Source organism: Pelecanus crispus, chromosome Z, assembly GCF_030463565.1.
Source record: "Pelecanus crispus isolate bPelCri1 chromosome Z, bPelCri1.pri, whole genome shotgun sequence".
NCBI lineage: Eukaryota > Metazoa > Chordata > Aves > Pelecaniformes > Pelecanidae > Pelecanus > Pelecanus crispus.
The window spans coordinates 70,755,910-70,827,998 of record NC_134676.1 but is presented as its reverse complement, the minus strand read 5'-3'; the positions used below and the strand labels follow the sequence as shown (position 1 = coordinate 70,827,998).

At 45.2% G+C, this 72,089-nt stretch overlaps 1 protein-coding gene across 1 annotated transcript; it reads right to left on the bottom strand.

Moving 5' to 3' along the window:
- Positions 1 to 42,666: 42,666 nt before the first annotated feature.
- CORO2A (coronin 2A) lies at positions 42,667 to 62,056 on the bottom strand. The gene is made up of 11 exons (XM_009490117.2): positions 61,856 to 62,056; positions 55,849 to 55,965; positions 52,176 to 52,325; positions 51,444 to 51,623; positions 50,636 to 50,752; positions 48,268 to 48,372; positions 47,887 to 47,983; positions 46,002 to 46,114; positions 44,777 to 44,867; positions 44,207 to 44,478; positions 42,667 to 42,798 (listed from the first exon to the last, which is right to left on the bottom strand). The coding sequence occupies exons 1-11, from the start codon at positions 62,054 to 62,056 to the stop codon at positions 42,667 to 42,669; spliced, it is 1,575 nt and encodes a 524-aa protein (XP_009488392.1).
- Positions 62,057 to 72,089: the final 10,033 nt, after the last annotated feature.

The following is a 72,089-nucleotide window of genomic DNA, read 5'->3' as shown; positions in this document are numbered from 1 at the left end:
TAGTTAGCAATAGGACAAGAAGGATTGGGCTCAAGCTGCACCAGGGGAGGTTTAGGTTGGATATTAGGAAAAACTTCTTCACGGAAAGGTTAGTCAAGTACTGGAACAGGCTGCCCAGAGAGGTGGTGGAGTCCCCATCCCTGGAAGTGTTCAAAAAACAGGTAGACGTGGCACTCTGGGACATGGTTTAGTCTAGTCTACCCTTAATTGGTTTAGTGTGGACTTGGTAATGTTAGGTTAATGGTTGGACTGGATGATCTTAAAGGTCTTTTCCAACCTAAATGATTCTATGATTCTATGACTCTATGAGAGTTGCTCCTCTCACATATTCTCACTCCTCTCTCCAGCTGCAGTTTGTGTCCCCATGGTTTGGGGTTTTTTTCCCCTTCTTAAATATGTTATCCCAGAGGTGCTACCACTGTCACTCAGTGGCTCAGCCTTGGCCAGCAGCAAGTCCATCTTGGAGCCGGCTGGCATTGGCTCTATCGGACATAGGGGAAGCTTCTAGCAGCTTCTTACAGAAGCCACCCCTGTAGCCCCCGCCGCTACCAAAACCTTGCCACGCAAACCCAATACACCGTTGCATTTATTCCATATTTGTTTTAATTTACTGCTGACATAAGTAAAAGCACTTCTGTGTCACTGGCCCGCTGAAGCAATACTGCCTTCATGTTAAAGGTCAAAATACATTTGTGACAGCCCAAAGCAAACAAACCTCAAGTCAAAAGCCTGCACTTGCTTCTGCTTTCTATCTGACTGTGGAGGTGAGTGGAAGTGTCTCCTCCTGCCAGGAGGCAGGGCTTAAGCAGTGCTACCCAACTGTCTGCCCTCTTCCGCATTTACCAAGGGTAGTTTCATCTCATTCATCCTGGTTTAAACCAGCTGCTTCAGGAACTGACAGTCTTCACTGCATGTGCCTTCACAGCACCCTGGGCAGGCAGGAATAGGTGAAAGTCCAAGGTCTGCAGCAAATCCACCACCTGACTGTTGGCCTCCTCCATGAGAGGAGATGCTTTCATGGCCTGTGGCAGGGACCATGGGGGAAAGTTGGTTCCTACATTCAGTCTCCCACTGCCCTGACATTTTGGGTGGTGTCTCTCGGTGCTTCACTCCCTGGAAATGTAGTGGGAATTAATTTACGAGCATAACAATCACGCACTTGGTAACCATGCTGCCCTGTCCCACCACTTATCAATCAGCTTACAAATTAACGCCTCTGATGGCTGCATGCACAGACAGGTTAGCACAGACCCTGTCAAGGTAAGACTCTGCACCTACACATCCCTCCCAGATTTCTGACACATAACGGTGCTCCACCTGAGAACTTCATGAGAAGTGGCAGCTGCGAGTGAGTTAATCTACCCATCTTGCGCACATGAGGAACAGAACTTGTGCAGGACTTGACTCTCAAGTGCAGGGACACCTACCTTCCTCCAGTTCACCATCCATTATATATTAGTAGCTTTTAAAATTCTCTGTCTGGCAGATGTGCAGCTGTTTTTCAGAGCACCACAGCAGAGCAACATGTACATTTTGCCAGCTCACTAGCAGTAAAATCAAATTAACAACCGAGAAGGAACATTAATTTAGTTTTTCCAAAATAAGGTTTTTGCTGGAAGCCACAACAATAACCAGTTCAAATCCCTAGCTTTTAGCAGGTAAAATTCCTGCCTGAAGAGATTGATCTGTGCAAACCAGCTTGCTTTCTTTTTTCTTTTAAAATGGTATTAAACTCATTTCTCACTTTTCCCTTAAAAATAATTAAATGTTATTGCTTGTCAATCTTATTTAAGGTTTTTTCACTGTCTCTTTGCCTACCACATCTCTCTCTGTCATTCTTTCCCTTTAGGTCTCAATTATTCTCAAGTATTATATCATTAACATTATTACTTATGCACCAATAGCATTACAGATAATTTAAGTCTTGCTTTCTCCTATTTGAGGTCTGAATTATCACATTAAAAAATAAATAAATAAAGGCTTACCAAGGGCTCCTCTCTTCCTGACCCTTCCTGTTGTTTTCATTAGTTTATGAGTGTAGACATTTATAAACAACAGATTTCAGGAGCTTATGAGACCTGATGTTATGTTAGATATATTTCCACACTGGAAAAGAAAACAGTCCAGGACAGGAAGAAGCTGGCCTATAAACTGTGTTAAAGAACATGGTGACCCTGTCCCTATAGAAGCAAGCAGTCTGGATCTTGCACATGGCACACACGAGCTTTTGGGAACTGCTGCCCTATACTGGAAACAGATAGCCAATTAATGGTGGCCTGTTTATGTAATACACATATAAGCTGTTAGTGAACCAATGGCTGTGCTCTTGCATGCACCCACTGTGTGATGTGTTTTGTCATGTCACTTCTCTTTGGGTTCTTCTTAGGAAGACTTCTCGATATTTGCTTTGGACATATAGGACATACAACATACCTCTCCTTCCTGACTGGGAGTAAGAAAAGCACAGGTCCCCAAGGCAAAAATGTGCCTTCACAGACGATCTTTCCACAGGCCTCCCCCAGCACTACCACAGTGCAGATAGCTGTGCCACATGTGTAGTAACACAGCTCTCCTCTACTTCCCTTCCTCCATTTTTTTATTAGCTGCTGTTCTTTGCATTAAAGGAGTCTGCAAAAGTCCAGCCTGGATCAGGACTGTGTTTTGCAGAACGGTAACAGTCTAACTGTTTGCTAATGGTAACAGGTCCTACTCTCAAAATCTCAAACTTACACTGAAAACTTACAGGAAAAGGGGAAAGAATCACCATCCCTATATCACAGAAGCTATTGGTCACAGGTAACACAACTTGTGGCAGCACTGAAGAATGAACCTCAGCCAGAATTTCACCGTCATTTTAAGTGGGTATTGCCATTTATCACTGGCATAAACAGCCTTGCATCTGCCCTTTCCCTGATGGCTTGGCTTGGTAGCATTTCAGCCCTCCGCATCCTCATGATAGAACAAACATTTTTGCACCACAGAGTGAAGGAAGTCTGATATAAAACTAAGAGCAAGTTTAAGTTTATAAAAGCAAGAAGGTGTTTAGTCCACTTCATGGGCGAGGCCCACCAAGCAACCATGCAATTGCTTTCACTGGCATTGGGGAAGAGAGAAAGAACAAGTAGCCAACAGCAAAACCGTGTTTTCTAGAGGCAGCATCAATTTATGCAGGTTTGTGGCCATGGCCAAGCTACCCTGCTTTCTTAGGCAGGAGACAAGTTTTCTAATGCAAAGGAACGTGAATTCTGCCTTGCCTTCCTGGTGTCTGCAGCATGGCAAGGCAAACCTGTCCCACCTTCAGTCTGTGCATATGAAGTACCAGTAGGAGCAAAACTCTGCAGTTCAGGGGAGAACTGCCCAGGCTCTGCATGAGCTTGTAAACAGAGTGCCTACCACCACAATGAACACATTGCATTCCCACTGTACAGCAGCCATGATATCTGTACACATACATAAATGTTCTGTTAAAGCCTCACAGGGCTCTCAGGTGTTAATGCAGTACTCACCAATGGGAAGAAATATCAGTAGGCATGCCTGTGAAGACTTTGTCCTTAAAAATCATCAGAAGGAAATTTACAATCCAAGCAAGAAAAAAAGCAAAGAGGAGTTATTTGCAGAAATCATGTTGCCTGCTAGGATAGCTGATCAACAGTCACTCCATCCAGGATCCTCTCTATGGGTCTTGGACACAGAATGCTATAACCCAGCCCTGACCTTTGTCTGCAGTCATTCGTGCTCACAGGTGTCAAAGCAGCCCTATTCCTGCTTCCAAAATGTAGTTGTCTGGATTGAGAAAATGAGTGCACAAAAAATTATTTTGCATGGCTGCTGCAAAATTATACTTCTGTCCTGGGTCTCACCATACTATATGTCACTGTAGTGCAAGACATCTGTTGCTGGGCTTGCTGCCAAGTCTGCAGGACTCAGTGCAAAACCAAAGTTGTGAAACATGCAGTTATGGAGCTATAACAATTTTATTTTCTGGATCCTGCATCATTCTGTTTCTTCAGTGTGGGCAGCAGTCTTTTCAGGTAACCTACTGCTCTGGAAATGCAGGCATCCTGTATTGCCTGGCAGGAAGTCTGACTGTGGTCGTTTTCATTTCCTTCCTCTTTATCCCTTCCACTTCCCTATGTAAAACACAGAACAATTCAAAAGAAATAAACAGTGTGTACGCTGCACACAGAAAATGTACAGAGTGTCTTTGAACAGCCCTAGGATTAAATCGGGCATTTATGAAGTGAAAGCTTGGTCAACCATCCCTTACAAAGTGGACAGGTGTCTTTCCGTTGTCTTGAGTGGGCTTTGCAATAAGGCAGAAATGATTAGCGAACATGTACTATTGGGATGTGTGAAAGGAGAACAGTAAATGCCACAAGCATTTCCCAAAACATCCTGTTGAGGATTCCTGTTGAGGAGCTGGTTCAGGGACGAGTTTCACAGATGGAAGAGAATCAGCTGAAATACACAAGGATTCAGCACTTTGCTGAACGCATTGACAAGAATTGCCTGTAGAATATGATTTCTTTTTTCATGCCTCCCTCCTTTTTAGTAGCCTTTCCTCAAGATTTACAGTCGTATAAACAAGTTCATCTCTTCCACTGACCTCATCCTTCCAATCCCTCTCCAACAGCTCACTTTAGCGCCAGTGTAATTATCTCCCCAAAATATAAATAGACAAATGGTACAGAAAGGCATGCAGAGAAGCCATTTCTAAGTATTGTCTGAACCTGTTAGTGTTCTGCAAAACACTTCTGTAATGAAAGACATTCAATAATGTTGCAATTCAGAGAAGAGATCAATCAAGCTGCATAAAGTCTCTCCTTTCCTTCCTACTGTGCTCATACATTTTTCAGACAGAACAGCCTGGCCTCTGTATTATGGGGCTTTGTGGCTTGGGTTGGTTTCTTTGTTTTTCTATAAATGAGTCCATTAACAAAGCTGTGAGAAGGATTTACTGGGTCATGGGTTGGGGTTCATATATGGGGCTGGCTAGGAGACAGACAGGAGTGACCATGGAGGAGATAAACCACTAAGCTTAGGGGGAACAAGGCCATCCCAAAGATGGACAAAGTGATTGTAAAAGGGACCCAACCATAATCATCTCCTCTAGTTTGTAAAACCTTCTCCCTCCTGTCAGTTCAGAGAGCTCAAGAGAGCATATTTACCAAAGACAGGCCCCAAAACGAAAGGGTAGGTAGAAAGTGGAGTAAAAAAAGAGCTTACAACTCTAAAACACATTTTTGTTCAGAGGTGCAGGATGGTCTTCAGATGCTGCTTGAATAGTGGCTAATTTATAGCCAATGCTAAAACCAACATCTGCCATCTGGGATGTTTAATTCTGCTGGGAATCTAAGGAACAAGAAAAGCCTTGTTAGTCTCAACATGCCTCTGTTATGTTTTCCCTTTGAATCTTTGTGCTATAACATCTGTAACCTGTGTGTCTGCCTTTTTTTTCCTAATAAAAGTAGATAAGAGCACTGTAGAAACAGCACTGACATTAGCCTTACAAAATATCAAACATGAAGGCATTGTTGACACCATGTTATTGTGATGCATTTTTATGATGACTTGACAAATGCAATGCTTCTCTCTGAGAACTGAATTTTCAGTGGTATTGTTCCACTGCAGAATCACTCAGCCCTCTTCCTTCCTAAGAGCAATGGAAAAAACAGCTGCAAGAAAAATTCATTTCATTTTGCTGTGCAAGTGAGTTTCTAAACTAATTCTTTTATCCAGAAATTAAAAACAAACAGTTAAAAAGAGAAAATGCTCATCTTGCAGTCTCAGGACAAGCAAACTTATCAAAAGAACAATTTTATAGAAGTTGTTATCCTGGCTCTGACCTGAGGCATGTTTAGACCAATATCCTGCTCGATACTGTAGACTTCAGACGAACACTAATAAACAAACTTCTAACATACACTGTGATAAAATCATTTGCCACTAAGGGAAGGTTTTTTAACCCTATCCAGTTAAATTTCACTCACTTCTTACACTTCAGGAATTTCTAGAGAGCAGCTGCCAAAGATCTGTCCATGTAACAACCAAAAAAAGTCTAACCTTTCTGAGAACTTCACAAGCTTTAATTTATTAGTTATCATTCAAAAAGAAACTGTACCTTTCTGCTCACTTTAAATATATTGTGTCCAATTCCATGGAACATCCTGTATGTCCAGATTCCCTATGGGGGAAAAAAGGGAAATGTGAACAGTGAGAATGTTTCCACCTTTTTCCTGTGTTATTTCTATTAAGTCTTATTTGTCTCTTCCTTCAGCTATACACAGCTGTAGTCTTTTACAGTACCTCTTTCTTAGGCTTCCCATGAACTAGTACACAACTTATTCCCTGCTTCCCATAAACCAGCTGGGAGACTGGAGAGCAAGGAGAGCACCACCACCCCAATTTTTAACACAATGCAGCATGCCTAGGTTAGCTGGTGTCCAAAAACATGGGATAAAGAGGATTTCCACAGCACTTTAAGCTGTGCTGCCCCAGGAGGTGCAGGTAAGGAGTGGTCTCATTGGGGTCTTTCATACCTTTTTCAAAGCTCCTGAAGTTGCTACTAAGACAAAGTGCTATGGCTTCACTCCCCAGTGAATTTCAGAATAATTCATATAAAACCATGACAGTAACATGTATTTACACTGAGCCACCTATTTGAACATGAATCTTGTGCATGTTATTAAAAAACACCCTGATTTCAAGCCGAGATCTGCCACTGGTCAGAGTTAGACTGGCATCATATTGTTCCAAGGAACGTGAAATATAAAAATAATAATAATTCACCAGACTAATTGGACAACATGTGAGTCAGCAATTTTTCAGCTTTTGAAATCTGGGTTCTAACAAAAGTCATGAAGCTATCATATAGATATGCTCTGTGATGCTCCAGTTAACGCTGCCAGTTACAAATACTGTGTAAAAATAAAAGACTGTCTAAAATACACACACATCTTAGGGGGATGTACTGACTTAACCCATTCAAGGCTCTGGTTTCCTGGTTGCAGACACTGGTTTCCACTGTTCTGCAATAAACCATAAATTACTCCCTGGTCCTAGGTTTGATCTTGAAGAATGGATATATGAATCTGCTCTTTTCTTATTCATAGAATCATAGAATCATAGAATTGTTTAGGTTGGAAAAGACCTTTAAGATCATCCAGTCCAACCATTAACCTAACATTACCAAGTCCACACTAAGCCAATTAAGGGTAGACTAGACTAAACCATGTCCCAAAGTGCCACGTCTACATGGTTTTTGAACGCTTCCAGGGATGGGGACTCCACCACCTCTCTAGGCAGCCTGTTCCAATACTTCACTAACCTTTCCGTGAAGAAATTTTTTCTTAATATCCAACCTAAACCTCCCCTGGTGCAGCTTGAGCCCAATCCTTCTTGTCCTATTGCTAACTACTTGGGAGAAGAGACCAACACCCACCTCACCACAACCTCCTTTTAGGTAGTTGTTGAGAGTGAAAAGGTCATCCCTCAGCCTCCTCTTCTCCAGGCTAAAAAACCCCAGTTCCCTCAGCCGCTCCTCATAAGACCTGTGCTCCAGACCCTTCACCAGCTTTGTTGCCCTTCTCTGAACATGTTCCAGCACCTCAATGTCTTTCTTGTATTGAGGGACCCAAAACTGGACACAGTATTCCAGTTGTGGCCTCACCAGGTATGTCAACTAAAAAAGGAAGGTTAAAGAAAGCATAACCCCCCCCCAATGAACAAGAACGCCAACCTAGTATCAACAGATGAGGAGAAGGCTGAGGTACTCAACAATTTCTTTGCCTCAGTCTTCATCGTCAGCCTCTCTCCTCACACCTCGTGAGTTGATGGACTACAAGATGGGGATCAGGGAGGTAAAGCCCCTCCCACTGTAAGGGAAGATCAGGTTCAAGACCACCTGAGGAACCTGAATGTACGTACATACGTCTATAGGACCTGATGAGATGCATCTCAGAGTCATGAGAGAATTGGATGATGTAGTTGCCAAGCGACTCTCCATGATATTTAAAAAGTCATGACAGTCAGGTGACATCCCTGGTGACCGGAAGAAGGGAAACTTTGTGCCCATTTCTGAAAAGGGAAGAAAGGAGGACCCTGGGAACTACTGACCTGTCAGCCTCACCTCCGTGCCTGGGAAGATCATGGAACAGATCCTCCAAGAAGCTATGCTAAAACTCATGGAGGACAGGGAGGTGATTCCAGACAGCCAGCACAGATTCACCAAGGGCAAGTCCTGCCTGACCAGCCGTAGTGGCTTTCTATGAAGGAGTGACTGCATCAGTGGACAAGGGAAAAGTAACGGATGTCATCTATTCAGACTTCTGTAAAGCCTTCGACACAGTGCCACACAACATTCTTCTCTCTAAATTGGGGAGATATGGATTTGATGGGTGGACTGTTCAGTGGATAAGGAATTGGTTGGGTGGTCGCATCCAGAGCGTAGTGGTCAACGACTTGATGTCCAAATGAAGACCGGTGACAAGTGGAGTCCCTCAGGGGTCTGTACTGGGACCAGTGCTGTTTAATATCTTCATCAATGACATAGTGGGATTGAGTGCACCCTCAGCAAGTTTGCAGATGACACCAAGCTGAGTGGTGCAGCTGACATGCCAGAAGGATTAGATGTCATCCTGAGGGACCTGGACAAGCTGGAGAGGTGGGCCTGTGTGAACCTCACAAGGCCAAGTGCGAGGTCCTGCACCTGGATTGGGGCAACCCCTGATATCAATACAGGCTGGGAGATGAAGGGATTGAGAGCAGCCCTGCAGAAAAGGACTTGGGGGTACTGGTGGATGAAAAGCTGGACATGAGCTGGCAATGTGCGCTTGCAGCCCAGAAAGCCAACTGTATCCTGGGCTGCATCAAAAGAAGCGTGGCCAGCAGGTCGAGGGAGGTGATTCTGCCCCTCTGCTCTGCTCTGGTGAGACCTCACCTGGAGCACTGCATCCAGCTCTGGGACCCTCAGCACAAGAAGGATATGGAGCTGTTGGAGCGGGTCCAGAAGAGGGCCACAAAAATGATCCGAGGGCCGGAGCACCTCTCCTATGAGGACAGGCTGAGACAGTTGGGGTTGTTCAGCCTGGCGAACAGAAGGCTGCGAAGAGACCTTATTGCAACCTTCCAGTACTTAAAGGGGGCCTACAGGAAAGATGGGGACAATCTTTTTAGCAAGGCTTGTTGTGACAGGGCAAGGAATAATGGATTTAAACTAACAAAGAATAGATTTAGACTGGATATAAGGGAGAAATTTTTTACAGTGAGGGTGGTGAAGCACTGGAACAGGTTGCCCAGAGATGTAGTGGAGGCCCCATCCCTGGCAACATTCAAGGTCAGGTTGGACGGGGCTCTGAGCAACCTGATCTGTTAAAGATGTCCCTGCTCACTGCAGGGAGGCTGGGCTAGATAATCTCTAAACGTCCCTTCCAACCCAAAGCGTTCTATGATTCTATGATTCTATTTCATAATAGCAGGCAACACAAAGTGGTCCTCAAATGGTGTTACACCATTTCGCCCCAGTGGAGGATTTACCTCACCCTTTTTATACTGATATTTTTAAAAGGGTTATTCAGTATCTTCCATCTGTGCAGCTGTTATTCATTCCACCCTCCCTACGGTTATTTTAGCACATCTGTAATCTTCACTTCAGGCAAGGCAAGAGCTCAGTTTTTCTTTTGCGAAGCCTGGGCTGCCTGATGGTGACAGGCCCAGCACCATGCTTCCACACAGATGGGACAGTGCAAGGAGAAAATGAGTTCTTTCAGGAACGATGACTATCTGACCATCTTTCTGCCGTGCTTTGCTGAGGTTTATTCTTCCCTATATATCTGGTCTTGACTTGCAAGATGCCACAGAAAGATAAAGAGCTGCATACAGGTACAGAGCCGACAGCCTTCTCACCTGCGCTGGGGTCAGCTGCACCACACTGTGAAGCAGGGATGAACATTTCTTGTCAATGTGTAGAGCAAACCTGGGAGGAAGAACTTTTGTCTTTTGGCCACAGGCAAGTCACAAATTGTATTAGAAAGCTTTGCCTTACAAAGCCACTGAAGCCCAACTAACCCATCTAAAATGTCAGGTGCCAGATAATAGGCTGTGACTGGTATTTGCAGGAAGCAAACTGGCATGGCATTAGGAGGATGAAGCATTTCTAAAAGTGGCATTAGCTTCCCTATGAATTCAACTTCTGTTCGAGTTGGCCTAATAATTTTTTGTTGTCTTTATATTACTTGTCTTGGCTGCAGGAGAGGGTTGTTCTGCAGACACAACTGTGCACATGGTTTGACTTTTTTATTATACACATGGGGCTGAAAGGTTGTGTGTACCTTTGTACGTTAATGCAAATAGAGGTCTTCCTGCAGATACTCTGCAAGTTGAGAACATGCATACTCCATATATTTGACCGAGGCAGTGTCAGTCCAGGCACCGGGGCTGACTCTAATCCAGTAGAAATGTGTGAGGAGAATCCATCTGGTGAGTTAGGAATAAACAATGGGATGTTGACACCAGGCCTGGGAAGAATTAGGACTCATCCCAACTAAGCACAGAAAAAACCTCCTGCACTTAAGCCAAACTGGAGTTCCTGTTGTTGAGGAACATTTCTTTGATCCTTGCAATACCAAAACTAAAACAGCCATTTCATAACCAGTGACTGTTTGAAAGAACTATGCTGACCTTCAGCTACCTGTCAACTCTGCTGTCCAAATAAAGCTCAAATTCTTCCTTTTTCCTACCCCTTATCAAATTTTCTACCCTTTTTTCCCACTTTATATCAAAATTGCTTCTCCATGAGCCAGCCAGTTTGTAACCACAGAATATACAAATATCCATAGCCTCCATAACATAGAGAAAATTAATATTTGCAAAGCATAGGACTGAGCTCACAAAACATTTTTTCTCAGTAATATACTTTAATATATAGCCTCTAAACCAACTTGGGAGTATGAAAGCTGGGAAATGGTATACCTAGGAATTGTTCAGGGCCAAACTCTGCAGTCAGTCACTACAATGTAAAAAGTACTTGCAGATGACCTCTCCTAGACTGACACAGCCTACATCTCATCAAGATCTTTATTGTAGCAATATATCATTCTCTCAGAAGAACTGCTCTGCCACACAGTGCACAATGCTTCCAGCTGGCTTGAATGAGCTGTGTGCACAATGCCTGCTGCTGATTTCTTTCCATAGTATTTTTCCTTTTGGTCATGGGCAACGAAGTCAATGAACCAGCAGTCTTTCCTGAGTGTTTTATAAAGACATAACACAGTGTCATAGTTACAGTAACCAAGAAAAAAAGAAATGGTGTGCATGCATGTATTATATTGCTACAACAGCTTGCAGAATGATCAGTTCTCTCCATTTTCTTTCACTACCTCCTCCTCCATCTCTTCATTAAGTCAGTGAGCTTCTTCTGACCCTTCCCACCCCTCTGCTATGAATGAATGGAAAACCTCTTCAAAAGCTTGGTACTGACAGATTCTGCTTTCTCAAACACTAACGTGCATGTAACCTGCTGGGCGATGTTTTGTAGAAATAATGATGAAATATTCATGGAAGCATGATGGCAACAAATAAATGGAGCAAAGAGAGACTACAAAGCAAGACAAGAGGTCATTCATCACATTATTCTAAGCCAAAAAAAAATGAAATAACAATGAGGTCTTCCAAAGCCTGCTGGGTGAAGCATGAGCCTTCAGTTAGGCCTGTTGGTATCCAATTCCTTTCTATTGCCACAGCAAATCAATCTGCTGGCCTCTGTTTGCTCCTTAGTATGATAGCTACCACTGTAAAATCTCCTGGGTATACCAAAACGGATAGGCCTTGCACTACGGACAAGTCTCTGGCTCAATAATGCTGAATAATAACATATGTAGCAAGACTGATAGTTCAAAACCAAAACTAACATGAACAAGAAAATATTGCCATGGAAATGGCTCAGGAGTCAGGGTAACGGTCGTGGCACCTTTGGCAAAGTCTGAAAGGAGTGGAGGGGCTAGTTTCAGAAAGACATTTAAAAGTTTATTCACCTATACCTCTTTCAGTCTTAGGCAAGCAAAAAAATTGTCAAGGCAGTATTTTTTTCTGGCAATTGCTAAAACTTCACAGTTGCCAGAGAACAAAGTGGGACTCCAATTTTTAAGTAGTGATTTTCACTCACACAAAGTAGATTCAAAGCACTAAGCAATCAGGACAGTAACACTTTTACAATGGCTTTCCAGAGGTGTAAATGAGTCTAAGCAAAGACCATGGCACCTGACGTGCAGACCGCAGTTAGCTGTGAGGATATGAGAGCAGGTTGCCCTTGTCTTCACTACTGCAAAGTCACAGCGTTTTGATCACAGATTTGATTCATCCCATTTATTGCCTAAAATGATAAAATGTTTTAGTAAAGCAAAGACTGTGAAAATTCCATCTACTGCTTAATCAGAGCTGTGCTTATGTGAAACCTTCAATTGCACTTTAAAAAACAATGGTCTATTGTACTCTGCTTCACAAAATCATAGAGCCACTTCCCAAAGCAGCAGTGGGAGGCAGGAGCCCCAGGACGCCCCTCATTCACCACTTACACAGAGAGGGAGCTCAGCTCTGGGTTTGCGCCTCCAAGGATGCAGACCCCAGGACCCTCAGGACAGGTCCTTCAGGGCTTGGGTCTTATCCTTGGAAAGCAAAAGGAGTTTCTTACATGCAGCCAGACACTGCTGTAAAGAGCTTGTCGCTGTCCACTTCTCATTGATCCCCTACCCACAGGCACCAAGGTGCTGCTAGGTGCCCTGAAGCTCTCCCCGCTTGCAGCTGAATCAACCCCTGCCCCACAGCCTTGGTGTTACCTGCAAACCTGACAGAGTGCCTTTCATGACCTCCCCAGCTCACCACTAGAGCTGGTAACTAGGACAGGCCCCAGAGCAGATCCTGCGGGACCCCACAGGGCACCAGACTCCAGGCAGATATGGCTCAGTGACCACCACCTCTGAGCTCAACCATCCAACCAGGTATTTACCCACCTGGTGGAACACCTACATAGACTCTAATGTCTAGCGTGGATTCAAGGACATTGTGGGAGACTGTTGGAAGCATTGCCAAAGCCAATATAAATTACATCCCCTGTTCTCCACTTGTCCGCAAATCTGATAATTTTATCACACAAAGTAACCAGCTGTATCAGGCATGATTCACACCTGGTCTGTGATGCTGACTGTCCCTGTCACGGTCTTCTCCCTCATGTACCCAGGGATGTGCTCCAAGAGGGCACATGCCATGATTGTCTCAGGGAGCAAAGTGAGTCTGAGTAGCCTGAAGTTCCCCAGATCACCTTTCCTCTCCTTTTTGAAGACAGGTGTGATATTTGCCTTCCTCCAGTTGTTGGGAATCTCCCCCATGTCTCCAGAGCCTTTCAAAAATGCTTGAAGGTGACCTTACATGGACATCAGCCAGCTCTCTCAGCAGCCTTAGGTGCAGCCTGTGGAGTCCCATGGCCTTGCATGGGTTGAATTTGTGCAAGTAATCCCTGACTCAACCTTCATCCATTTGCTGGTTGTTCTCCTCCTCCTTGAATCCTGTCTCTGGGGAGCCCAACAGTGAAGACTGAGGCAAAGACAGCATTGAGCAACTTAGTCTTATCTGTGCCTCTTTTCATGTAAACTGTCTGCATTATTCACCCCACATTTTCCTTGTTTAGCCTTTCACTGTTGATGCAGCATCATGACTTATGAGATTGAATTTTGATATTCATTTTGCCCAAGACAGAACAGAAATGACTGCTATAAAAATAAAGAACGACAAATTCATCAGTATTATCTGACAATGACAAGTCTTAGATTACACTGAGAGTCCATCATGTGCTTATTTCATGCAACAATTACTATAGAACTGTCCCTTCAAACCATTATTTAATGAACAAAGAATCCTTTTTCCTGTACAGAAATTATTTCTGCAGATTTAAGGTTTATTTAATCCAGATCAGCTTTCCCATTTCCATTCTTTTTCCTTATTTTCATTCCATCCAGCAGTTTTATCATATCATAGCTTTCTTTCAGTTGAGATCCCTGGAGATACTTTACCAAGAGATTGCCATATTTAGACTTGATGTTCCTAGGAAAGAACATCAACGTAACATTTCTGAAAGGCCAAGTTTTTTCCTGTTGTCCCTTAGGAGACAATATCACTTCATCCTATCGTTGTTTAAATGTACTGAGAGCTTTTTGGCGCTGTGCCTGAAAAGAGCTGTCAAGATTATAAATTCAAGTTATAACCCAAGGAGCGTTCACAATTTTATCTTACCCTGAGTTGCCTAACATCAAAAGAGATACTGAGAACACAACCAGCCTTCTGCATCCCTGAAATGTGCAGCTGCAGAAGCTGCTAATTTAAAGCAGTAGAAAGTACAGCAGCTGTTTTAAGGAAGGTTATAAATGAAACTGTACTCCTTGCAGTTGCTGTTGTGAGCTAAGGTTAGTCCCCAGGGTAAGACTTTGTGTCAAGGAGAGCCACTCTAAGAGGCAGAAATGGAGGTGTATGCATAAAGAACGTACTCTGACATAGGACAGTGCAGCATTCAGTTCCTTATTGCTGCCATTACAGAGGTGTCTTCCTCCTCTTCAAGCATCAGTGCGCTGAAACCATATGACTGTATCAATGATGTCTGCAGTCCAAACTCGTGGAGACAGAACTGGCATAGACATGTGGCAAACTGAGCCCAAACCTCTTGAAATCTTAGCCAGCCCTCCAGAGTCACAGTTCATGGTTTGACCTATTTCATGGAAAGAAAATTTTATTCACTTTTTCAGTAGTCATGCTTGGATGCTGTCATCTTGGACAGACCTTTAGGGATGTATAACTTATTGTCCATCATTCCTCATAAAAATCTACTCTTTTAATTACAATTTTCACATCCCAAGGGCTTAAGCCTACAGTAATTGAAAATCAACCCAAAGGTAAATAAATGCATGAAGTAGGACTGACCCCGGGGTAACAATTCCATCCTGTGGCATACACAGTTTTGAAAGGGGATTTTGGTCCCCTCCTGGAAAAAGACCACTCAGAATCTTCTTATAAACACAGAAATGTGTTAAAATGCAATATTTTAAAATCAGATTCTAAGGTTTTCCAATTCAACTATGTATATCTTTGACTGGGACATGGGCCAAGCTTGGAAAGATCCCAGATGGTGGACTGTCCCTGAATTTTTCATGTCAAATAACTATGAATGAGATAGATGAGGGACATAAATACATTTCCTGTATTTTGTATTTGTACTCTTACTGTAATGCTGTTGAGAGGCAGTATCTCCTGGTCTTTTTTATTTCCTTGCCTTAACATGAAACAGTGTTCATCAGTGAAATATCATTTGGTCATAAACATACTACCTGACTCTACTACTGCCTGTGGATTATAATATGTAAAATATATATATACGTAGGAAACAAAGTAACTTTTTCTGTATGTGGGTTTTGCAAATGCTGTAATGGCAAATGCGCAGGCATATAAGCTAAAACATTTCTCTCGGATTCCGTCTTTTCAAAAGCTATACACATATGTGCACCAGTTACTACAGTGCAGAGGTTATTTCAGGTTTCCTCAAAGGTGTGGTGTGAACAAGAGTGTTGACACCTCTCTCTCACCCCTCCAGTGAGCACAATGGGATTCTCTATAGGACATCTTAGAAGAAGTGTCCCAGCACTGGCATTCCCTGGAGAAAGTATGGATTCACCAAAAGGTCTTCAGGGGCTTCAGCTCCTGCGTTAAACCCCAGCGCTCACTGTTTTGCAAGGAACTGGGATTTTCTGGCTACCTGTTACAGCATTGTCAGTCCTACTGACACCCCAGCCCTACACAGGGCTAATATGGAGCATGGGAGAGGACCTGCAAGCTGCTTTCCCCATCTGCAGTCCTGTGGTGCTGGTTGCCCATCTCCCACAGTATATCTCCACCATCCTCCAGCCACAGAGCTGGGCCCACCCCTGCCCCACGCAGGGGCTTTCCAACGTCAAAGTCCATCTCTATAAGGGATTTTTTTTTAAGGCTTCTGGAAAAAGAGCCTGCCTTCATGTACTGAAGTGTTAAAACCAGTGCCTAGAGGTTTTGTTATGAGGAAGAGTTCATGAACTACAACAGACAGTTTCCAAAGGTGCTGATTATTCCCATATTCCAGTGACTCCAAGAAAATTGGGAGTATTTAGTGGGTCTCTGATTAAAGATCAAAGCATGCTTACAAATAATGGATTTAGGCTCTACAAGCAGCCATGCTTCTGGTTTCTTTCAGCTTTCCGAATTTTTTATTCCTGAAATTTTAACATTTTCAAGATAAAACTTTAGGCCTTATTATATATTGCTGTCACATTTACAGCTTATACAACTTAATGGATGATGACTGTAAGGTCAGATGTAAGTAGCTATGACAATGATAAGCATGCTCTTGATGTATGCTGTGCTGCTTTTTGTGTCATAAGGACATACTAGAAAAGAGTAGCGAACGGTTGTTATCAGCACAGTTACAAGTAGCTGCTATAAATTGTATTGCCCAAATCTCTATTAATTGTGTTGTAAACCTTCATACACCATTGAGAATATACCCTTAGTTTAAAGAAAAAAAAAAAGTTATTTTTAAAAATAATTATTAGACTTTTTGGTTTTTTGGATCCAAATGTAAAAATGCACTAATTTTTAGGAACTGACCAGACCAGTACTTCTAAGAGATAGTATGCTTTGGCTTCTCATTTGTTTCAGTGATTTCATTTAGAGATGGAAAAGACAAATTTCAGCTCGAGGGTGCTTGGTTCTCAGTGGAAGGTGTGCAGATGCACAGCCCTGGGTCAGATCCCTCTCTTCAGTCAGTTTCTTATCATATTTCTGTTGTTTCCCACTGTATTGACAAGGGGACTATGGTCCCAGCAAGAAAGTCTGCATAATGCCAACACAGAACAATGGTAGCAGTGCATCTAGAAGGTAAAGCATAGCCTTAAGATTTGCCAGTGGGGCACTCTGTCCAGCTCCCAGCAGTTCTGTACACTGGAGGAATCCTGCACATACTAGAAAGCAAGCAGCACATTTTAGAAAATGTCAGAGGACTTCACTGGGTTGGGTCTGGGTGGCCAGTCTGGACAAATGAGTGTGTAAACTGGATTAATGTGGTAATTGTTCTTTCCCTTTCCTTTTAGCATGATGAAACAGTAAACAAACCTCACATGTTAAGAGTGTCTGTAAATATATGTCCTCTGGACATAAAAATGCAAGATCCAAAATAACATTAACTGTTCCTTTGTACAAACAAAGATGTAGTAGAAATATACAAATCCTATGCCACAAAATGCATCAGTTGCTTTAGAATATCCAAATTCTCAGTAGCTCTGAAAATACCAGGACACAAACATTGAAAATGGAATTACAGATAAAATGGTTAATTTCATGGAACTGTTTTCTCATTTCAAGTTGGAAACTTTACTATCCTAAACTATAACGCTTCACACTGAACTTTTTTCCCCTTTAAGTCCCAGAAGTCAGATTAAAAAAACACAATGAGCAATACAAATTAATGAAAATATACCCCTGCTGCCAAACTGGTTGTCATAGAAACAAATGTAATTACATCCAGAAAAAGGATTAAATGGCCAACAGAACTAACCTTCCCACCTGTCAAAGCATAGAGAAGCTTTATATGGTAGCACATTACAAATATGCCTCACCCTTGGGCACAAGTAGCCTCTTCTGATGGGAAGATCACAGTTTGAACTCCATGTCAGTTCAGTTCATGGAGTTTCAGGGGGTAAAGCCAGCTGTTGTAGTTGTTTTCAAAGCCCTATTAGTTGGAATTCCTCCAGATGAAGTAATGAATTAAAATCAGACCATGATGAGAGGAGCCCTTCTCCAGCCAAACTTCTGGCTGAGGTCACCAGCTCAGCAGCACAGACCACACAAGAGGTCATGGAGCAGCTTTTCTGCACAAGCACCAGGACAGGGTACATGCCACCCTGCCCAGGACCACCCATGCCTAAACTCTTGCTCTCATAAAACAGCAAAACTAGGCTCAAACTCTAAGATGGTGCAGATCTTCACAACCAGGTAACTCTTTGCATGCTTCAGTTATTTGGGAGACAGCTAATCATAAACTCATAGAACGGTTTGGGTTGGAAGGGACCTGTAAAGGTCACCTGTAATAAGCAGGGACATCTTCAACTAGATCAGGTTGCTCAGAGCCCCATCCAACTTGACCTTGAATGTTGCCAGGGATGGGGCATCTACCACCTCTCTGGGCTACCTGTTCCAGTGCCTCACCACCCTCACTGTAAAAAATTTCTTCCTTATCTCTAATTTGAATCTACCCTCCTTTAGTTTAAAACCATTACCCACTTGTCCTATCACTACAGGCCCTACTAAAAAGTCTGCCCCCATCTTTCTTATAAGCCCCCTTAAAGTACTGAAAAGCTCTAATAAGGTTTCCCCAGAACCTTCTCTTCTCCAGGCTGAACAACCCCAACTCACTTGGCCTTTCTTCACTGGAGCAGTGCTCCATACGTCCGATCATTTTTGTGGCCCTCCTCTGGACCTGCTCCAACAGGTCCACGTCTTTCCTATACTGGGGACCCCAGAGCTGAATGCAGTGCTCCAGGTGGTGTCTCACCAGAACAGAGCAGAGGGGCAGAATCACCCCCCTCGACCTGCTGGCCACGCTTCTTTTGACACAGCCCAGGATACAGCTGGCTTTCTGGGCTGCAAGCGCACATTGCTGGCTCATGTCCAGTTTTAATGCTGACATTTACCTCACCCTGATTAGGCTTTAGCGTAAATCAGGTATTATGACACACAAGAATAATTCATTCCTTTTAGAAAAAACATTTCAAGGAGCTGACTTCCAGTTTGTGATCAGCACACCCTTTAAGGCCCACAGACTATACCTACTGCATCTGAAAAAGGTAATTAAGAGAAGCAAGCTGTTGGCTGTTAGCTTGAATTCAGTATACAGCTGTCTGCATTGGCAATCTCCCTATATTTTAGAGGCCTAGAAACTGAAGAAGGTTGAAAACTACTGCTTTTCTGGCCCTGACCGTACTTCCTGAGGAACACTTGATTGACTGAAGAATCCCCATTTGTCCTTGCCTTACACCACAGAAATCTTCCCTTTAGTTGGAGGACCTTTCACACTCGTGAAGGTATGAATACCTCTTCTGCCAACCACATGCTGAACACACATGATATTCAAGCCTCAAAAGACTGAAGAAAATTTCCTCCACAGGGTACCTGGACCTATCCCAGCTGGACTCCCTTGTAAGAAACCATGGTGGACCTGGCCTTGGGAGGGACTTCAGCAGGACAACAGGTGTTTACAGCCTTACTAGCAACTCCTCTGTGACCCTACCTCACTTCAGCCGCTGCCATGAGATGATAAATTTAGAGCCATATACTTCCATATCACATCCCACCTTTGAAATTTTCTCTCTCTTTGCACTGACTTTAGAGCAAGTACACAGAACCTTAAGTCCTAATTTGGATATCACAACCCCTTCCCCGGTGTTAGGAGGGATGGATCCAAGCAATGGTCTGATCCATGCCCTAGAACTGCAACTGTGCTGACTGGCCCCTGCCCATGCCATAGGTACGTGTTTTAAGGAAAGGGGAAAGTGAAATCATTAACTGACCAAGATCTGTGTCATGTGTTGGCAATGTGCTCACTTAATGTGCATCTTACAAAGCTAGCATGCTCAATCGATAGTCACTGTAGCGAAACATGCATTTTCACTGTTCATGAGCTGCTGACACTGGAAATTCAGCATTGTTAATTCATCTCACAGCCACTCAGCTTACACAGGGCCTGATCAGAAAGCAAACCAAAGCCTTGCCCTTGACTTCAGCAGACTTTCTGTTGGGCTGTTTCACTGCTCTGTTTGGGCTCCTGGACCAAACTGTCATGCAGCACCTTCGGGCCAGAGTGAATGTTTTTATTGCAGTACTACATTCTCTGGAGGAACAAGTTTTATAATGAAAGGACTGACACTGACCCTTAACTAAAACACAGTTTTAGATGCTGCTACTGCTCTGCCTTAACAAGTCTCCCATCAGCTTCACAGCAATAAAGAAGAAAAAGCCAAGTCTCATGGTGCTGTCAGGGAGCATTTCAGTCATGTTCTGCACATATTATTTTTATTAAACTTATCTTTGCCAAATTTTAAAGTCTGTTTCACATCCTCTCTGAATACATCTGCTTTTGTCATGGCACTATAACCTCACTTGCTCTTTGAGCTACACAAGCCATTAGATTTATGTCATCATTAATTTGCCTCTGTGCATACAGCTCATAGGCTCATGTAGAGGTTTAAAATAATTTCTGGTCATCATCATCTAGGCCAATTCTATTCCAAAAGCAAATCACAAAGAAGTCCGGTGTTTTCCTCTGTCCTAGGTAACTCCTCTTCATGCCTATACATGCATTAACTTTGAACAGCTCTGAGTGGCCAGGCCTTGAAGAGGTCTCACCTTTCCCACTTCTTCCACAAGCTTTCCTATTGCATGCATCTGAAAAGGAAAGAACTGTGCAGATTTAGGCAAATTATCCCTGGTCAGGATCTCAAGGCTCAAGCCCATGATTCAACACACTGCCTGTGCTTGTCCGTAATGCAGCACAATAAAGCATGACAGAGAAGGCAGACTTTGAAAGCTCTGGATGTTTCAAGTGTCTCCTGCCAGCCAGCCCTCATTGCTGATCCATCATTTCACAGATGAAGCACTGCAGAGAGCTGTCAGTATTGCTGTCACTATGATGAATGAGGCCACTAGCTACAACTTTCTCAAACAATATATTGAGCCTATCTATTGTCAGCATTTATAACACCCCTCTCCCAAGGCGCTCCTGAGCAGCTACCACTTTACCAGTTGCTTTGTTTGTTTGAACTTGCTGGAGGGGTTCTTGGAGTAAACACTTGATGATTAGAAATACAGGGAGTGGCTCATAGATAAGAAAGTAGACATAAGCATTTGTAGCAGTCATCCAGCTACATACAAAGATGCTTAGAGATCACATGCTCAGCCACTGCAAATTATAGTTTAACTATTTTACCCAGTAATCACATCTTTCATTACAAAACACATTAACCATAAAATTATATACAAAGCCAGGTTTTCTAAACTCCCTCACCATTGTGGTGTCTGGTGCTGTGATTTATTAAAGTATTGCCTTAACAGTAGGACAGGCCTAAAGCCTTTCCCCTATCTTATCATCCACTGCTCTACTACATCCACTTGTGGAATATTTAGTAAGCTGGAAGACCAAACTAATACCAGTTCAAAACAAGGGAGTTCCCAAGCTGAAAATAACTGGATGCTGGGGAAAGTTTCATGTATGTTTCCCCATTCCTCTTTTCCCCTACACATCTGGTTTTGATTACTACTGAAGACAGAATACTGCCTTAGATAAAGCCTTGGTCCAGCTCACCATGACCATTTTTATACTCCTTGCAGTGAAGAAAATGGTCTGTGCCATTGCACACTTACACACTAGCTTGTGAGGTATATTTATATGTTTATACAGTTTTATGGTGTTACCAACTGACACACTGATGCATTGATAAACTCATCAGCATGGCTGAAATATTGAAGACTTTCAAGTTAATGTGAACAGATTTTTTTTTTGCAATAAAAGCCTTATAAAATGAATTTTTGTGTATGTTAGTCCCTGAATCTTTGTTGCAAGATATTTTGTTCAGGTAAGCATGGTAAGCACATATTTATTACTTCTGTTTATAAATAACTAGCTTCAGAGAGAAAACTGAAATCATTTAATGATATAATTCCAACTAGGGAATAATATTATGTCATATAATCCTAGGATCTCAATGGCAGATCTCAGGTCCCTTGACTCCACCGTAATGATCTCCCACAGCTGCTTTCAAATGCAGCCCTTAATCACCAAGTGCAAAATGTTAAGTGATGTATTTTGTCTTTGCTGTGGTTAAATGGGAGACAGAAAAAGAGGAAACTGCTCAACAGAAGGCTTGATTTTCCAGTTCTGAAGATAATACAATGATAAAAATAGTAGTAGCCAGCCTTCATTACTGCTCACATTTGTTTTTCAAAGGGAGATCCATAAATCTGCTGCTCCTCTGAATCACAGTACTGAGTACCCTGTTGGGAAACTTGTCTGAGTCTGGAGAGGAGACAAGAGGGTGACTGTTACCTAACTGATGCCTGCTGAGGCACATCTTTAAGCCACCTCTTCCTGCCCTATTTCAGACTGCACCCATGTCTTCATCCAAGAAGAACCAAACAATGTAGAGGAAGCCGGAAAATGTATGAAGCCATCCTTCATGGAGAAAGGAAAATAAAAAGGGATCAACATTTTTTTCATCTTTGGAAAGATATGAAAAAGACCTATGACCAAATACAGCTCAAAAAAAACAAAAACTTAGTCTGCCTGTATACGACGTCTGCTCTGTTCAGGCTGGGATCATTGTCATTTTGCTTCAATTTACTGTAATCTACCTGTCCCTGACCCTGGGCAAGCAGGTGGAAGACACACTGCCTATTCTCCTACCTCTGCAACTGCTGCTGACAGCTGAGGGTCACAACATCTTAAGCAGCTCTAGCATGAACTGCCAGAACCTCTCCAGAGGCATTCCTAGGACAACAAATTAGGCCTTTTCAAAATGCTAAGAAAAAACTTACATAGCAGGCAAAGAAGCACTAATGATGAATACCTGCCATGCAGCTGAAATGAGGCCACAGGAATGAATGCCCCAGAAGGTGCTCTAAGGAAATAACAAAAGCCAATTAGTGCTGCATATGTCTTTCCATGGGTTTCTGCAAATCTGCAGTACCTTACTGTGATATCTGAGTCACCAACAGCATCTTTGTCCTCAATACCTTCCTTTGAGGTAGGGAAAGGGAACTTCTCCAGTTGTGAGACCCAGACAGATTAAGGCTGAGACTGAGCTATCTAAATGACACTTTTGATGAATCCCTTAGGATCACTGTGACACCATATTCAGGATCCCTGCACCATGCACAGAATTCACCATTTTGAGAAACCTTTTCCTACCCAAGGCAAAAACCTCCTTCTCTGGAACCAGGCTGCTCCTCCACTGACTCCATATTTGGTGTGTCTGTGGTCTGGAGCTCAATGGATGCACACCAGGTGCCTACAGCCAAATATGATGAAACCCCATCCCAGAGCCCGGCCCAAAGTCACACATCCATCAGGATATCAGAGCAGAGAGTGGTGGTATGGCATAATCTTACCTGCTTATTCACTGTCATTCCTCCCCAGCAAACACCCTGGCAATGCTCCAGAAAAAAAAAACCACAGGAGAGGCATGTAAGGTCTCTCCCCTTGGTTGAAGATTAAGATTTCTCCAAGAAATGTTTAGCTAATTTCTAGGCACCAATATATTAAATATCCCCACGCCTTTTTAAGTGTTCTGAGCCTGACAATTACCCTACATATGTCATCCACCTGTTTGTAGTTGCAAGCACTGTTGCCTGCTCTGGGTAAATTTTCCTTTTCAAGCCTATGGTGTCATCACCTCAATGCAGTTTGAAAAGTAACAGCACCACTACGGCTCCTGAATAAGCCTAAGCTTGTTTGGGTGCTGTCTCTTTTACAGATCCCAAGGAAACAACATTTTCACCTTTTCTTGAGTCCACTCACTTCTGCCCTGGCTGTGACATGAATGTTGGCATGTTCCCTGCCCTGGTGCACCTTCAGAGCAATGACAGGGGCTGTCTGTGTCCTCCATCCTCCCTTGACACTTTGCCCATAGATCTGTCAGGAATTCTGTGCTTTTTGAAGGAATGTTTTTAACATATTTTTTTCTTTTCACTCTTAAGATTACTCCTTCCCTTCACGCCCATGAGTTTACCTGCCTCCCACTTGCACTTTCACAAACTGGCATTGATGGCTATGCCATATGTAGTACCTCTTCCAGAGTTAGTATACAATCCACCATCATACTGTGTGTCAAGCTTTAAATCAAAACCCCAGCAGGTAACCTCTTTTGCATTTTTCTGATGGAACTGCAGAAAAAAATTGATCTGCTGGTCCATTAGAAGCTCTGTGTAAAAGTGTCCAATTGTAGTTCTCTGAGACTTTCCAGCCTTCAGTGGCACAGCAGCTAACTGTTAAGTGTATCTGACGGAAGAGTAATGACAGACCTATATATAACACACAACAATGTGTTTTCTCCCATTTCTAACCAAAGGAGATGAGTTTCTTGGTCACCCCCTAAAGCAAGGAGAGCTGACACTCCCTTCAGTGCTCTGCACATGCAGTTTCACTGAAGTTTATTTCTAGTTGACGTGCTTCTTTTTAATCATGCCATTCTTCAGTACATGCAACTGAAACTCTGGTACAGAGAGCACCAGAAGATTGTAAAATAATCCTGCTCCAGGCACAAACTCTTCTAGCAGGAAGAAAAAGCCACAGAAGTGTTGCTTCTCCCTAGCACTGTGCTAACTCCATGTGTCTGTGGCTACTTGCCACTGACTTACACAAATAACATGGTTCCACAGGACAGTGTCCACTAAGGCATGTTGCAGCTAGATCTGCTTCTTTTCATGACACATCTTCTCCTATATCCCGTCTGCTTGTACTTGTTCTGTGACTAATCCCTTTGCGTCACAAGCACAACATTCATCTCCCAGCCCCTACCTAATATGCCTGGGATGTCTTATATGTCCCAGTTAACCACCCATCCCAGCCTCACAACCATCACAGCCAGATGCTATTCTGCTTTTAAAAAGTAAAGAAAAATGCACACTACCCAGGCTCTTTTCAAAGAAAAAAAATACAAAACTTCTTGTTGCTGCCTGCTTCAGAAACAATGTAAACATGCTCAGCTCCCCACTGAAAGCAGTCTACTACCAAAGTACTTAAATACGCATCAGCAGTAGTGCGTGTTAGCGTGTGTGCATGTGTGTATGCATGAGAGTATATATACATACGTCTACATGCATATATTTGTATAGATTAGTCACCCAACCAAGCTCTTGAATTGTATCACCGTAGGACTGTTCCTACCCATTGTACAACATTGGACTGAGGCAGAATGAGAAGAAGGTAAAAGAACACAGAGATGAGAAGAGAAAAATAAAAACTAACATAGCAATACCTCATCAAAGTCCTGCAGCCATCAGAGGGACAGAGAGATCCCTCAGAAAGGGTATCATAAAGGGTAAAGATAATGGAGGACTAATACTCCTTACAAGAGAGTGCAAACCAGAGTCGCATAGAGTGGTACCACAGCCTCCGGGACTCTGCCTTCCCTGAGGCAGGAACTGCAGGAAGTTGGGCTGCCAGGAACTATCAGAGTATCATAAGACTGACGGCAGTTGAGAAGGTCAGCAAGAGCATAGACAGCTGGAGCTGGACAGGTGGAAGTGAGAGGGCAGGTTACCAACCCTTGAGGAAGCATCCTGGCAAACAAGTCCCAGCCTGGCATTAATGGATCAGCTCCTGAGTGCAGGGAAGTATGTAAGCAATTCCTGAATAAGGAATACCCTGAAGCAGGTAAGTGTGATGGCAGCCAAGTCCTGAACTAAAGTGCATGCTTAGTTCACAGGCTTAGTGGCTATTTAAGCATTTACTCCCTTCTGTCCTACAGTATCATCACAAAATAGATTCCTGCCCCCGAAACTGCAACAATAAAAGCCTCTGCTTTGCAATGTTATTCCAAAGAAGATGCAGAGAAATGGGTCGTGACACCTTCAGCTGCACAGCTAATCCATCATAATGCACCGTAGCTCGTACAAATTGCTGCCCCAGCAGATAATGGCAGGCATTTCCAATCATCCCCAGATGGCTAATATGTGGCAATGGTTTGTAACCTGCATATGCTGGACCACCACAGCTGCTCCACTGAGCGATCTTGCAATATTGATGGATGCTCTTTTTGACCCAGAACGTTGAACATGTTTAATAGAGAAGTATTGCCACCAAAATCATTCCCTTCTCTTCCTTTCCCCCACATCCCCAATTCAAAGGTCAGAAGTAAAATCAAGCTCTATCAAAGCTGTCTGGTTTTCTCATTTTTGGAAGAGATATTTCTGCTTTCATCTGACAGCTCAGTTGAAATATTCTGTCCTGTGCCAATAGAAAGAATGGTTCTGCACATTAACAAGCAGTGCATAAGCGAAATGACTCTCACACCCTTACCATGAAAGTGTATAGGTTCTCTCTGTAATGGCGTACACATCTGCTGCTTTCTCTGTCCCGAACCTAAAATCTGGCTTTTCTCTGACATATGAAGATGACACACTGTTTACTTTTTTTAGAAAGCCGTTTCTTAATTTAATCTTTAAGAAAAGCACCACTGCACAGGAAATAGTCAACCATTATCACCACACTTGGTACTATTATGTATCGTTATGTCTCGTTAAGCCTTTCTCTCATGGGCTCAAGACAATCCCATTTTCAAGTTCTGCCAGATAACTCTTCAAAATTATTTAAAGCAAAACAAACTCACTCCAATTACTTAAGTATGTATGTGTGTGTACACATTGGTGTATATACTTATGGTCACATATAAATTATGGACTTTAAGAGCTCAGCCCATGGAGTTTTTAAATCCACAACAATCTTTCATCTGACTCCAGCAGATGGAGCTGAACTTTTTGTTACTCATTTTCCCCTCTTTGGAAGCCATGTTGCCTGCTAGTACTGAAATTGTCCCATCTTCTATGTTCCTTTTTAGCCTCCTTTCCCCATTACTTGCCCTTGGCATTGTTAACAGTCTGTATTCTCACTGATCTTTTGCTTGTGCAATAATTTTAAGGCTGAAAGGACTGTTAAATTGTCTGATCTGATCTCCCACATGACCCAGTCCAGAAAAGCTCACCCAGGTACTTTCACAATGGGCCCAGTGAATAATATTAGCTGAAATATTTTCCAATAAGCACCTTGTCATAATCTGAGGATATCACAGGACAAAGAATTCACCATAGCCTTTTTGCAATAGTGTCCTTTGGGTGTCCGTATTTTAGAACTGAAAAGGAGGAGTTACTTCCATTTTGCTCTTTCCTACCTTCTCTTTCTGTCAGCTCTTTCTGACTTTTCTCCAACATTTTTGCATATTTGTAGTTTATACTTAATCTTCTTTCTTATATGCAACGATATTGTCCTGGTTTCAGCTGGGATAGAGTTAATTTTCTTCCTAGTAGCTGGCATAGTGCTGTGTTTTGGATTTCGTAGGAGAAGAATGTCGATAACATGCTGATGTTTTAGTTGTTGCTAAGTAGTGCTTATGTTAGACAAGGACTTTTCAGCTTCCCATGCTCTGCCAGGCCCACAAGAAACTGGGAGGGGGCACAGCCAGAAGAGTTGATCCAAACTGACCAAAGGGCTATTCCATACCATGTGACGTCATGCTCAGTATATAAACTGGGGGGGGTTGGCCAGGGAGCAGCAATCGCTGCTCAGGAACTGTCTGGGTATCGGTCAGTGGGTGGTGAGCAATTGCATTGTGCATCATTTGCTTTGTGTATTATTATGATTATGATTATGATTATATTGTTATTATTATCATTACTATTTTACTTTATTTCAATTATTAAACTGTTCTTATCTGAACCCAGGAGTTTTTTCTCACTCTTACTCCTCTGATTCTCTCCCCCATCCAACTGGGGCAGGGGGAGTGAGCGAGCGGCTGCGTGGTGCTTAGTTGCTGGCTGGGGCTAAACCACCGCAGATGTATATTTCAGTACAACAGGAAATGTAAAACTTTCTGCCTAATTCAAAAAAGAGGCCTCATTATGAGGAAGAGATTCCATTCTATGGTACCCTGTACTCAGAGTGATCATTCTCATAGCCTCTACCAGGGAACAAGATATCAAGACATCCAGTCCTTTTACAAACAAGTACAAGAGGAGCGAATTAAAGTAAAGTTTGAACCAGGTAGGCATTCACCCAAGTCCACGAACAATGTTGTTGAGTATGGTTGAGCAAGAATGACTGGACAACTGTTCATTGATTTCCACTAATAAAGACAGCTGGATTCCCAGCTACTGTGATTGAACATAACACTGCAACCTTCAGGGAAAAAATTTTCACCTGCTACTTCCTGATGGCACACTGATGAAGTCTAACCTGCCATTCCTTACTCCTCAGGCATATTTTTATTTCAAGGTGTTTAGAATACACATATACACAATCATCTGAAAACTATGAGAAGGAAAGCACATAACATCTCTACAGGAAGGGAGGTCAGCATTACAGTTAATATATTGAGCATAATTTCATGAATTTCTGTAGGAAAGCATCATACAGGCATTCAGAAACAGGGCTACAGCCAAGATGACATGTGAATGTACCCTTGTCCTCTGGGAGTCTGCATCCAGTGTTGCATCACAAGATTTGAACAGAACAATTTAAAAGGACCCAGAAGATCAGTGAGATTAATCCAGTGAGGAAGAAGAGAATGAACTGAGGGTAGTTTCACCTACAGAGGAGGGACTTAGTGGTCTTCAACAGGGCAAAGAGCTACTGCAGAATAAAAAAGAATAGTCTGTTCTACAGGTCCACAAAATAGGACAAAAAGTAACAGCCTTAAATTACAGAAAAGAAGAGCCAGGTAAGACATTGGTGTAACTCCTGCTGAGGGTGAAGATGGAAAAGCATTGGCACAGATTGCCTGAGGAGGACACACATCTCCATCACTGGAGGTTTTTAATAGGCTAGACAAACACCTGCCAGGAATGACATGGGTGCAGTTAATCCTGCCTCAGGCAGAGGGATGGATTGATGACCCCTTTAGTGCTTTTCAGCTCTGCTCTATGCATAACTGCAATCAAAAAAGCTAATAAGGAAGAGACATTGGAGTTGACTGCACTTACTCTCCCCAGTGAGTTCCAGATCACATCTGCTTGGTTTTTGTAAGACTGAAATACATTTGTTGGCTTGTATAGCAAAAATCTTTTATACAGGTAACTTATGAAGCATTTCACATCATGGCGAATTACAGCTGTAAATGCAAATGCAAGTAATATGTGGAGGAAGAGTATAATATAGCCTCAAGGTATCATCTGGAGTCCTATCTGCTTAGTTTATTGGCAAAAGATGAGCTACTCTAAACTGTCAGTGAAATGTCTTGCCATCTTACCTGCAAATTAAGCTGTGTTCTTTCTATTTGGAATATCGTTGTCAATCATCAAGATTCAAGAGCTGGAATTTTAACTTGCAAATTTTTTGATGGTTCATAGGACAAACCACCATAGCTGTCTTGCCATTGTGTCACTATTCCTAGGGAAAATTTAAAAATGAGTGGGAAGATACAAGGATTGGTGAAGAGGAGGATGAACAAAAGATAAAACCCATGCAAAACAGATATTATTACTTAGAAAACACAAGAAGAGTGAGAACAAAGTCATTGCAAGTGGCCAAGCTTATTTCTTCCCAGCCACAGACTGTAGAAAATGGTATAGCTTTACTACAAATTGCAGTGTTGACATACAGTGTCTGAAAATCTGTCCCACTGGTTTTATCTGGAGTTACCCAAGAAATGCATTTAGTTGGTGGTAACCAGAAGTCATTGAACGGTGCCATCTCCCAGATAGCCACACTTAAAAACATTTCATCAGTTTTGCTTTCTGTCAGTAAGATGAAGTGGTGATGGCTATGTGAGAAAGCAGAGAAAGCCATACAAAATAACTGCCAGCATCAGGCAAGAAATGAGCAGGACTAAAGACAAAGCCACAAGGCTGGTTTTATTGGTCTGAATATATTACCTTGCTCTTTAGCAGCAGCAATGAGAATAATGGCATGGTTTAACTGATAAAGCATTAATTGGAAGTTTATGGTAGTCCTCAGTTCTCTGTTCAAATCTAATCACAGATGTTAGGTAGCATAATTGTTAACAATTCAGTAGACTTGCTTTCTTGTACACACTAGTACTAGGGAGACCATACCTAGGACATATTGTCCACACATTGTCTTGAAAACAATTAAAATAGCATTCATTCCTATTCTCAGTTCCAGACTATATACCCAGTCCCAGGCTCCAGACACGTTGATAGTAGTTTGATGGCTTCCTGTTGTGCCTTCACTTGTTACTTGGCACTCATTTGCATGATTTTATGCATGATAACAGGAACATGCAAAATATGTCAGGATACAAATACGTCATTTAATGTTGAGCATATAGGCTCAAACCAACATAGCAAAAGATGGAAACATACCATCATCACTTGAGCAGATGTAAGAAAGGAGCCCCTTCTCCAAAGACAAATATTAGCTACAAGAGCACTGGCTGTTAAAATCTGTCAGCATATACTTACAAGAACTGAATAATACATTAATAATAATAATAAAAAAATCACTCCCAATAAGTTATTCTTCAAGAAACTAAGGCATTTATAACAGCCAGTTTCTAAGTACCAGAGTGTTCATTTAAAGGAATCCTTGTGGGAAGGAAAACACTCCTTCTTTCTGATTTCTGGCAATGGCTTATAGCAGAAAGCTGCAAATGAAAGGGCTCATTTTTTAATAGGGCATTTATTGTTCCCCAGAAAGGTTTAGGCATTGAATAGAAAAGCAAATTAAACCCAGGTATATTACCAACGTAACCTAATTAACACAATTTATTTCACATGCCAGAAAACAAGTAGGATCTCAGGTGTTCCTGTTCTGTGATAAACAGTTCAATGTAACCTACATATTTTTATATAAATCGCCAATGTAAGAATACTCTAAAAGCAAAGATAGACGGAATTTTTATGCTCTGATCTTTTGTTGTTTTGTTAAAATCTCTAAATAGCTCAATTTTCACACCTCATCTTTTATTATCATTAGATAAGCCCATTTTCATCTTTACAGTAGATGTTAGAATGTTTTCTAAACTGAGTATTTGCTTGGACTTGCCATACATGAAACAACAGTCCCCTCTTCTGGAGTGAGGTAATGTTGCACTTATTGCAGAGAAACCACTGCAGAATGTAATTCCTGTTAATGTTTACTGAGGGTTTGGGGGTTTTTCCTAATTAAACAACCTTACAGTAACAAGAAAAGCCTTAAGGTCTATACACAAAGAAGTCAAGCACATAAAGAAAGAGAGGTGAAGAAATCAATGAGGTATTGGATTGTGGGGTTTCGCATTCGATTTCAGCTGAGGGCACTGATAGCTACAACAGCTGTAAATAAGGATATGTCACCATTTCAATAGTGAAACATGAACTTTATGGAATGCATTGACTCCCAAACTCTCAGTGTTTTAAAAAAAAATTTATAAATCACTGAACTGGAAGGAGGAGTTTATTTTAAACAAGTGTTTAATACAAGGTCTTGTGGTTTTGGACCTGAGCATGGATTATATAACTAAAGACCAGCTATAGACCAAGTTAGAAATAACCACCCACCGAAAGAAGAAACACTAGACAAAGGACATAAGGCAGAAAAATCTCAAGGGCCAAATTCACAAGACAAAATGGCCCCTCAGAGACACCAATCCTCATCTCCACCTTGAGCAAAGGATTAGGAAACAAATTTGCAACGGAGCACAAGCATCTGAAACTAGCTTTTGATCTCTCCCAAGTTCCAGACTTCTGTTTGCGGAAAGCAGCCTAGAAGAATGAAGTATACAGTATGGAAGAGCTGAAACACCTGAGGAACCTGCAGCTGAAGATGAGTGGGGGTCAATACAGAGTCAATCTTACAAAGAGATGGTACTGAAGCCCCCTCTAGAATGACACATACAGGGGATTTCACACTGTAAGCCTCGCCTCACAGACCTCCACAATTCTTGCCTGGCAAGGAGAGCCTGGGAAACCTGACAGCCTCCATGGAGGTCTCCTTGTGCCCTGAGAAAAGCAGAGGATAGGAAGGTGTGAGAGGCATTGCCACGGCTGTCATGCAGCCTTGCCTCAGCCTGCTTTCCTCTGAGGGGCTACGGCAGGGAAAGGCTCTTTGGTGGGGGCTGCCTGGGTGGAGATGCCAAGTAGCTGGACCCCAGGAGAGAGGCCAGCCAGGAGCCCATGTGCCTCGAGTTCGGGGTGGCCCCCAGTAAGGAGAGCTGTCCACCCAGAGTGCGGCAGGGTCTCCGGTGGGGCCAGGGGTTGAAGGGGCTCCTCTTCCTAGACAGCCCTTGCTCCCTCAGGCAGTGGGCAGTGGCGGGGGGGGCTTCAGGGAGCACAAACTTATAGGCTGGCCTCCTGAAGTGCGCTGGGGGGTGCTGGGTCCCTGACCAGTCCCAACAGCAAGCCTGCAAAGGAGAAGGGGAGTCTGTCAAACACCACTCCTCCGCTGACAGCCACGCTGCCCCACCGATGTTGGCGGCAGTGAAGGGCTGCTGCGGCAAAAGCAGCATCCCCTCCACCTAGACGGGGAGCCCATTCATGCCCATCCCCTTTTCTTCTCCATCTCATTCTTCTTGTCCTCCTTCCCTTTCCCCTTCTCCTTCTCTTTCTCCTTGCCTTTTCCCCACCCCACAGCCCCTGCTTGCCAGTGGCCAGGGAGGCTGCACCTCCTACCCGCTCCAAACTGGTGCCTTTGGTTTGCACCAGGTACAGGACTGGTGCACCCCCCAGCAAAATGCCCTCGATCCTCCAGATGTGGCACAAATGAGGGGTGTGTCACAGCTCAGGGAGCCTCTCTGGTGGCTCCAGTCACCACCTCTCACCCCCGAGGATGCTGCCCGGCACTCTTTCCCTGTGGAAGGTTTGAGAGCAAGTGTCCAGGCTGAGGGAGGAAAGAGAGAGCCATGGGGTGCTGCAGGGGCCCAGCAGCAGCCTGTGTGCCCCACGCACCCAGCACCGCTTACGTGCCCTGGAGAGCCACCTTCCTCCTGCGCCGCGTGGCCAGCTTCATCGCCTGGGGGTCAGGCCACGCAGCAGGGGAGGCGCCGGGCGCCGCACAAGGGTGCATGGCTCCTGCCTCTCCCTGTCAGGGAGCAGCAGGGGCAGAGCCCTGCCTGCGCTGACCGCAGCAAGGCCTGGCCTCCGGCCATGTGCCAGCTGCCTGTGGCTGCCAAGGAGCTGCAGACGGGCAGGGACTGCCGTGGCAACGGCATCGCCCCATTCTGACTTCAGCTGTCCCCTTGTGCATGCCACCAGCCCCATTCGGACTGCAGCTGGGATGCACAGGGGATGGGCCAGAGACACAGGTCTGTGGGTGCCAACAAGGCACCAAGCGGACTTTGTCCCTGGCAGCATGGGCCTGGCAGCAGCCATACGGCCCTTCACCCTGGCGGCCATCACCCCCACCTCCTGACCGAAGTCCCTACAGCATCCTGGCTTGCATCAGGAATGCTGTGGCCAGCAGGAGCAGGGAGGTGATTGTCCCCCTGTACTCGGCACTGGTGAGGCCGCACCTCGAATACTGTGTCCAGTTTTGGGCCCCTCACTACAAGAAAGACGTTGAGGTGCTGGAGCGTGTTCAGAGAAGGGCAACAAGGCTGGTGAAGGGTCTGGAGAACAAGTCTTATGAGGAGCGGCTGAGGGAACTGGGGTTTTTTAGCCTAGAGAAGAGGAGGCTGAGGGGAGACCTTATCGCTCTCTACAACTACCTGAAAGGAGGTTGTAGTGAGGTGGGTGTTGGTCTCTTCTCCCAAGTAGCTAGCGATAGGACAAGAGGAAATGGGCTCAAGCTGCACCAGGGGAGGTTTAGGCTGGAAATTAGGAAAAATTTCTTTACGGAAAGGGTGGTCAAGCATTGGAACAGGCTGCCCAGAGAGGTGGTGGAGTCCCCATCCCTGGAAGTGTTCAAAAAACAGGTAGATGTGGCACTTCGGGATATGGTTTAGTCTAGTCTACCCTTGATTGGTTTAGGTGGGCTTGGTAGTGTAGGTTAATGGTTGGACTGGATGATCTTAAAGGTCTTTTCCAACCTAGACGATTCTATGATTCTATGATTCCCCGTGCTGTGTCCCGGGAAGCCAACCTGGCGAGCTCACCTCAGCCGCAGGGGCTCTGGGCCCCTCTGCTGTACCGCCAGCGAGCCTGCAAAGAAGAAGTGGGGGGGCCATTCAACATTGCTCCTCCGCTCACTTTCCCCAGGCTTTCTTGTGCTCCCTCATGCTGCCCTGCTGCCTTTTGGAGGCCTCAAGTCTCAATGTGGTGCAGCAGCCACCCTTTCCCTGCCATACAGCCTGGATGAAAGCCGTGGCAGGCTCCAGCGGGGACCTAACACAGGCAGGAAGGCCATGGCTGGCCTTTACCCAGGACCCATGGCTGTGATGCCACGGCCACGTCCCTGTGCTTTCCACCCACGTCCGCACAGATGGTAAGGATCAGCTGCTACAGAGCTCACTGCAGGAAAGGGCCTGTATTTGGATGACAGCAAGTGTTAGCACTTGACCAAAACATCCTTAAACAGATGCTGATCAAAACAGCCCATTAGGAAAGCACCCTCCCTTTGAAATAAAAGTGCCCCATTGAAAGGAAAGAGTGAGACTCTGCAGAGGTTCACATGGACCTGGGGAGGGCAAAAGCTGTAAATCCAAGTCCAACTCTAGAGCCTATAATCCAGCAAATCAGAGTCTTTGTTAAATATCAGAAAGTTTTGTTCAAGACCCTGTGAACTCCAAATGTTCACAGTGTATTAGAAAATTTGCCCAGAGCCCGGGCAGGCTCCAGTATGTCCTTCTAGCTAGTCAGGCAGAAAAGACAGATATGCTTGTCTTCCACTTTTTCTGTGCTTGATTGGTTTAATAAACAATTGGCTGCAAAAAAACAGAGTGAACTTTACCGGGGAACTGGGCGGCAGCCAACCTTTTCTGCTCTGAAGTCTAAAAGGTACCACTCCAAGAGATACATATTCCCAAAATTAGTAACTCAATGCTTGCAGTTGGGATATGTGATAAAAAGTTCATATCCACACATACAAAGGAGCCACATACAAATGGCCCTGTGAGAGGAACACCTTCTGTAGCAACACAGTCACCTTTAGCTAGCTGAAGGAACAGAGCTCAATAGTTGGGATACTGAGCTGCTCCTTTCTGGTCTTCAATTAAAATGAATAGCCAAACATGTCTGCCACAGTTGGCTTCCAATGGGGAGAGAAGCAGATGTCCGAGTCAGGTGTTTCTTTATATATTCTTTTTATGAAAGGATCTCAGACACCTGTTCCATCACTATAAGATGAACGAGGCTAGAGACAATGATTTTGCTCCTTTCCAGTGAGCAGTGGAACTGAAACTCAGCTTTTCTTCATCCTGTATTACTGGCACTTCCACTGACTGCATCTTTTTGAGCCTGTGTTCCTCACTTCCAGAGACTTGCAAAGCTTCCCAAAGAATTGTGACATCACTCCGCCCACAAGGACCAAGATCTTGGGTTGAGCTGTCAGTGCCTGTGTGTGAGCTGCTATGGTTCACGTCCATGGCCCTAAAAACAACTAAACCCCTTTGCACCACTCTTCACAGATGAAAGGCAGGCATTCTCATCTGCCCCTCACTTTTTCAGGGTGCTTCACTTCCTTAAAAGAGAGCTCTGTATTTAGCTTGAGAAGGATTGCACTTCTAACTTCACCACCACCAAAAGCAATTGTGGGCTTGTGGACAGTCAAAATTTATTGCTGTAGAAAACTGTACAACACACCTCAGAGCAGAGTGTGTCCAAGTCTTAGGAACATTCACAGTCCCTTGAATCTCTTTTCAAGTAGTTTCAGCAGCAATGGAAAGTAAAATCAATTCCTTGTTTTGGAGCTCTCCGTAAATGCCACTCCTTCTGCTTTGCTTGGTGTCCTTGTTCATGAAAATAGTGCTTGAGAGTAATTTCACTTGAATCTTCCCAAAGAAACTGCCTCACAAATCACAATGGCTGTATTAAACATTCTTCCTGTTAAAGGTTCAGATAAACTCACATAAAAAAATGCTGCAGGAACATCTTTGTGAAAATTGAAGAGAAGAATCCATGGTCCCAGCCCCTGGCAAAAAAAAACTTCCTGCAATGATCAGGTTGAGTCAGGACTCTTCAGCCTTATGCACACATGTTAGACTGGCTGCTAAAATGTACCTAAACATTTTGTATCACAAGAAGATACACAGAAACTAACATAGAAATTAGGCTTTCCAGGTTGCATTAAGTCAAAGTTGATGGGTTCTGTAAAGGCTATGAGTAAGAAGTAAGGTTTGATTCAAAACACATTACCTTCACATTTAGGCAATTTTATCCTACAGACTAGCTCTCAGGTTTACACACCTGTATTTTCTGTTCCTTAGTCAAGTTTGCTCACATGTCCATTTGTGTACCAAGTCCTGCTGAGAATCAGTGCAAAGGTTTGACTTTGGCATGTAAAACACATAGACCTGGACCTGAGCTAAGGTACTGCTGATATTTTCCCATAGACCTTGCAAGATCTAACCAATTATATCCATCCATGTTGGTCAAGATGGTGAAAGTATAATGCATAAAAATTAAACGCTGTTGAGTCTTCCTTGGGTGCGCTGGAGAAAACAAACACTTGGGTGCCCATGCCCTTAAGCAGTGCCCCTGGAACCTGCTAGTCACACCTAATGCTTCTCAGGTAACCCCTGGCAGTATCTTTGGTGCATACATGAAGAAGCAGCACTGTAGAGGGCCAGATGAGCCTTGGTAGCCTCTGCACAGCATCCTTAACGAGAGCCCCAGGCAAGCAGCAAACCTCCCTAGATGATAAATCTGGTCAGCAGATACAGGGCTTCTGACCCCTGTAGTGGACAGTAGTCTCCTCTGACTATCACTTGTCACTTGTCAGTTCCTTCTAGTGGTCCTGAGTGGCTCGTGCACCCAAGAAACCCCTTTTTGTTGGCCCTGACAAGGCTGGGACCAAGGACACATGGCTGGAGCTACCATGCTTAAAACCCTGCTCCTCCGAGCTGCTGACAATTGCTGTCTGCTCTCTCCTGAATAAGCTCCTCGTGCAGCAGTAGAGAGGTTTCTGAATTTCATTTTTCAGTGTCACAACATGGCTAACAGCACTACGCGCCATTCTTTTCAAACCCCTATTTGCAATAAAATGATGCACAATAAGGTCTTTAAGCGAGTTTTCAAAATGAGTGTATGCATAAGTCAAGATGGTTTCCTCTTCAGATATTCTCTCCTCTTGTTTTTGCACATTTTTCTCTTCAGCAGAAATTTGCACATCCAGTAACTTCTGATCCAACCGCAAACACCACTGAGGATCAACGGAGGAAGTTATCAGCACAAGGAGTTATCCATGTTTTGTGTCTTTCCCAGCACTCAGCCATCAGGTACGGAAGGCGCTTCAGCACCCTGGATGTACACAAGTCCATGGGGCCAGATGGGTTGCACCCAAGTGTGCTGAGGGAGAAGGTGGCTGATGGCATTGCAAGGCTACCCTCAATGATCTTTGAAAGGTGGTGGCAACCGGGAAAGCTTGCAGATAACTGGCTCTCAGTCCTGTCTTCAAAACAGGCAAAGAGGAAGATGCAAGAACTACAGGCTGGTCAGCCTCATGCAGTCCTTCAGAAAAGGGTGGAGAAAATCCTCCTGGAGAGCATTTCCAAAGGCATGAAGAATCAGAAGGTGTTCAGGAGTAGTCAGCCTGGATTTCTGAAGAGGAAATCAAAAACTGTTTGCAAAACAAATCCAAAGCTGTTGAACCCCTCCCTTAGTGCCCTGCAGGATGGAACAGAGTGCATCCTCAAGGACATTTGCAGAGCACATAAAAGTGGGAGGAGTGGCAGGTGCAGCAGACCATTGCACCACCCTTCAGGGGGACCTCAACAGGAGAAATGCAGAACTGGGCAAGGATGAATGTGATGAAGCTCAGCAAGGGCAGCTGCAGTCCTGCATATGGAGAGGAGTAGCCCCATGCACCAGTATGCACTGGGTACCGTGCAGGTGGCAAGCAGCTTTGCTGAGAAGTTCCTTGGAGTCCTGCTCCAAGCAGCTGAGCCTAGGCCAGCAAACAAAGCTCACTGCAAAAATGGCCAACAGTATCCTGGGCTGTATCTAAAAGAGCAGTGCCAGCGGGCTGAGGGAAGTCATCCTTCCTCTCCCCTCAGTGCTGGTGAGGTTGCATGTGGAGGAGTGCCGAGTGTGGTTCTGGGCCGCCCAGTACAAGCAAGTGGTGGACAGATTGGAGTGACCCCAGCACAGGCTCTGAGATCCTACTCCAAAATGGTGCTGCAGCATGTCCAAGAGGCAATTCCTGGCACTGGGGGTTTGCTCCAGTGTCCCCCTGCAGCTTGCAGCCACCCCTCTGCCAGGGATGGATGCTGGCCAGCCCAGGGCCAACAAGAGTGACCTGCTGCTTCTCCCTGCAGGGTGAACGAGGTGAGGGGGTCAGGTCCATGCTCACTTCTGCTCGCAGCTCCTTGGGCACACCAATGGTACAGACCCCTGGGGTGGGAAATGAAATGAGAATGACAGCTGCTGTGCAGGTTTTGGTGGAGTTTATTTTGCAGTTGGTAGCTGGCCTGGAGTAGAGGGTGAAGATGTGATGTGTTGTGGCTCTAAATCCAGCAGGCAAGTAACACTGCAGGGCTATGTTTCGCTCTCTCTTTGTGGTTCAGCAGCCATAACCCCAAGACAGCAAAGGTGCTGGAGGCCATTCCTCTGCCTCCAACACTGACCTGCCCGCTGCTGCCTTTTCCTAGGCTTTGCTCAGAGCAGTGAGCCTGTGTCAGTGCCAGAGGAGGGACACAGTGCCTGCCCAGTCACCCTCCCCAGAATAAGGTCCCCTATGAGACAGAGACATCAAGAGGTCAGAGTGCCCTGATTGCATGGCTGGTGCACACAGCTCCCAGCACAGACTTTCTCCCGCAATTTCCACCTTTTTTTTTTCCTAACACTGGCCTAAAGTATGTTTTATCAAACAAAAATTATATCTTGAATGCAGCTGCAAACGTTTCCATGCCCAAAGCTGTAACTGATCAACAAACCCCTACAGTGGAAGGAGGCTCAGAGGAGATGGGCATAGCTGATGCACTCATGATGCTCAGGGAAGAATACAAGGAGTGACCACAGCTGTTGTAAAGAAAGCTGAACTTACCTCAGTGGAAAAGGGACCAGAGGGTGGCTTTTGTTTTTTGCCATTATCAGTTAAGTGATCAACTGGTTGTGTAGGTGGCCTGAGTTAATCTAAAGGTGTGAATGTCTTCCTAAGCCAGCCAGACCAGCATGGGGCTCAGCCCAACATAAAGCATAGAAACTGAGCAACCAACAAAACGAACTTTGAAGAGAGCTATGGGCTTGAGCTGGCATCAACCCATGTATTTCTTCCCAGTGACTGGAGATACCCAGCGTCATGACGGCAAGCATATAGAGACCAGTAATGGGAATTTCATTCGTATTGTGATCCAACTGTATGTTGCAACTGCTATATTGTGCTTGTATTGTGATTGCTGCTTCACTCTGCTGAATCAAAATCCTGTCTAACAGCAAATGTCTTCAAATAAGTAAATTTGGTAATAACACATTAAACCCTCCTCATGTGGAGTATCTAAAAGAGCCTGGTCAGAGTGTACTGGACAAGAGAAGCGCTGGGACTGCAAAGCAGCATGGTCAGGAAACACCTCACCATGCGGTAAGCATCTCCAGGGGGGCTCAGTTTACTCAAGACAACATACACAGCAGTATAACACAGAATGGTCTGAAATGGCCACCGCTTTGTAGCATCAAGAACAGATGGGAAAGATGTAAGAAGACAGGCCCATGTGCGTCAGACTGTGCACAACCTGCCTACTAATATAAGGCCACAACTTTATGTAAGCAAAAGAGACAGCATGTGATAGTCCTTCCTGACCTTGATTCAGCTTAATTTTTAGTCGCTTCAACAATACAATGATAATAAGAAACCAACAACCTTGCGTGTATCAAAAAGTAAAACTCTAAATATATTTATTATTCTGTTACATTTGCTATTCATTGCACAAATTTGGTTTTTATCCCCATGTTTTACAGTTTTTTACAAAGCTGCTAGGAGTTTTAGAAACTATTAAAATGATCACTTAAGTCTATTTAGGCACAGTTCATTAACGCATAACTCCATTTCCTCCACTTTTTTCTCTGTGTGAAAGGTTTATAGTTGCATTTAAGCTCAAAATTGAAATACACTTCACAGTCTATGCTTTTACAGACATACTGTCTAAAAAAGAAGTTTTGATTAAATAGTCTCACCTTATCAAATGTTGCCAGCAAAGCCTAAATGAAAGCAACTTCTTTTCCAGAAATGCTGAAATCAACACAACCCTAAGATAAGAACCATGGTAGCTGACTATTTTCTCTGCTAGCCAGTCATAGGATAACAAAGAAACTGTCCTCAAGAGGATTTAAAAATCCCCTGGAAAAATTACTTTAACTTGGAAATAATTTAAATAATTTATTCTGTATGACAAAAAGACAAAAAAAATCCAGCAAATAAAACATATGTGGTCACAAGGAAAGTGTCGTATCCCCTGGACTGCTGAGGCTATGTCAAGTGCTTTCCCTTTTGATAATGATAGCTTGAAAACCAGAGTGTCATATCCCTGGGGCTACCCTCTGTGAAAATGGCTTTGAAGTTGGCAGGCCTGTTTGACATGGCTGAAAAACTGTGAGCTTCTTGATTTCTTACATAGCTCTTCTCTTTGGTGAGAAAGCCTGACCACTTCTGGTGTAAGATTCATGTGTTTGGATTAAAGCTCTGTATTCTGGGGTGAGCTGCTTTTGCATGTAACTGCATACTGCAGTGTTCCGAGGGCACATAAAAGTCCATTCTAGAGGATCTGAAATGAGCTGAAGTTTTGTTTCAACAACTTTTGTTATTAATATTTTTTTTTACAAAAAAAGTAGTATTAAATAAGTGACTGATGCTAAAGGACTCTTCCTTAAGAACATGAACAGTTAACTACTACCTCTCTGTAATGCTGCAGAAAGAAACAATATTTGAGACTTTTTAGCACCCACATCTGTTGTTGCTATTTAGAAATTAATGAAATATTTTTGAAAGCTGAGTGAAGTCTTTGCAGCAGAGCAAAAGGGACGCTTAAGTCTTTGTGTGATTCTCATGTAAGAGTATTTAATGCCCATGAGCTCCCTGCTGGCTATTGCTTTCAGAGATAACCAGAGGGGCATCTCACATGAGCACAGGCAGTGCACAGCCTTTAGTCCCCTTCCTAAGGAGTCCCTGTTTGTGGGAATTTATGACTACAGAGATTTATTTGTTTGTTTGTTTTAGATTTTGGGAGATCATCAGACTTCAGGAAACTAGCAGGGCATAGTATTCATTCCTACATGTGTCCCAACAGAGGTGCGCAGTTACAGGTTAAACAGCGGTTGCTTGGTATGCTTGGGTTTAAGACATGTCCATAAGCTTTGCATTTCGGGCAAGGAAAAACATTCCCCCTCTGTGCTCAGACCCCGGGGCAACTGACAGTATGCTTTCTTGCCCCACACCACGGGAACAAATGAGAGGAGACCCCCAGGCACTGACGAGGCAGGCAGGTCTGTGACTCCCCCAGCTCTGCACAATGTGGGCAGACTGCATAAAGCTGGTCACAGGCGCCAGCCCTAAACCCAAGGATGGGACCTGCATCCTGCAGCTGCTCTTGCCCTAAGCAAAGGGCTGGGGAAGGCAGCGAGCTAGAGAGCTGGTGCTGAAGGGCACAGAGGAGTGTGGCCACAGGGCTTGGGGAGACTGGGCAGCCCTGGAGGATGCAGGGTGCTGGGCAACACAGCTGGGAAGAGGGAGCCTGCAGCTATAGGGGGCTGCAGGTGTGGGACAAGGCCCTGGCACCTGGGAGCTAAGGAAGCAGCAGCTGCGGGCAAAAGGACAAGCAATAATCCATCAGCTGGGCAGGGCTGTTCGTGACCAGCCAAGGTCCTATGATCCTCCTGTGGCTGGCATCACACTTCTAGCACCATTGCTGAAAGGTCTGCAGTGGGTTGGGGGTCCAACTCTGCCCTCATCCTTTTAATCCTTCTGGGCAAACCCCCTGCTGCCAACACTGTGCAGCTTTAAATTGTCCTCATTTGTCTGACGAGCACCTCAGGACCACAGCCCCCAGTTGACTGCAGGTGGTCTTTGGCAGAAGGAGGGAAAGAAGGCCACTGACTCAAAGGACCCAGAGACATCTGCTGCACCTGCAGCTTCTCTGGGGAGAACCAGCCCACACCACTGCCCCGTTACAGTAGGAGCTCCAAACACCAACTCTCCTTTACCTATCACAAAAGTGCTGGCTCTTGGCAGCCCCAGTGCAGCCTCCCGCTCGGAGCGGGACTATCCCCAGCACCAGGTCAGAGCAGCCATGGCTTTGCCTAGCCACCCAGCTGCAGGGCCGAGCCATGAGGCAAGAGGGGTGCATGAGGATCACTTCTGGAGCCTCTGAAGCTCAGCTGCAGAGTAGTCTCCCAGGGCAGGAGGACAGCGGCCACAGGAACTGCACTGCTGGGTCCAGGGGTGGGAAAAGAAGCTGGCAGCTGCCTTCAGTCTCCCATCCTCATCTCATGTGGAGAGGCAGCAAAACAGATTGTTCCTAGAGCTTTACAGGTGGCTTCTCCAGGACTGGAAGAGCAAGATTTTCCAAAGTCTCTCACTAGCATTAATGCATGAGCTTTTGACATGAGTGAGCGGGCAAGCAAGGGGAGCCTGAGCGCAGCAAGTCCATCAATAACTGTCTGGTGATGATTAGGAAAATGTGACCACCACAAGCCAAGGAAGTCCATGCTGCCTGAAGCATCAATTTTTCCTCCAGCAAAAACCCTAGGAGGAGTCATCCACAGGAACTGGAGTCTGCTCCAGTTGCCAAGGGTGCAAAGAGCTGCAGGCCAGCACCCTCAGAAACTGCCTGTGTCCACACAGAGGTTTCTGAGCTCCAGCTCCAACTGTTTAATTTGGACATCTCTCTGGTTTACCAGCTCACGTAGTCTACGGATTTCTTCCTGTTGCCGGTAAAACATCTGCAAAAGCTGTAAGAAAAGTCACATTTTACTTCCTTTACACTAAGAAAATGCAGACTTAACCTGTCAAATGCTACCAGTCCTGTCACATCACTTCTGAGAGAAGCAGCATCTCAGGAGGAGGCCTTCAACCAACAGACCGAACACCAGCAGTGTTCCTCCTGTCCACTAGCCTGGGCTGACTGCAGGTGTTTCTCAGCACCATTTAGTAAAGCTACATCTGCTTAATTCAATGGAAAAGATCAGAAAAAATAAACTTCATACCACTGATCACTGAAACAGAGCCTAGACACAGAGAGTACTTGGAGTGTAAATTCCTGGATCTGCCACATCTTCTACTCTAACCTTGGGCAAGTCCTTTTACTTCTCTTCTGTTTTCCTGTTGATCATGCTCTATCCTCTCCAGTTGGGACTAGCATGGCCTTTCACTGTGCACACAACAGAGCACCCAGCTCTGCAAGGGCTGCTTCTGTAACCTCGGGGCACCAGCTCAGAAACATGCAGAAGAATATCCTTTTTCACACCACAGGGAAATTCAGCTGTGGAAATTCCTGCCCCATCAAGCTGCAGATGCTAAAATCTTGCAGAGCCAAAAAGGGGACCTGAGCACAGCTACGGGAAGGAAATCCTTCCAGGGTGCCCAAAAGTAAACAAGCTGCACATACTCAAAAATGTCCCTGAGCTGCCAATGACAAGGGGCTTGCAAAGCACTACAGAGATCTACCACTGTACAAACTTTGGTTACTATACAGGGAGGAGGTTGGCCATGGCTGAAGACAGACCATGGAGCTGCCAGGACCTTTTCTGATGCCATTCCCAGGAGCAGGCTGCGACCAGCAGCCAGCCTCAATGGCACTGCACTGCCAAGTTGTCCCCCAGCAGTGAGCTGTCAAGTAGGGGCAGTCAGCCCCTTTCCCATGTCAGGGTCCACGATATGGTTAGGCACGTAAGACTACATGGATGCGCCATGGGCCAAGGCAGTAGGGTACACACACTCCTTCCACAGGTGTCCCTGCTGCCTCACTGGGCTCTCCCAGTGCAGCTCTCATAGAAGGCTTACACTGCATAAACCCCCTTTCTCTTCTCCAGAACCTGGAGGTCACAAGGACCACCTTGTCCCCAGCCTTGCCACTAGGCAGGCCCGTACCACAAGAATGCCTAAGAAGCAGGAATACTGATTGCTCCCTCCTTTCCAGACCCCCTCGGCTGGAGTGCTGCTGGGCCACATTTCTGCTTCCCATTTGGCAGCCAGGGCATGCAGAGCTTCTGCCCGCGAGAAGAACAAAACGCTTGCACTGGCCTGGGTCTGCAAAAGAAGGCCCCCCCTAGATTCTGTCACCTTGTGAATGGCACCCTTTTGCCAGCTGACTCTGGGCTTCCCCCCACAGCCCCAATCCTTCACCCCAGACATTCACACCTCATTTTCAGTTTTTGGTGGTGGACACTCAAATATGTCAAAGCCATTGGAGAGGCGCATTTGCTCATTTTTCGGCAATTTCTCCGCCACTTTCAGCTGTTTTCTGCTGTCTTCGATCTTACTTGGCTTCTGCATGTCCTCCAGTGGCATCCTTCCTCCCCGACCCTGGTGCTGGCTCAGGTCAGCAGTTTTCTTGACTGGCTCTGGCTCAAGAAACTGTGGTAAGGAATTCACAGCTCCAGAGCCTGGTCTCAAGGATACCAAGAGCGGCCCTAGGGAGGGAGGCAGGTGATGGGTTAGCACTCAGAAACCACACTCAGAAATCAGCTGTAAGCAAGTCGTTCAAACAACCTGCAGGGATAAACATGGAGGCACTTCACTGGAGCGGCTTCCAGACTTCACAGCAGTGAATATTTTAGCCACCAAATTACTTTAGCTTACAGCCACATTTCTTATGTCTCTCCTTTTCCTCCCTTCCTCTTTCTCTGGCAGTTAACAGGCCAGAGAGCCAGTGGCAGCTTACCCAAGCCCTGGGGAGCTGAAGGGCTGGGGAGCTCTCCATGTGCTGACCTTTGTTAACTCCGTTCAGCCACTCTTGTGCTGTCAGTGCTGGCTGGGCTCCTGTGGTCAAGGGGTAGATGTCTTCCTGGTATGACTCCGACTGCAAGCAAACAAAAGTCCAGAGTCACTACATCAGTGAGGTTTTGGCTTAGAGGGACCATACTGGATTGCGGTGGAGAAAGACGTTTGTTCCACCTCAGCACAGGGAGTGTCATGAGCACTCACAGGCATGGACATAAAATCTTCTCACTTGCCCTGAGCCTCTCTCCTCCTCACCCCAACTCAGAGAATTGCATGTGAAGGCCTATTATAATTCCTGCCAGTAAAGCCTTTACACATTCAGACAACAGACTGGGGGAGGTTGGTAACACAGACTAATCCAACTCTCACAAACACAGTGTTCCTCAGAATGAAGAAGTGGATACGAAGGATGGATACAAGTCACAAATCATCAGCTGACCATCAGCTGACAGAAACTGACCAAGGAGATAATGTTGGAGGAGCATGCCTGACTGGTAGTTGCAATGTAGTAGCTCTGCTGCTTCCCCGAATTCAAGGCACTCATAGCTTCCAATGTTTCTGGAAGTGCTGGGCACAGTGCTGACATTTACAATGCACCTTTGCTCACACAGTCATATGGGAGCTACCTTGGCTAGCTACAGATTCATAACCTGCGTCATTCTCTAGCTACACCAGCTCTGAGACTTAACCACTACATCACTCTCAGTGCAATAGGTCACGTCTTGCACGCTGCAGAACAACTCTCTGTAACACACCTGCACCCACTGGGTAGACACCTGGGAATCCATCGTTCCCTTTTTCCTTCCCAGGCTGATTCTTCTCCCTTCCGCAAAGAGATTTTCATGTGATCCGACATCATCCCCAGCCCCTCTCTCTCTTTTGTCATTATGTCAAACAGATGCCACCAACTGAGGAAGTTTACAACAAGCTAGTTGACCTGACAGTCAGAGAGACCCCTCTGTAAGCAGAGCAGATCAGTAAGCATATCGTAGAAAGTCAGCCATTACAGAGAGACCTAACTCTTGAGTTACCCAGCAAGGGTTTATTGGCAGGGCTGCCCCACAAACTGACCAGCTTTGTCCCTCAGACCAGGAGAGAGAAAATCCCTTGTTCTACCTACTCTCCTGCCCCCAAGAGTCACAGAGAGGAGGCACTGCCCTCTTTTTCACTGATAACTTGTCCCAGACATGAACATGACCTGACATTAACTTACCCGTCGAGGCACAATCATGGAGATGGGCTCAATCAGGCTTTTAGTTGGGACGAGTTTGTAGAAACGGAAAATCTCACAAGCTGACACTTCAAGGCCTCTCTTTGGCATCATTCCTGGAAGGATAGCATGAAACAAATGGGGTATAAATCTTCCTAGGAAAGTTAATGTCATCTGCCATGGAAAAAGGGTCACCAAACAACAAAAGGAGTCACAGCATCAGCTCCACAGCAGCTGGTCTGAAATCTGCACCCAAAACCGGCTCAGTGGCACAAATGACAAGACTAATTTTTTTTCTGTCAGACCACAGAGTTGCACACAGGGTCTGTGGTTTTCGTGCTGAGCCTCCTGTTCCTTACTCATTCTTACGAGATGCAAATAGAGTGACCAGGACTGAGCAGAACTGGCAGGTGATGCCACAGGTTTTGACTATCAGGATTGCCAGGAAGGGATTTCAGGACACCTAAACAACATCAGAATAGCTATATGGGTCAGGCTGAAAGCCCGTCCAGCCCAGTGTCTTCCCCTCAACACTGTTCCAAAGCAGAATGGAGTATGAGAAGGGTGCGAACACCTACTCTGTCAGACAGCTCCATTTGTGTTTCAGGGACTGCTTAAGCCACACAAGATCTCTAAGTACCTGGTTACCTCAGTGGATTTCTCTCCCATAAGCTTGTACAGTTCAAAGCCAACAACCATGTCAATTCCCTTAACAAAAGAGATTGCCTCTCCTTGTAGACCTTGCTTCACGGTGTCCTACAGAAGCTTGTTTTTTACTAATACCAAATGACTTCATTAAACAGTAGATTATATGTGAAGGACTATTGCTCCTTACATTATGCATTCATCTAAATGTGAATTTAAACTCCACTCCTCTACATTGTATTCTGTTTTGGCAATACTGGGAAAGAAGCTTTTGTGCAATAACCTCAGTATGCTTTATCAGCAGAACAGATCAGGATAGGGAACTAGATTTGATTCACTCAGGCCTTTTAAAAATACTTGTACACTTCCTTTTCACAGAATGATTTTTAAAGAGACTATGACAGCATAAAATCAGGATGCTGTACATTGGAAGGTTTACAAAAGCTAAATGATGGAGAGATCTTCCAGTTAAGTTTTAAATAATTTATTCCTTTCCAATAACAGCTTTTTGAATATCTGCAGGCACAAAAGCCAGTGCTGCTAAATATCTGTACCAATGTCCTGGAAGAATGGGAGTCTCCACAGGTAGTATGGAGGGGTGGCAAATGGTCCTAAAACCACATCAGTCTATACAGAATACGGCTTACAGGGTAGACTGGAGAAAACTCAAGAAAGGGCTACCAATAGGGTCTGAGGGCTGAAAGCCACATTCTGTAGCTTGAATGAGATAAACAGTGGGTAGTATGCGGACAGGTTAATAAGCAAGGGTCTCCAATGGAGGAGAGTAATGACCTAATCATAGCAGGTCTATCTCTAAATGGAAAATGCCAGTACAGGAGAGGGTAGAAAAGCGCTAAGAGTTAAGGCATTAAGATGTGGAGCACCCATTACCAGAGAAATCCCAGAGTGGAAACAAAGTCAACAGAGTTCAATGCCAAAAATCTTGGAGCAGATTGACAAAGGGCAAGGAGCATCCTCCACCTTTAAATCCAGACTATCCTCCCTTCCACCATCCTCTGCTGGTCAGAAGGGACCCCTCCAAGCTGTGACCCTGTAATACCACCTGTGATATATAGGTGAGCTGGGCCAAGCTCATTGTTGTGCACCTGTAAACCTGAGTGGAGACTGGAATCTGACCTACTCTCTTTTCTAAATGACGTTTTGGATAGTCCTGGACTCTGACAGCCTCTAAAACAAAGAAGCCACCATCCTCTTGTAACGTTAGATATATGCTGCCACTCACCAATTCCCTTCTGTGGTAAATGAGAACGATATTCCATCAGGTAGTTCAGGTATGGTTTCTCAGGGCTTATTTCATAGTACCGTATGTTTCCATCACCCTAAAGGCAAAGAAAATGAACATAAACCAGGCTCTGCTGTTCAGCATGGGGGTCTGAGAAAAATGCCTGGTCCCAGAGGCCTTGCAGGGGTAAGAATGAACCAAATATTTAACCCCAAATCCCTGTGTTAGGGCTCTGCAGTGTACCTCCCCACAGTAATCGTCCCATCAGCCCACATCCTTAGGTTAACGTGCTTCAGGAGCATCTTTCAGTTCAGCCTGACACAACACAGACCAGAGGAAGAATCAGACAGGCCAGCATTTGCTGACATGGAACACACTTACCTTTCCCACCACGTAAAGCATGTGTGTGTCTGAGTCATAGAAGGGAAACAGGAGTCCTGAGGAGCCATCCAGATCCTCCTCCAGTAAAGGCACAGAAAGGTCATTCTGGGCAGGACACAGGAAAAACAGACAGCTGTGATCACCTGTCAGTCACCTCAAGTCAGGGACACCTTACCTGAACCCCACCCGGCAGCAGCATGTGAGCATAGCTCTATAATGATCCTAGGCAATGGCCAGCTGCCCTGAGCAGAGGGCCATGCACAGATTTCTTCAAAGCTCTATGGCTGGGAAATGGGTGCTCTGTCCCTGGCTCTTGACTGAGTGCAGCACATCACGACATCAGTTCCTACCACTAGACTATCTCAGGCACCTGATGACATTTCAGGGGCAGATACAATAAGAAACACTGCCCGCCTCTACCTGGGCCACCAGACTCAGGAAGATGGAGAGGCCTTCAGGGCATGTCTGCATCACGCAGTGAATTAGTCATGTTCCCTCACTACCTCCAGTCAAGCCAGTATCTCCACAATACTGCACCACTGTCGTGGTTTAACCACAGTCAGCAACCAGGCACCACATACCTGCTTGCTCACCCTCCTCCCTCCCCGGTGGGATGGGGGAGAGAATCAGAAAAAAAAGTAAAACCTGTGGGTTGAGATAAAAGCAGTTTAACAGGACAGCAGAGGAAGAGAAAGTAATAATAATAATAATGATAAAAGAATATACAAAACAAGTGATGCACAATGCAATTGCTCACTACCTGCTGACTGATACCCAGCCAATTCCTGAGCAGCAATCGCAGCTCCCAGCCAACTCCCCCCAGGTTATATACTGAGCATCATCATATGGTATGGAATAGCCCTTTCATCAGTTTGGGTCAGCTGTCCTGGCTGTGCCCCCTCCCAGTTTCTTGTGCACCTGGCAGAGTATGGGAAGCTAAAAAGTCCTTGACTACTGTAAGCACTACCTAGCAACAACTAAAACATCAGTGTGTTATCAACATTCTTCTCATACTAAATCCAAAACACAACACTATACTAGCTACTAGGAAGAAAATTAACTCTATCCCAGCTGAAACCAGGACAACCACCCACCACAAGAACAGTCTACATCAGCCAAGCAGTTTCCACACTGCCCGGTGGGAAGGTGCCCACTCAAGGGCAAAAGCTCCCATCAGCCTTTTGCAGGTAAGCCACGCAGGAGGCCTCCATACACAAGGCTGACACATCTTATACAAAGCTATCTCCGCACTGCTAAGGGAGCAATGTCAGGAGGACCAACGGGGCAGAGTATGGCATCCCATGCCTGCCATTGTGGCTGTTGTCACACGCATATGTATTTAGCATAGGGTTAATACATACTTTATCCTGCAGCCCAGCTGCAGGCTCCAGAAAGCCAGAGCTTCTGTTTAGATGCAATTATGACATGGGTGGACGTGCACCTCAGAAAGATGCTTGTTGGGCAGGTCCTCTGCCAATGTCTATCCCTAAGGAGGCTGCATATACCTGGCCTCACAGGCCTTCCCACCATGTTCTCAAACTGAGTGTTGCCAGCTCCCCCAGCAGCTCTGAAGGCAGTGAAACCCTGATGTGAGACCCATGGTGTGTCCGAGCACTGCTCAGCTTTGTGGACAGCCTTCAGACAACAGCACAGCGCTTTGCCTTTCACATATGCAAAGAAGCAATGTCTAAACATAGCCAAATGGCAAATCATAGACCTGGTCTACCAGCTTTGTCTGGTAAAAAGAGGCAAAAGATTGTGCTGCAAGGTGGTTGATGCGGAGGGACAAAGTGAGATGCTGACAAAGGAAAAGCATCTCACTGCATATGAGAGGGGTAGAGGAGAGCAGAGTTTCATAAGGCTAGCAGCTGTCATGGTAGGAGATCATGCCTTGGAAATGACCAATAAGTGCTACCTCAACACTCCACTGTCAGGAATCATCAGAAATAAAAAACAACCCACATCTTTTTCTCCATTGAGGGCTTCACGTGAGTAGGCTGTGTCCAGAGCTCATTTCTCTTTCCAGTAGCAGTAACAATTTGCCAGTAAGATCAGTAAGAGCTGCTTTTAAGTCAGAGCGACAGTGACCACCCAAAGGTCTTTTGAATTATTTCTTCCTGTACTGGGCACAGCATTCTCTTCATTCTGGTGGATTTCTATGCTGAAAGCTTTGAGACCTTCTTCAGAAACCATACTCACTTAACAGTGTCATAGCAGTAAGACCTATCACCCATTAAGAATTTGACAAATCACTTCTGAATTGCTGTTATAAACCAATTATTGGGCATTTGGCAGGTGGAAAAGCTAAAGTGACAGCAGAAGAGAGAAAACTGAAGATAGTATGGTTAAGATTGCTGGTCCAACTCACTTGATCCCATAATGCAATCTGCCTATTATTCCACCGAGATGTTCCAGTAGAGAACAGCTTTTTCATGTTTCCAAGGAACAAGACTTTATTGACTCTGTGAGACTTGTAGTTGGCCTCCTATAAGAACAGAAAGGACACTGCATGAGCAAGAGACAGCACCTGTTGCATAGCTACATTTCATGTTACATGAGACCTCTGATTCAGTCACATCTGAAAGATCTGCTCAGCCTGGCTGAAGTACAGCGAGCAGAATTTCATGGGGATCCGAGAAAGGTGGCCTAAACTCTTCAGGACCATTCCCAAAAGCCCAATCAATCTCTCTAGCTATTGATTCACATATTTGCAAGAAGGCAATCCCTATTAGTTGTAGGCAGGGCTTTCTGTGTACACAAATCTGTGCAAATACCTACAAAACACAGTCAGCTTCACCTTACCAACAGATAGAAAGTACAGGCAACAAGAACAACCCTGGCAGTGGGATAAATGTACACTTGCATCCACCTGTCCACCTGATCTCTACAAGCCCTCCCATGCCATCCCACAGAGGACTGCAGGAGGCAGCTATGAAAACAGTGCACTTCAAGAAGGGTTTCAACAAGCGAGGAGCATGGTAGCAAGATGCAGAAACCCTGTTTTCAACAATGACAGCAAGTGTTCCACGAAAAGTAGAAAGCAATAGCACCATCTGGTGCCTTGGGCAATGCAGGGCACACATCTGTCTTCTTTAATGGCAACAAATCTACACAGAAGAGGAAATGCTCCCAAGGGGTGAGATCAGCTGGACCACAAACCTCTGAACCCAACCTACTTGTAGGACTGTTCCTGAACGAGGGTCCAGCAGACGTATCTTTCTGTCCCTGCAGGCTGTGGCAAGGAGACTGCCATCCGTGTTGAACGACATGGAGAGGACCACATCTTTGTGAGCCTCAAGGATCTTCACCGGGTTTGAGATGACAGCCTCCTTGGAGTCAAGGTTCCAGACCATTATCTGGAGAAAAAGAACAAAAAAAATCAACCCTTTGCTGCCTGACCAACTGGGGACTTCTTGTACCCTATTCACTTCTTCCTCTCTTCTCTACATGTATAGGTCTTACCATCATAAGTAGTTGCTCACCAGCATTTAAAATAATTCCTGGTACTTACAACAATATATCAGGGACACAGTGTCTGCTCAGAATGTCCAATATTCTAATTTCCTTTGCAACCACATTTTATACATAAAAATGGCCAGCATCAGTGCAGATATTTGCACTAGCACAAGATGAAGCCAAACAAAAGTGCATGGCATTACATACTGTATCCAATCCAGTAAACAAGAAGGGCAGAGTAGACTGAAGTTCATCAGAAGACTGGAAAATTAGCAAGTCCTTTTGAACTTGTAGCTATGTCCTTTTGCCTTTGGGGTCACCATGGAATTTCCCCCCGAAGAAGGCTTCTGAACTCTTTAGTATTACCTTACAGCTTGAAAGTAAAACAAATTTCAAAACACCCTGCCAAACAGGGTGTCCCAGGAGGAGAACTCCACAGAGAACAGACCCACCTTGTAGTCATAGCCAGAGCTGAAGAGGATGTTATTAGCAGTGGGATGCCATTCGATGAGGCCCACTCTTCGAACATGCCCAAGAAGTTCCTTCTTCGGATTGGTAATGTTTCGTGTTAGCAAGTGCTTGGGGATGTCCCAAATTTTAACCTGAATGGCACAGTATGGGTCTTTGTGAGATTCCTGAGTAAGGAGCTAATTTGGAACTTACTAATAACTATTATTCCCTTGGCATTATTATTCCCTTGGTAGTGAACAGGAATGCTCCTGGCTTTATTGAATGCCAGTCCCTTAAATTAGTACCTTTCTGTGGGCCTGAAGACTCCTCTTTACCCTCTACCTTTTGCCAGCAGTTCTACCAGTTTGTTTTAACTTGGCAATCCAACCCTTACACCTGGCCAGGCTGTCAGCACAATTACGAAAAGTTATTCCCAAGGGGAAGAAGTAAACCACAGATCTTGCAGACCTTGCCTCCTCACAAACTTTGAGCAGCAACAAGCAAATCTGAAATAAACTTCAGCAAAGAGTCCCAGAAGATATTATAGCAGTGATTGATCCAAGCAGTCATCCACTCAACACTACCTGGTAAAAGAACTGAGAACTCCCCTGGCCAGATGACAGCTGTAGTACTGTTTGTCCCACAGAAAACTGCACCAGTGCTGAACGCTTTGCAAATGACACAGCCATTTGCCAAAGTACACAGAATCCCATCCAGGTGGCCATGCAGCAGATGCCCTGAGTAGACAGACTGGGCAGCACCTCACTGAAGTCACTGAACACTGGGAGTGTGCTGTCTCATAACAGGTCTACCTGCAGCCCTAGTTTCTTCTGGAAGGATGCTGTATGAAGACAAAAATCCTCTGTCCTCCTGGGGTAGAAGATGACAATAGAAGTAACCTACAAAAGGGGCTGAACCTATGCAGGTAAAATTAAGGAGTCTTTCTCACACTAACCCTAGAAGCACAAGTATTTAGGATACTAACAGATAATTAACCCTTTGGCTCAGTGAAAATTACTAGGCTTGGCATAATTTTTCCAGGACTTAGCCTGAAGCGAAAGGGAAATGCTCTTTGAAGCAGGTATTTTGTGGAAATTAGCCACACCTGCCTGAGCCTCCCACTGTTTGGCTGATGAGAATCACATCTTTCTAAGCCAAATTCTGGGACCTGCTGGGAAAGATCAAGAGCACCCTTCTCAACAGTGTTTATCCCACTGAGGAATCAAGCCCATAAGAAACCTAAGGACTGTGGGTGTCCAGTAGCCTCCAGATGAACTTCTACAGCAGTATGAGAAAGCATCACAATCTACAGCTACAGCAGCTATCACTAAAGGAATGGGGCTGAGAGAGTAGGAAAGGAAAAATAGGTTGTGTTCATGCTGAGAAGAACTGCCTAGAATGAACCATTCAATCCCCATGCTATGAAATGGTTGGTGGTAAAAGCAGGGAAAAGCCCTGGCCGGAATCTCAGGATGCATTAAATGGCAGAAATTGCTAGTGCTTAGTGTGCAGAAGAAGCAGGTCTTGGAACCAGACCTGCCAGGCCAAGCAGGAACAATCCACGAGCCATCTACCCTGCTGCATCTTAAAGAAAGCCTGACAAAGCAAAGTAAAAGGCACAGAGTTGCCCCTCTAACCATAGGAGAGAAGATCTTCAGCAAGCTGAATTCATACGTGCCTGATGATTTGCCAAAAGGAACAGAAGGCGTAACAAACAGCAAGACTTCTTAGAACAACTTTTGGTGCTGAGACCAGTGACAAGCTCAGTGTTTCAATTCTCTAGCCTGGAGAATGATGCAGTGCCAAGTTTCAGTAGGAAATTGGAAAAGAAGGCTGACAGAGAGCAGCCCTCCTGCATAGACCCCGGGGTCCTGGTGGACAATAGAATAAATATGACCCAGCAGCATGCCCTGGCAGGGATGAAAACTAGCAACATCCTAGTCTGGAATAACAGGAAGATAGCCGCTAGCTCAAGGGAAACAATTTTCCCCTTTACTTAGCAATCATTAAACAACAGCTGGAACACTGTATCCAGTTTTGCACCTCCCAGTGCAAGGAAGAGGCTGATAAAGTTAAGTGAGTCCAGTGGAGGCCACCAGGATGCTCGGGAGGCTGCAGCACTTGCCCTGTGAGGAGAAGCTGAGGGAGATGGCCTTGATCAGCCTGGAGAAGAGACAGCTTCAGGACAAACTGATAGAAGCCTTCAAGACTTACAAGATTACTGAGAAAATAGAGCCAGGCATCACAAACTACACTGGAGAGGTTCTGACCGCATATAAGGAAAAAAGTTTCCCCATGGCAGCAGTGAAGAACAGGCACAGGTTGCCTGAGAGAGAGGTGGTGAAATCTCCATCCTTGGAGGTTTTCAAGACTCAGCTCTGCAGACCTGCACAGGAGGTGGGGATAGAGACCACCCAAACTCCCTTTCAACACAAATGGTTCTGTGATTCTCTAACTACAGCAGGAAGCTTCAAAGTTTGTGCTCATTCCTCATCTGAGGCTCAAAAGAGAGGTCACGGTCGTGCCTTCCTGCCACAAGTCCTTTCTGAAACAGCATGAAAACCTGGCATACAGGTTGGAAGATAAAATAAAACCCTCACAGGCAGCCCAGAAATTGAAAGAAGCCTTCAAAAAAGAGAGGAACATCCAAAGAAGCAAAGGCAAGTCACTAAACAGGAAGGACAATTCAAAGAGCCTGGATTTCCAATTCAGGAGTGATTTTTGGCAGAGTTGAAATGGCAGAGGATGTGCACCAAGCCAGGTCTGGAGGAAATGACATGGGAAACCTCCCTGATGCTGTGTGGCAGAGGGTGAATATACCCAGCGGGAGAAAACACATGTGGGATCTCTGGAAAAAAGCACAGTAGTTAGTCAGATGTCCTCACTATCACAGAAGCCAACATCACACTTTTGACAGGACATGGAAAGCAACCTTTCAGTGGGTAGATATGGGCTAAACCGTCCCTTACAAACATGAACTGAATCTTTCAATTCCCAATAACTAGTGTGTACCTTCACTGAAGTAAAATATGTGACTGCATCTTAATTATACTAACTTCAGCCTAAAACTTAAACCTGATGTGATGTAGCCAGTATCTTTCTATAGGTTTGCATTAGCGTGAACCTTTGCATTTCTGTAGTCTTTCTGTGGTTTCAGTAGGAAAATGCTCATTTCATTTATGCCTTTTGCAGAACAGTATGACACAGATTCATCAGCTACCCCATAACGGATCCAGCGTGACTTTACAGAGTAACTGAGTGCAGGAACAAGCTCAAACTTGCTCTACAGGGAATTAATCTGAAATAGCTCTTCCAGATTATGTTGTGTTGAAGCTTTTATTCTAAAGTAAAGGAAGAGTTTCATAGTGATTAAACTTCAATAGTCATTCCATTTTAAATTCGTATTTTGTTTTTCTCACGCAAACACACCCAAAAAGATGCAAGCCCCCACAAAACAGATTTTCTTCCTCACACTGATTTTGGTACATCATCTGGAAGGGATCACACAGGTCTGACCTCAAGAGAAAGACAGGAATCTTCATCTTACCTGACTTCTTTAAAAGTATATATATGCTTTCACATCTCATCCATAGGCCTTTCAGTTTCTTTTTTCTTTCTTTCCCCAAAAACCACATTAGCCAGATAATAACACAGAGTAGAAGCTGGTAAACTTACTGTGGCATCTTCTGAACATGAAGCTATTACAAAGTCATTGAATGGGTTCCACTTGATGTCCAGAACATTCCCTTTGTGCCCACATATTTTGGGATAATGTGGGTCGAGCTTGCCTGTCTGGAAAAAACAAATATCATCAAAGCTAAGGTGAGCCATGGATTTACAGGACATTTTCAAGGAAAATCCAAGCCAGCTCCAGCAAGAAACCTCTTTCTGCCTGTTATGCTCCAAGTGCCCTGGGTGCTCTCTGTCTGTTGAGAATGGGTTTTTGCTGTCCCTGCAAGAAAAGTCTTGATGATACCACCAAAAAGAAACGAAAGAAGTGCTCAGGCCTTCCTAAGTACACACTGCTATCAAGAAATCTGTGCACATGTAGCAATCGAGACTGCTAAAGTTAGAAGACAGTATTTGGTTCAGACACCAGAATAAAACTTAGAAGGAAAACACTTATGAATGAGTTGAATCTTCCACATTTTTTAAAGATCTTGGGGGGGGGGGAGGACACGACACCATAATCTCTTTCAGAAGACATTTCTTATGAAGAGGAAGAAAAATGGTTTAGCTTTTATTTTTTATCCTCATCAGCTACCACTTATTTTTTAAGCAAAAAGACATTTGTGACACAAATTAAAATGCAGTTTTTCTTTCAACAAGCTATCTGTTTCTCTCTGATGTTGTTCAAATCCAGCCATTCACTGGATTCAATCAGCATTCTGGACTCTCAAAAAAAAATCCTGCACAAAGCGCACTAAGGAGTATTGAGGGCCTTGTGCCACATGGGGGCTGTGTTGCATCAGGATAAACCCATGCTGCCGGCACAGTCTCTGCTACTAAGTCGGTATATTTACTATGTGCTAGAGAGGGTGATGGGGAATTTATTAACATTGGAGCAGCACTTGCTTCTCCCTGTCAAGAGCAGCAAAAGTACGGAGAGCTCCAGGAAGCACCTTGCATCCCAGACATCTGTCCAAGACCAAAGGTCAGTCACCTAAGGAGAGAGATATGGTGGCCAGCTGGTGATGCTTACCTGCTTACTTTTATCCCACCTGGAAGAACCGTAAATCAAAATGAATGCAAATGCGTGCTCTCCTGGTAAGCAGACACTTCTGCTGGTGTACTCCCTGCACCCCTCCAGATGGGGGCCTTAAGAGTCCACAGCAGAGGGGAATCAGTGCTGGCCCCAACCTGGATGTGGCTAGGATGTAATTTTCCCAGCCTTGAAAATTTGTACGGTTTTGAATGCAGAACAGGACACAATGTTTAACTATTCTGGCTTCACTGGAAAGTTTGTCACATAGACTGGGACTAACCTGCTTTAAACTGAACACCCAGAGGGCTTTGAAATGTAAAAGACTGTGCTTTTTTAGACTACAGTCTAAAACAATTCCCTTTTATAACAGCGACAATACAAAGTGACTTGGGAAGGCAGAAGAGAGATAAAAGCCCTTTAATAAGCAGCGTTCCCCCACCCACGGTGTCCTTTTGCAGGCTTCAGGGCTTGGTTTCAAGCTGGCAACTCAATGGGCTGGGCAGCCAGCTCCACAGGGATCCCTTCATCCCTATGGGAACTCCACCCCCTCCCAGAGCTGGCTGCCTGCCTGCTCCCCACTCCATTTGGGAGACTCCCAGGCTGCCCTGAGCCCGCTCTGCCTGCCCCCATCCTGCAAGGCTCTCCTTACCCCAACGTCCCCAGCAGGCTCAACTGGCCGTGGAAAAAGAGCCCTTGCCCTCTCGGCCACCAGTCCCACCTGCCCCAATGCAACCCTGCAGTCCTGGGACCCACAACACATGAACCCCCAAGCTGCCAGCAAACATATATGGCAGGTAGGGCTGTTGGTCTCAGACACACATCTGCATGTGGAAGTAAAGCTCTTCACATGTGGGGGAAAATGCATTCCACAGATCAAAAACTATTTCAGTAACTAGATGTGTTGTCATTCATGCAGAGGTACCTGACTTCCACCGTTATTTGCAGAGTTTGAAAATTACTAATTTTTCAACCACTCGCTTTCTAAACTCCCAGCATTTTTGAAAAGTAGCCAAACTCTGAGTTCCTTGATGAAAACCACTTCCAGTGGAACAGCTGTTAAAACTCTCCCAACAGATTTGTACAAGGTAGATTACCATGAAGTGGGTCAGCCCCACTTCTCAGGTGTTCTCCAAAGAGCACTAACATACCTTGTCGTTACATCACAGCACAGCACTCACATATGGCCTCAGTTAGGTAAGGCCTGAGGGGTCACCACAGGTTTCATTTCATAGTTCTTGGCCCCAGAGAGAAGGGAGCAGGGTTTGTGTCTAGGAGATCTACACAATCACAGATGTCCTCCCTTTCACGCCTGGTGCTGACACATTGAAAGACTGGAGGCTGCAAAGACTTGGACACAAATATCCTCCCTGTCTTTTGGGACTTTGTTCTCATTTTGCTATCCCTTTGCTTTGTGCTGCAAGGGAAGAGACAGATGCAGTCTCAACCAAGTCTGGTCACCAGAGAAGGAAAAAGGCAGGCCTTTGTCTTTCAAAGGAAGTCCACAAAATTGCCCTCAGAGTCAAGATCCTTCCTTGGCATGCGGTGCACGCACCTCTCCACCACATCTGTGTCAGACACCAATCCACACGCAGGCCACACTGTGGGAAAGCAGCTCATTGCCCAGTTACAGCCACTGAGCCCCCGTCTCCTTGGACTTGCAAGATTTGCAAAGGTATTCAGTCTGCTTTGGGCACCAGGCAGCCCCTGTGGCCACAGCCACTTCCCTGCCTGGTGAGATGTGCTGCCGTTCTACCCAGCTGGCTTCAATGGCACATCTTCACAAGGACCTAACTGACACATCCTGCCACAGAAGACCATTCTCCAAGTGGTGGCAAATATTCAACTAATTCCTCTTCAGGTTGAACGCAAAGGCCTGCTGAAAGGAGGGTATCTGCGGCAAAGAGCTTTTTCTCTACATAACCCGTGCTGCCCCCAACCCTACCTCACCCCCAGGCTCTCAGACAGGAGGAATGGTGCAGAAGGCAAGAAGTGGTATATTCAAGGAAAGATGAGAGAGCTTGGTGTCCACAACTCAGCAGGAGAGGAGTACAACAAACAAGCAAGGAGGCACGGTTAAATGGAGTGAAGTTGAGCCTGCATTCGAGCACATCCTGAGGCAGGCAGCCCCTCCAGTAGCACATGCAGAATGAACTCAAAAAAGCATTGGAGGGACAAGAGCAGCTCCCCGAGCAGGTTGTTAATCCTGCCTGGGAAGTGTAGCCCTCCCTGTCCTGGCTACCATCTCCCGCTTCAGCGAAGTGTGAGATCCTAGCTCCTGGGCTTCTCCTCCACACTGTGGCATGATTGGGATGTGGCTGCTCCTTGTGAATCCAGTCAAAAGAAACCACAGATCAGCTGTTCATCATGAGAGGGCAATACTGTCCTAGGCACATGCCTCCAGACTGGGCTGCCTTCAGTGCCCTGGCAGCTGGGGGCACAAGCAGAGAGCCCAGTATGAATCATAGAATCATAGAATCGTTTAGGTTGGAAAAGACCTTTAAGATCATCCAGTCCAACCATTAACCTAGACTACCAAGTCCACACTAAACCAATCAAGGGTAGACTAGACTAAATCATGTCCTGAAGTGCCAAATCTACCTGTTTTTTGAACACTTCCCGGGATGGGGACTCCACCACCTCTCTGGGCAGCCTGTTCCAATGCTTGACTACCCTTTCTGTGAAGAAATTTTTCCTAATATCCAATCTAAACCTCCCCTGGTGCAGCTTGAGGCTATTTTCTCTCATCCTATTACTGACTACTTGGGAGAAGAGACCAACACCCACCTCACTACAACCTCCTTTCAGGTAGTTGTAGAGAGCGATAAGGTCTCCCCTCAGCCTCCTCTTCTCTAGGCTAAACAACCCCAGTTCCCTCAGCCGCTCCTCATAAGACCTGTGCTCCAGACCCTTCACCAGTTTTGTTGCCCTTCTCTGGACATGCTCCAGCACCTCAATGTCTTTCTTGTAGTGAGGGGCCCAAAACTGGACACAGTATTCGAGGTGCGGCCTCACCAGTGCCGAGTACAGGGGGACAATCACCTCCCTGCTCCTGCTGGCCACACTATTCCTGATACAGGCCAGGATGCTGTTGGCCTTCTTGGCCACCTGGGCACACTGCTGGCTCATGTTCAGCCGGCTGTCTACCAAGGGTCACCAACACAGGAGGAGGTGGCAGCCACAAATACCACCACTAGGAGCACAAGTCAAATGCTGCCACTTTTCACCAGGTGGCATCAGTTTGTAAATGTATCATGAAAAAAAGTAACTGGTATCCCAGTCCTCAGACTCCAGGAACCCCCTTCTGTGGGTGGCTGAGGCTGCTCTTCCCCCCAGCATGGTTCAGGAACAGTTATTTGGAGAACGGCTGTACAAAGCAGAGCATGTACAGATCCTTTCCCGGATCCACCACCAAAGCTCAACCTTCAAGGGACTTCCTGAACTAGGGGACCTGCATCTAAACAAATACAGTTCGTAAATCAGCTCCTCTCCATAACTCCATCCTGTTTTGAGCCCCTTAATTCTTCCAGGCTCGTCAGCATCTGGAGCAGTGAACTCCACATCTGAACTGCAGAAGCATTCACATCTGCTGCTAATAGTCTGCTCCCTGGTCTCCAGGATCCTCTTCACCACACAAATCAAGAAGAGTTGCTCCTTACGCTTCTTCCCCATCCTCTTCACAGTTTTACGTATCTCCCTCATTTGTCTTTTTTCCCAGACCAATTGAGGCCTAACCCACAAAGTCTTTCCTCACATGAAAGCAATTTCACATTTCCATTGATGTACTTTAATTATCCATTTCTGTATCTTCTAGTTCTACCATGCCTTTGACTTCTGCAAGCAGTATTTCAGATCTGGGTGGAGTATCTGAGCAGGTGTTAAGAATGGAAGAATTGCTACTAAAGACTAGCCAAGCTGAGAAGAGGTGAGAAGACAGAAGAATTAATAGTAAGCAGTGCAAGCACCTTCAGCTCATTTTGCCAACCCTTTGAGAGCTGGGTCCCACCCCACGTCCCACAGTCACCAGGTGCCTGCTTATAGATGCAGCTCTGTGATAAAGACAAGTCCTTCAGCCTCAACAGATCATGGTCGAGGGGGCAGAAGTGACTCAGTCAAGAAAAACAGGGCAGTGGTTAATTTTAGAAGGGCCATCTGAACAGCACCAGTGGTGAAGAAGCTGAATAAACAAAGTCTAGAAGGGCCAGGAACTGTGCTAGGTTCTTCAAGCACAGCCAGTTCACTTTCATCCTTAGCAAATATATATTGAAAAAGTGGCATTGCAATAACACCATCAATTACCTTTTAATTAAAGGCTGAACTTTTGCCTTTCATCTGTTCTGCCCTGATGCCAGAGAGCTCATAATCTCATATTGCAATTACTCCACATTAGTGCATGCCTAATTTTTCTGAAGCAATAAACATCAGACAGCCAGTTTCTCCCTGTCATCAGATCCCTAAGTCATCAAAACCCATAAACATAGGATTTGTTTCTGAAAGGGAAGTTTTTCCAGCATCATTGCTTGAAGCTTAAGAGCTTCATTGCCTGGTAACTGTGTCTCCATTCTTTCACAAAGAAGAAGGTAGGGCAAAACATACCATATTCTCCTTTGGTCACAGCTGAAGTCATGCCACTAAAGCACCTTCCAGTTTTTGCCATCTCTATCTACTAACTGCTTTTTTATTTGCAATTTCTCCTAGGAGACAAACATCTGAACAGCACAGTTCCTGCTGACTATACAAGAAAGGCAAATGAGATATGAAATGAAGGAACGTGTTAGAAAACTGCAAGCAGCAACGCTTGTAAGTACACACATCCCAGGAATCACCTGCCAGGGCACCTGGGACTCCTTCCATCATTTTGCAGTTCGGGCAACAACATTAACTGAATATCTTCTGCACAATCTAGCTCCCTAGAAAGCCCAGCTCTCCTCCAGCCTCTCGACGCATTCGTGAAAGCCAGCTTGCCTTGGCAGAGCTCACCTGGTGGATGGGAATGACGAGGAAGGCCCCCCCTCCTGTGCACTCGGTCACCACCGCAATGAAGTGGGGGTTCACAGCGCAGAAGTGGTTGTCGTGGACGTTGTGGGTGATGGGCACGCAATCATAGCACTTCTCCTTGCTGGCGGCTTTGCCATACACATGGCGGAACTTGGAGCTGCGGTACTGTGGGGGCCACGACATCTGCAAGGGGAGAAACACAACACCCCATGACAGAAGGACTGCCCATCCCAGCAAGGGTTGCAGACACCCATTCCCTCTCGCCAGCACAGGCTCACCCTCCCCTTTTGGGCTCCTCGCACCAATCCTGAGCCAGCAAGCAGCAGCCATGTTTTTCTCTGCTGGTCTTCACCCCTTTGGCATGACCTGTCTCTGCACCAATTGCACATCTCTGATGGAGAGAGCAGAGTGCAGGGGAGAAAAGACAGCTCTCTCCATCACCAGCCAGCTGGGCTGTGCATGCACCAGCAGTCTGTATTGCTGGGACAGGGCCACATGGCAGCAAGTTTAAGAGGAGATAAATCCCGGCAGCACAGAGCTCAGGAAGCATGAAGGATACAACATCCCAAGTGAGGAAAGCCTGAAGGAAGGCGAGTGAACGAGCCAGTCTGGATGCATGCTTCATTTAGCCCTCAGGTGGTTTAGGACCAAAAACAAGTCTAATTTTGCTCACATGAAGGAAAAAAAGAGGTTTGACAGATCACAGGAATATTTACAGTCACCTGTTGGGTTTTTCCCCACTGACAATGACATTCTGCATGTCTGGTTTAGAACTGCACCACAGCCCTCTGACAGACAGCATTTTAAATGGTGTTTAAATGAGATACATAAAGCATGCTAAACACAAGAACCCCTTCCCACAGAGAGCAGTGAAGCTTAATGGAACTGATGCAACTGATTTCAAATAGGCAACTACCAGTGCTGAGCAGAAAAGGCAATTTGGACTATTAACTCCTGCTCTTTCCTCAAGACCTAGACAGTAAAAGGCACATGGTGGGGATGGTAAGAAGATCCTACTGCCCAAAGGAAAAGGAATGCAGATCAGGCAAGAAGGTTACAGGTGAAAGAGAGCCCCACACAATCATCTGGGAGTAGGGGCAAAGACTCGGAGAGGGCTTGGCTTTGCCCCGTATCAATCTGTTTAACATGCATTTGGTGAACAGTATTATCAGTGATGATGGATCAACAATACTCCAGTTTGAGAAGGCAACCCAACCAAGCGGCTTTTGAGTTAGAGCAAGACTTTGACCGCTCAGTCACATGGGTAAGCGTTTGAAGGGAAGCATGCACTCAGTAGCAGGAAGCCAAGTGCATCATCACCTGACAAGCAGGGGTCTAAGCAATTCTAAACCAAAATGTCCTTCTTGCTTATTGCCTCCTCCTGGGATGACTATTAAATGCTAGGAATCTGTATTGTTTGATCCTGGGCAGTCGAACAGGAGCTTTATAAGCACCCATCAATACAAAGATACACAAAGCTCACATCCCACGTCACAGTGGAGATTTGGGCTGTGAATGGTGCTAGGACACAAGTCCTGTACTATTCCCTGCCTCCTCCCAATCTACTGGCACAGCCCAGAGCCAACCCCACCTTGGACAAATACACATGCCTGTAAAAAAATCAGTCCTGGGAGATCACCAGTTGCTTTCACAGTCATTTTTGTTGCTCACTTTAATACCTTGGCATGTTTTACCTATGTTAACCCTGCATTTGTCCGTATTCTTAGCTGATTAAATCTACTGTGCAGAAAACATTGCATGCAAAGGATCTCTGATACAGTGAGGGCTACCGGTCCCAAACAAAAACAAAGAAATGCAAGTTATTGGAAAAAGAAAGCAGCGATCTTGGGAAGCTAATCTTGGAAGAAGGGATGTTCACAGGCAGAAAGCAAGCTGAGGTTACATGCAGCCAGTTAGCTCCCCAAACAGCCCCAGAGGTGCAACGTTCTCAAATAACTTCACACTCATTACAGCTCTAGTGGTTAGGTTTATTCACACCGGGATAAAAAAAAAAACACTGTATTGTCTGGATGCATCAGTTCCTTCTTAGAGCAGGAACATTATCTTTCCAAAAGGAAATTAATTGCCTGGCTCCAAGGAACTTCTAGCTGAACTGCTCCTGAGGTGGGAGAGAGTGTGTGGTCTGGAGGTTCAAGGCTGCTCTGCAGAAAGGAGTCACCAGGCGCACTGAAGGTATTCATTACTGCGGTATCATTCCTACGGAGAGCAGGAACACAGAGCAAGATACTAACATCCCATCTAGACTACCTGTAAAATGTTAATAGCAAATAAGGAATAAAGGAAATAAAAGGAATTAGATACCCAAGTTTGGACAGTGCTTAGGAAAGACAGCTCTCTCCTGTTTCAATTTGTAGAATTAAGGTTCAGCTGCCACAGGAATGGACTTCAAAGCACCTACAATTCAGACAGCAGGGCAAGATATGACTAGGAATATCATAAAATTGGCAAAGACAATCCCAGTGGAGCAGTGTCCCTCTTGACACAATTGCAGCCACAGCAGAAAGCTCAGCATTAAAAGAAAAAACTCATGGATAAAATATAGCAAAAAACCAGCTTGAATAGGTGCACCATCAGCAGACTGCGCCTGGTACAGTGGGAGATGCTGATCCGAAATAAAGCAGGCACATGGACATTAGGAAAAACCTGTTTGGAAGGAGTGTGGAGGAGTGTTCTGCACTGGAGGTTGCTCAAGTGGTGATAGGTCTCTGTCGCTGGAAATCCTTTCATGACTTGATTAGACAAAGCCATATCCTCCTTGATCTAATGTTCATAATAGTCTTGCTCTGAACAGGAGGCTAAATGAAAAAACCAATGGCATGGTGCCACTCAATCATACCGAAACCTTGGGATTTACAAGCAAAAAAGCTCACATCTTCATTAAGTAAAATAAGTCCCTGTGTGTACAACCTGTCTGCTACAAGCCATGCAGCAGACAAGATGTGGTTCCTCAGTAACAATCTTCCAGCTGGCTGTTAATGAGAACAGCATGACCAGGGCTCTGACAGATCTCAGCTATTAGACAGTGCAAGCTATGGAGCCTACAAGAAGATCCTTGCAGAGGAAAGAGGTCACCATCCCTAGAAGTTTCCATCAAGCATTGGAACAGGCTGCCCAGGGAAGTGGTGGAGTCACCATCCCTGGAAGTGTTCAAAAAACAGGTAGATGTGGCACTCTGGGACATGGTTTAGCAGGCATGGTGGTGTTGGGTTGATGATTGGACTGATGATCTTAGAGGTCATTTCCAATCTTAATGATTCCTAGTTCTTACTTCCATTATAAATAATCCAGCCACCAAGCCAGGAAACATGAAATTGCTACTCTACCCTTAATTGGTTTAGTGGTGGACTTAGTAATGTTAGGTTAATGGTTGGACTAGATGATCTTAAAGGTCTTTTCCAACCTAAACGATTCTATAATTCTATGATTCTAGGAAAGCTAAAGCCCACCTGGAGTTGAGTCTGACAAGGGATGTGAAGGGCAACAAGAAAGGTTCCTACAGGTACCACAGCAGTAAAAGGACAACTAGGAAAAACATGGGCCTGCTGAGGAATGGGGCAGGAGCCCTCATGACAAAGGACACAGAAAAGGCCGAGGCACTGAATGCTTTTTTCACCTCAGCCTTCACTGCTAAGATCGTCCTTAAAACATCCAGGGCCCCTGAGACCTGTGGAAAGTCCAAGGCAAGGAAGACTTGGATGTAGTTTATCTCGACATTAGCAAAGCTTTTGACACTGTCTCCCCTAACAGCCTCATAGACAAATGGATGAAGTACAGACTAGATAAGGAGACACTGAGGTAGAGTTTACACTGGCTGAACTCCTGGGCTCAAAGGCTTGTGATCATACAACCACAGAATCTGGGGAACTGGGATGCAGGGAGACACTGCAGATTGTACCATTGTCCATATGTTTCTAACCATACAGCTGATGCAAAGAATGTGTTTAGCACTATCCTTCCCTCACTCAGCTCTCAAAGACCAAGTCCTGGGACCTTGCGGTTGTCACTCCCACCTCTTCCAATAAAGAACATTAAGGAGATTTTTTTTTTCTGAAGCTGCCAAGAGGTCCTGGAGTAGGATACAGACATCCCTGCAAGCACTCCTCAGATCTCTGTCTACCAGGCTGCAGCAGGCAGTCAGCACAAGCTTTTTCAGGCTGGACAGTGTTTCCTAGACAGCTTTTGCCCATTGAGATGTGCAGCCCTAGCACTTGTGAGCACTATCATCTCATGAAATAATATGCAGTGCTCTATATGAAATAGAGTAAAATGCATCCATTTGCTTCACAGTTCCTCACTGCTGACATAAACAGAGGAAACAGCTCCTCTGCCTCTCTAAGCAGGATAATGCAACTGCAAGAGATAGAGCAAGGACATACAGATAGTTTTGAATGATTCCCTGAAGCGTCTCACAACGCGCATTTCTGAGTGCTTGGCTCTGAGCTGAAAGAAGGACACAACGTTGACTACCTTGAGAGAGAGATCTGATCATGTGGAAAGCCTCAACTACAGAGCAGAGGAAGCTTCATGCAAGCTGGTCTCAAAATAAAAAGATCCTCATCTCCTGTCCAATGTCCAGAATACAGCAGAAGGAGGCAGAGAAAGTGAGGTCATGGCTGCAACTTCTCCCACCTGCTAAGAACAGGGGTCTTGCTAGAAGCCAAGTTCTCTGACTATGAAAACTTTGTCTGGTCCAGCCCCTTGCAAACAGTAGGGATTCGGACAGCTGGCCTAGCATAATGGAACCCTGAGAGTGAGCAGAGAAACCTCTGGAGATGTCTTCAATGCACAGCACAGAGTGTAGGCTTCACTAAAAAAGGGGCCTGCAACTAGCCCTATTGTTTCTGTGTATGCACAGGTTAAGTCACAAATGCAGCAAGCACGGTCAGCAACAGCTCATGCAAGGAAGACCAGAAAGGAATCAACCTAGAGCTGATCCGTAAGTTTGCTGCTTGCAAGACCTTTTTTTCTTTTTTTTTAAGACACAGTCATATTGTCCTTGGCTCAGCAGTTGGGTCTGATATAAGATAAACCAGCAAAGCAGTACCAATTCTCAGCCCAGTCCTCAGAATGGGTGGGATTCCTCTTCCTGGCACCTGAAAAGGTGCCCAGGAAACCACTGGGGTACTTTGATACCCTCAAGCACAGCCTACTCAGCCCTTCTGTGCTTACCAGACATGAACATGGAAATGCTTATGTGCCCTCTAAAGAACATACAGTTAAAGATGGAGAATCCAGGTCCACCATGATGAAGCAGCACTGAAGGGTCTTTGCCCTTCTTTAGCTCTGACCCTTTTATGAGGTTGTTTATTAAAAGTGAGCTTTTCTTGACTCACCTGTGAAATCTGACTGCAAAGCTCCTAGGTCCTTGCCAAAGGTGTGAGCTCCAAAAAGGCTGTGAAGTCTAGGGATGGCTGCAGCACTCAGAAGCAGTCTTCAGAGACCTATGCTGTGGCATATTTACTATTCTCCAGGAAATGTCAGACAAAACAAACGGGCATATGCATGTCCAACTGACTGAACATGTGCTTCACCGTAGGCCAGCATGTTCCCGCTTGCCCCGTTGCATCCCGCTTACCCTAGCATTACAGATTTGCCAGCACTGTGCATGAAATTTGTGAATTCTGGATTAATTTCTCTTGCTCCTGGACAAAATAACCACATGGCAGAAGTGAAAAACTTTTGAGGAATCCCACACATATGGTAGCCTAATCCAGACCCAACTGAGAGCACCTTCTTCTCTGGTGCACAGTACTTTGGAAAGAGTCACAGCAGCCAGGCCAGCCCTAATAGTCTAGAAACTCAAGACACTGACACCACTTTGTTTTGCCTTTTACCATCTTTGATATCCTTGGCATTGATAGTGCCAGGAGCTGGAGGGCATACAGACCAGGAAGTTATTTTCCTTACACCCTGAGGAAGGCCTGAAAGAAGATTGATGGGCACCTTATCTCCTTGAAATACCAGCTCTTGGGTGTGGCTCCACACACTATTATGATTTGACCTCTCCAGCACACACTCCTGGCCTATTTGTGTCCTGGTACTTTTAAGTCCCATCCATGAGCTGCTTTCTCTTTCTCAAAGAGCAGAAAAATAACAGGGCGGGGGAGCTTTAAAAAAAAGAAAAGGGCACTTGAGCAGAATCAGATCATAAAAAGTATCTGATGTGGGTCAAATAGAGCACAAATAGATGGGAGTCACATCACAGCTAGAAGCAGAGGGAATTGGAGTGTCTTTGGCAGCAGTGAGATCCCATCAGCTCACCCAGGGAACCGCAGCCAGGCAGTGTGACAGTGCCACTCCAGGAAAGGAGTAGCTACGAACAAGACCTTGCTTCCTTCCCCTGTGAATAAGCATGCACATCTCCAGCAATGGCTGGATGCACATCACGGGCTGTGCTGCGCCCAGTTAGAGCAGGGAGGAATTTAGACTACAGCAAGGTCAGCTGGGAGATGGGTTTGTAACCTGACCAAGAAGTTTGGGGGCAGGAAATCCCACTTAGCCCAGCTCCTGTATCGCACACTCTTCAGTGCGTGCCAGCCTTCTGCTCTTTCCCAGTCCCCAGGGTCCAACAAACTCCAAAGCATGCACCATCTGCCACCCAGCATCTCCCACCATGTCATGCACACAAAATGTAACAGCAGATCCCCACTGTGGGAGGGGAGAGGTGACACCAAAAGATGTGGGAGCCAGGACCTCCATGCATCCCGCTGCTGGCTGCCAGGAAGGGCACTCATTTTGTAATTTCCAGGTGCACAGAGCAGAACTATCAGCTACCAGGTCCCCATCCGCCAAATGGACACCAAGGGCTAAGCATGCCTGACTCTTTCTAGAGCCGAGAGTATCCACTGCCATCCATCCTGATTGAGCAACTGGCTTAGTGTCGGTGACAATTTTCCACTGACTTTATGCGAGGGGAAAGGCTGAGCAATCCCATCATTTACCAACTTGGATGTTCTCTGTGTATTTTCTTTCCTTCCAGGCATGTTCCCTGCTCTGAAAATACAAGCAAGGAATGAGGTAGACTGGCTCTGTGCTGAAGCACTTAACTGTGGCATTAGCTGTCTATATTTCCAGGACAGAAACCATACAGAACAAGTGTGCAGAGAGGGCAACGCTGGACTGCATGCTCCTGCCCTACTCCACATGCCTGCACTGGGATTTCAGTTCAACTTGTGTTTCCCATCATCAGCAACGTGAACTCCAGACAAAAGACTTCACTTCTGGGCACTGCTCTTAGGAAAGGTGCTAGACAGTTAGAGGGGAAATTCAGCGGAGAGTAGTACAGACCAGTGATCAAAGGTGTGTGACCTGCTAAGAAATCCTAAAAGCTTCAGGGTGGAGATGATGGAGGGAAGCCATGATAGTAGGCTTCAAACAGAAAAAGTTGCTACAAAGATGATATAAATCATCTGCTTTCAAAGTCTAGGGGAGACAGAGAGTCAAAAAACATGTGTTTTAACTGCATCAGTCTCCAATTAGGCAGCAGTAAAACTTTATAACAGTCACAGGAATGGGAGAAAGAAAGGCATGAATCTCCATCAGCGGCATTTCCCAGGCAGACTCAATACTAGTCACTATAAAGAACATTAACTCTATCCCAGCCGAAATCAGCACAGCCTCTTATGTCCAGAGCTTGGCAGGGCTACGCTTGCTCATACTGGCTGCACTAACCCCCTCAGCAGGGCACCCAGTATCTCCATTTTAAGCAATTTTCAATTGTAATACTTAATGTCAGAATTGCAATTCTTAACATCCAGGGCAAAACAGCTGAATCAGATACAACTACTGCAGAACAACCTGTTTCATTATGGTACCAAGAGCCGTGCTGCAAGTCAAGCTGTTTAGCAATGGCCACTGTTCCTGCCATTAACAGATCAGAGTAGCTCCTTTTGATTGTATCACTGTTGAACGTCACTATTAAGAGTGGTACAATGACAGATGAAAGCCAAAAGTTTAATTTTCGTTCATTTGTTTGATGCAGCATTTGAGCTGAATTTAACCTTCTTTAATGCCCTCGTGAAAACAAGCAAGCCCTACTTCCCTGAGATTATCCTCAACAACTGTATGGGACTGCAAAAAGGACATATAGAGGGAGGAGACCATCCCATCCAGATGCAGCACTGAAGATGGTGGTGAGAAAAAGGGGTGGGACCTTCAGAAGCAGAGATCACATGACAACACAGAAAAAGAAGGAAACTGAGGCACGAAAGCATTCAAAGCAGCACAAAAGAGCACCTGGAGAACCCACAGGAGCTGAACAAGCCCAGTGGGTACAAGAAACTTCTCCTCTTGGCTAGGCCTCCTGGAGCTCCTTCAGGGAAGGTGCCTGAGGTCTCTGGCTACAGCAAGTTGCTAACCAGGCTGGAAACCACCGCTCTGTTTGCAGAGAGCTCTCTGTGCCCAGAGCTGTCCCTGGGCCATCCCAGTGCCCGTCTCCTGTGGGACCAGGCTCCACATATGAACGAGGCCCCTCTCTCCACCTTCATGTACAGCACATCCGCAGGCCTGGCAGCACCCAACATGCATCCACCCAACATGCATCCACCCAACATGCATCCATCGAGACACAAGTCCTTGGCCCCTTCCGTCCCCATGCCAACACATATTAACATTTCACTCACTGAGGTCTATAGAGGGAGGAGGCTCGCTGCTGACTCCAGTGATACAAACAGGCTTCCTACTCCACCAGCTGTAAGATCACCTTTATTCAAAGGCTTTTTTACAAGTTTCATGCAAACTAAGCCTGTGCAAGCACAAGATCCCTGCCTGTAGAGCATCACATTAGATGAGGAGTCTCTCACAATACTGTAGTACAATCCTGGTACAGAAGCAGGGCACACAAAGGCTGCATGGATTGCAGAAACAGCACTCAATTCAGCCAATGCAGAATTTATAGGCCAATAGCAGTTTGTAAACTCTAACAGAAAGCTCTCCAGCTCTGCCTGCTTTCAGGTAAGCAAGGGGACAACAGACTGCCCGTGTCTGCCCCTGATCTCAGGACTATCGCAGTGATCAAAGGACAGCCAGAGCTCTCCTGGAGACCAGAATCTGGCACAGCGTCTCCTGAAGGGACGTGCTTGCATCCTCTCCCCATCCAAACACACAGTGAGATGCTCACACTCCTCAGAACACCCCATGCCTGGGCTGAGAGCCTTCCAGTTCATCATGCGCAATGTGGATGGTACATGCCCCTCGCCAAACAATTATTTTCAGTTTTCTTGGGCTACTCACCTCTGAGCAGGGTACAAATATATGCCAATGAATTAATAATGGTTATGTTTGCCGCACGCTCCTCCAGTTTTGCACAAGATGCCTCCCTTCTCCTTGAGACCTGTGCTCCTGCATGAAAGCCGCCCTGGCACCAGGAGACATGGGCTGAAATCCAGCCACACCTCTGTATAGACCTCGCCCCAGTGCACTCCTGAGGAAAGTACATAACATGACAATCTTCCAAAACACTTTTAAGTTCTGGTTTTTATTGTTCATAGGCAGGTTTCCAAACTCTGCCTACACCTCACCTGCCACTCTGAAAAGCACTTCAGATATTCAGGTGATCCAGCCTGGCAAGTTGGACTCTCTTCATCCCTGTCGTTATTGACAGGAAATTGAGAGAATTTCCAGTTCTGAAGGACTTTTCTGAGGTCCTAATCTCTTGAAAGTTAGTGATAATTTGAAAAGCAGAGGGACCAACAGAAAAAAATAAATTTCCCCCTCATTCCTTCTTTTGCATGCAGGGTCAAAACAAGATAAAAAGGGGAGAAAGGAAGGCATGCAAATGTTAATAAGGGGGATTTTGAAAGTTGCAATGAACATTTCAATCTGAAATGCCATGAAAACTTTTAATTTCCCTTTTAATTTTCTCTTTTGGAATGCTAAACTTGTATTGCATAGGTAATGCCTTTTCCCTTTCAACCTCATAATTTTTAGGTCTCATAATTTCTATGGCCAAAAAACCCATAGGGCAGCCTTGCTAGTCTTGAGAGCATTGTTTGCAAGTATCCCAGGAGAGTGCCACACAAGATTCAAACTTCCAACTGCATGCAAATAAGCAGACTGAAACTGCACAAGGATACACAACTAGAAGGCTCCAGAGAAGGCACACATCCTCTTCTCAGACCTGTATCAGCAGTCCATGAAATAAAATCTTTACATGCACTCAGCTCCAAGTAATAAAATCAAACAAAAGCAAGAATCA

What these genes read in the sequence shown, in the direction of transcription:
- CORO2A (XM_009490117.2), bottom strand. Translation starts at nt 62,056, where the DNA reads ATGTCGTGGCCCCCACAGTACCGCAGCTCCAAGTTCCGCCATGTGTAT. An exon ending in TCGTCATTCCCATCCACCAG is followed by an intron (nt 55,966 to 61,855) that starts GTGAGCTCTGCC and finishes TGTTTTTTCCAG; the next exon opens with ACAGGCAAGCTCGACCCACA. An exon ending in CACCAAAAACTGAAAATGAG is followed by an intron (nt 42,799 to 44,206) that starts GTGTGAATGTCT and finishes CTTTTCTTACAG; the next exon opens with CTTTTGCAGATGTTTTACCG.